The sequence below is a fragment of the Pristiophorus japonicus genome, chromosome 31, assembly GCF_044704955.1.
Source record: "Pristiophorus japonicus isolate sPriJap1 chromosome 31, sPriJap1.hap1, whole genome shotgun sequence".
NCBI classification, from domain to species: domain Eukaryota; kingdom Metazoa; phylum Chordata; class Chondrichthyes; family Pristiophoridae; genus Pristiophorus; species Pristiophorus japonicus.
In genome coordinates this window covers 13,076,685-13,146,684 of record NC_092007.1, presented here as the reverse complement: position 1 = coordinate 13,146,684, position 70,000 = coordinate 13,076,685, and the positions used below count along the sequence as shown (strand labels likewise).

The following is a 70,000-nucleotide window of genomic DNA, read 5'->3' as shown; positions in this document are numbered from 1 at the left end:
ACTGAGGGAGTGTCACACTGTCGGAGGGGCAGTACTGAGAGAGTGTCACACTGTCAGAGGGGCAGTACTGAGGGAGTGTCACACTGTCAGAGGGGCAGTACTGAGGGAGTGTCACACTGTCAGAGGGGCAGAACTGAGGGAGTGCCGCACTGTCGGAGGGGCAGTACTGAGGGAGTGCCGCACTGTCGGAGGGGCAGTAATGAGGGAGTGCCGCACTGTCGGAGGGGCAGTACTGAGGGAGTGTCACACTGTCGGAGGGGCAGTACTGAGAGAGTGTCACACTGTCAGAGGGGCAGTACTGAGGGAGTGTCACACTGTCAGAGGGGCAGTACTGAGGGAGTGTCACACTGTCAGAGGGGCAGAACTGAGGGATTGCCGTACTGTCGGAGGGGCAGTACTGAGGGAGTGCCGCACTGTCGGAGGGGCAGTACTGAGGGAGTGCCGCACTGTCGGAGGGGCAGTACTGAGGGAGTGTCACACTGTCAGAGAGGCAGTACTGAGGGAGCGCCGCACTGTCGGAGGGGCAGTACTGAGGGAGTGTCACACTGTTAGAGGGGCAGTACTGAGGGAGTGGCACACTGTCAGAGGGGCAGTACTGAGGGAGTGTCACACTGTCAGAGGGGCAGTACTGAGGGAGCGTCGCACTGTCGGAGGGGCAGTACTGAGGGAGTCGTGCACTGTCGGAGGGGCAGTACTGAGGGAGTGCCACACTGTCAGAGGAGTTCTGAGGGAGCACCACACTGTCGGAGGGGCAGTACTGAGGGATCGCCGCACTGTCAGAGGGGCAGTACTGAGGGAGCGCCGCACTCACATTAAACCGAGGCCCCGTCTGCCCTCTCAGGTGGATGTAAAAGATCCCAGGGCCACTATTTGGAAGAAGAGCAGGGGGAGTTCTCCCCGGTGTCCTGGGGCCAATATTTATCCCTCAACCAACATCACTAACACAGACGATCTGGGTCATTATCACAGCGCTGTGTGTGGGAGCTTGCTGTGCGCAATTTAGCTGCCGTGTTTCCCACATTACAACAGTGAGCACACTTCAAACAAAGTACTTCATTCGCACTGAAACACTTTGGGACAACCTGAGAGGGTGAAATGCTCGAGAAAGTATGAATCCATTCCTTTCTGTCCTGTCAGGGTTGTTTATCGGTGGTCTACGAAATCGAGCTGAGTTTGTGTGGGGAACGCTGTTTGAAGATCCAGAATGTGATGGCGTTCCTGGTCGAATAGCCACAGCTAGCCAAAGGACCTCAGGATGGAGGATAAGCCGCGAGCTCAGGGCCTGTACCCTAGTCACTTGTCTTACATGTAAATGGAAGTATATAAATATCTCATGAAAGTATAAGTTGTTGTTTTGTCTTGTGACTATCCGACACGTTTTGCTTTTAGGATGGGGAAGGGGGTCCTTGCTGGACATATTCACACATACACGTAGGGTGCAGCACTGAGGGAGTGCCGCACTGTCGGAGGGGCAGTACTGAGGGAGTGCCGCACTGTCGGAGGTGCAGTACTGAGGGAGTGTCTCACTGTCGGAGGGGCAGTACTGAGGGAGCACCGCACTGTCAGAAGGGCAGTACTGAGGGAGTGCCGCACTGTCGGAGGTGCAGTACTGAGGGAGTGTCTCACTGTCGGAGGGGCAGTACTGAGGGAACGCCACACTGTCGGAGGGGCAGTACTGAGGGAGTGCCGCACTGTTGGAGGGGCAGTACTGAGGGAGCACCGCACTGTCGGAGGGACAGTACTGAGGGAGTGCCGCACTGTCGGAGGGGCAGTACTGAGGGAGCACCGCACTGTCAGAAGGGCAGTACTGAAGGAGTGCCACATTGTCGGAGGTGCAGTACTGAGGGAGTGCCTCACTGTCGGAGGGGCAGTATTGAGGGAGTGCCACATTATCGGAGGGGCAGCACTGAGGGAGCGCCGCACTGTCGGAGGGGCAGTACTGAGGGAACGCCGCACTGCCGGAGGGGCAGTACTGAGGGAGCACCATACTGTCGGAGGAGCAGTACTGAGGGAGCACCGCACTGTCGGAGGAGCAGTACTGAGGGAGCACCGCACTGTCGGAGGGGCAGTACTGAGGGAGCGCCGCACTGTCGGAGGGCAGTACTGAGGGAGTGCCGCACTGTCGGCGGGGCAGTACTGAGGGAGCGCCGCACTGTCGGAGGGGCAGTACTGAGGGAGTGTCACACTGTCAGAGGGGCAGTACTGAGGGAGTGTCACACTGTCAGAGGGGCAGTACTGAGGGAGTGTCACACTGTCAGAGGGGCAGTACTGAGGGAGTCGTGCACTGTCGGAGGGGCAGTACTGAGGGAGTCGTGCACTGTCGGAGGGGCAGTACTGAGGGAGTGCCACACTGTCAGAGGAGTTCTGAGGGAGCACCACACTGTCAGAGGGGCAGTACTGAGGGAGCGCCGCACTGTCGGAGGTGCCGTCTTTCAGTTGAGACATTAAACCGAGGCCCCGTCTGCCCTCTCAGGTGGATGTAAAAGATCCCGGGGTCACTATTGGAAGAAGAGCAGGGGGAGTTCTCCCCGGTGTCCTGGGGCCAATATTTATCCCTCAACCAACATCACTAACACAGACGATCCGGGTCATTATCACATCGCTGTGTGTGGGAGCTTGCTGTGCGCAATTTAGCTGCCGTGTTTCCCACATTACAACAGTGAGCACACTTCAAACAAAGTACTTCATTCGCACTGAAACACTTTGGGACATCCTGAGAGGGTGAAATGCTCGAGAAAGTATGAATCCATTCCTTTCTGTCCTGTCAGGGTTGTTTATCGGTGGTCTACGAAATCGAGCTGAGTTTGTGTGGGGAACGCTGTTTGAAGATCCAGAATGTGATGGCGTTCCTGGTCGAATAGCCACAGCTAGCCAAAGGACCTCAGGATGGAGGATAAGCCGCGAGCTCAGGGCCTGTACCCTAGTCACTTGTCTTACATGTAAATGGAAGTATATAAATATCTCATGAAAGTATAAGTTGTTGTTTTGTCTTGTGACTATCCGACACGTTTTGCTTTTAGGATGGGGAAGGGGGTCCTTGCTGGACATATTCACACATACACGTAGGGTGCAGCACTGAGGGAGTGCCGCACTGTCGGAGGGGCAGTACTGAGGGAGCGCCGCACTGTCGGAGGGGCAGTACTGAGGGAGCGCCGCACTGTCGGAGGGCAGTACTGAGGGAGCGCCGCACTGTCGGAGGGCAGTACTGAGGGAGTGCCGCACTGTCGGAGGGGCAGTACTGAGGGAGTGCCGCACTGTCGGCGGGGCAGTACTGAGGGAGCGCCGCACTGTCGGAGGGGCAGTACTGAGGGAGCGCCGCACTGTCGGAGGGCAGTACTGAGGGAGTGCCGCACTGTCGGAGGGGCAGTACTGAGGGAGCGCCGCACTGTCGGAGGGGCAGTACTGAGGGAGCGCCGCACTGTCGGAGGGCAGTACTGAGGGAGCGCCGCACTGTCGGAGGGGCAGTACTGAGGGAGCGCCGCACTGTCGGAGGAGCCGTCCTTCGGATCAGGCATTAAACCTATGCCTTCGTCTACCCTCACGGATGGGACATAAAAGATCCCACTTTCCCTATTTTGAGAAGAGGAATGTGGGGAGTTCTCCCCAGTGTCCTGAGGCCAATATTCAACCCTCAAGGAACATCACTAAAAAAATGGCGGATGACCTGGTCACTTATCTCACTGCTGTTTGTGGGAGCTTGCTGTGCAGATATTTCCAATGGCGTCGCCCATGGTCTGATGATGAGATAAAGTTTTTGTTGCAGCCTGAACGGGCTTGCAGCAGAATTCAGAGAGCGACGGCGGAAAACAGCTCCACCTAGTGGCAAGAGCCTGAAACGACGCCGTGACCGTTTACATAGAAATATTGAATACCATCATGACATAAGAACATAAGAAATAGGAGCAGGAGTCGGCCAATCGGCCCCTCGAGCCTGCTCCGCTATTCAATAAGATCACGGCTGATCTTCGACCTCAACTCCACTTTCCCGCCCGATCCCTAGATTCCCCCGAGCCCAAAAATCTATCGATCTCAGCCTTGAATATACTCAACGACTGAGCCCCCTCAGCCCTCTGGGGCAGAGAATTCCAAAGATTTATCACCCTCTGAGTGAAGAAATTCCTCTTCATCTCAGTCCTCAATGGCCGAGCCCTTATCCTGAGACTGTGTGACCCCTGGTTCTAGACTCCCCAGCCCGGGGGGGGAAACACCCTCCCTGCATCTACCCTGTCAAGCCCTGTAAAAATTTCCAACCGAAATGGATAACTTCACATTTCTCCTCATTATATTCCATTTGCCATGTTCTTGCCCACTTACTGAGCCTGTCTAGATCCACTTGAAGCCTCTTTGCATCCTCCTCACAACTTACATTCCCATCCAACTTTGTATCATCAGCAAACTCGGATATATTACACTTTGATATAGATTGTGAATAGCTGGGGCCCCAGCACTGTTCCCTGCGGTACCCCACTAGTTACAGTCTGCCAACCCGAAAATGTCCCGTTTATTCCTACTCTGTTTTCTGTCCGTTAACCAATCCTCAATCCATGCTTGGATATTAACTCGGCTGCCCCCGTGTCCTAACTCGCACCCAGTCCCGCTCACCCATCACCACCTGTGCTCACTGACCCATGTCCCAACTCACACCCAGTCCCACTCACCCATCACCCCCTGTGCTCACTGACCCCGTGTCCCAACTCACACCCAGTCCCGCTCACCCATCACCACCTGTGCTCACTGACCCCGTGTCCTAACTCGCACCGAGTCCCACTCACCCATCACCCCCTGTGCTCACTGACCCGTGTCCAAACTCGCACCCAGTCCCGCTCACCCATCATCCCCTGTGCTCACTGACCCCGTGTCCCAACTCGCACCGAGTCCCGCTCACCCATCACCCCCTGTGCTCACTGACCCCGTGTCCCAACTCGCACCGAGTCCCACTCATCCATCACCCCCTGTGCTCACTGCCCCCGTGTCCTAACTCACACCCAGTCCCACTCACCCATCACCCCCTGTGCTCACTGCCCCGTGTCCTAACTCACACCCAGTCCCACTCATCCATCACCCCCTGTGCTCACTGCCCCCGTGTCCTAACTCACACCCAGTCCCACTCACCCATCACCCCCTGTGCTCACTGACCCCGTGTCCTAACTCACACCCAGTCCCACTCACCCATCACCCCCTGTGCTCACTGACCCGTGTCCTAACTCACACCCAGTCCCACTCACCCATCACCCCCTGTGCTCACTGACACCGTGTCCCAACTCACACCCAGTCCCGCTCACCCATCACCACCTGTGCTCACTGACCCCGTGTCCCAACTCACACCCAGTCCCGCTCACCCATCACCCCCTGTGCTCACTGACCCCGTGTCCCAACTCGCACCGAGTCCCACTCACCCATCACCCACTGTGCTCACTGACCCATGTCCTAACTCGCATCGAGTCCCGTTCACCCATCACCCCCTGTGCTCACTGCCCCCGTGTCCCAACTCGCACCGAGTCCCACTCACCCATCACCCTCTGTGCTCACTGATCCGTGTCCTAACTCGCACCGAGTCCCGTTCACCCATCACCCCCTGTGCTCACTGCCCCCGTGTCCTGACTCGTACCGAGTCCCACTCACCCATCAGCCCCTGTGCTCACTGACCTACATTGGCTCCCGGTTAAACAACGCCTCGATTTCAAAATTCTCATCCTTGTTTACAAATCATTCCATGGCCTGCACACCCCCTCCCTATCTCTGTAACCTCCTCCAGCCCCTACACCCCTCCCTATCTCTGTAACCTCCTCCAGCCCCTACATCCCTCCCTATCTCTGTAACCTCCTCCAGCCCCTACACCCCTCCCTATCTCTGTAATCTCCTCCAGCACCTGCAACCCTCCCTATCTCTGTAACCTCCTGCAGCCCCTACACCCCTCCCTATCTCTGTAACCTCCTGCAGCCCCTACACACCTCCCTATCTCTGTAACCTCCTCCAGCCACTACACCCCTCCCTATCTCTGTAATCTCCTCCAGCCCCTACACCCCTCCCTATCTCTGTAATCTCCTCCAGCACCTGCAACCCTCCCTATCTCTGTAACCTCCTGCAGCCCCTACACTCCTCCCTATCTCTGTAACCTCCTCCAGCCCCTACACCCCTCCCTATCTCTGTAACCTCCTCCAGCCCTTACACCCCTCCCTATCTCTGTAACCTCCTGCAGCCCCTACACCCCGCCCTATCTCTGTAACCTCCTGCAGCCCCTACACCCCTCCCTATCTCTGTAACCTCCTGCAGCCCCTACACCCCTCCCTATCTCTCTAACCTCCTCCAGCCCCTACACCCCTCCCTATCTCTGTAATCTCCTCCAGCCCCACAACCCCCCGAGATGTCTGCGCTCCTCTAATCCTGCCCTCTTGAGCATCCCTGATTATAATCGCCCCACCATCGGTGGCCGTGCCTTCAGCTGCCTGGGCCCCAAGCTCTGGAACTCCCTCCCTAAACCTCTCCACCTCTCGACCTCTCTCTGCTCCTTCAAGACGCTCCTTAAAACCGAACTCTTTGACCAAGCTTTTGTTCATCTAATTTCCTCTGTGTCAAATGTATCTGTTTGTCTGTAACGCTGCTCTGAAGCACCTTGGGAGGTTTTACTACCTTAAAGGCGCTATATAAATGAAAGATTATTATTATTATTACCCCCAATCCCATGAGCACTATTTTCTTCAATAAACTCTTGTGTGGCACCTTAACAAATACCTTCTGAAAATCCAATGACACCACATCAGAACATCAGAAATAGGAGCAGGAGTCGGCCATTCGGCCCCTCGAGCCTGCTCCGCCATTTAATACCATCATGGCTGATCCGATCATGGACTCAGCTCCACTTCCCTGCCCGCCCCCTTATCCCCTTATCGGTTAAGAAACTGTCTATCTCTGTCTTAAATTTATTCAATGTCCCGGCTTCCACAGCTCTCTGAGGCAGAGAATTCCACAGATTTACAACCCTCTGAGAGAAGAAATTCCTCCTCATCTCAGTTTTAAATGGGCGGCCCCTTATTCTAAGACCATGCCCCCTAGTTCTAGTCTCCCCCATCAGTGGAAACATCCTCTCTGCATCCACCTTGTCGAGCCCCGTCATAATCTGATATGTTTCGATAAGATCACCTCTCATTCTTCTGAACTCCAATGAGTAGAGGCCCAACCTCCTCAACCTTTCCTCATAAGTCAACCCCCTCATCCCCGGAATCAACCGAGTGAACCTTCTCTGAACTACCTCCAAAGCAAGTATCTCCTTCCGTGGGCCACCACGGCCTGTGAGAGGTGACCACTGCAGGGCGGGGCGGTAGAGCTGGAGCCGCTACTGATTCCAGCGGGAGCCAACACAAATCTGCAACGGCTTCGAGGTGGGCCACTGAGTGAGCTCATCAGGACCCAGGTCGCCGTCTGGAGTGTGGACAGGGACATCGGCGGGGCTCTGGTACAGCAGAGGAGCACGGAATGTCGTGGCGGACTTGCCACGAGCGATCGGGGCGGAGGAGTGATGAGTGATCATGGCGGAAGAGCGGCGAGAGATCGGGGGCGGAGGAGCGGCGAGAGATCGGGGGCGGAGGAGCGGCGAGAGATTGGTGGCGGAGGAGCGGCGAGAGATCGGGGGCGGAGGAGCGGCGAGAGATCGGTGGCGGAGGAGCGGCGAGAGATCGGGGACGGAGGAGCGGCGAGAGATCGGGGACGGAGGAGGGGCGAGAGATCAGGGCGGAGGAACGGCGAGAGATCGGGGCGGAGGAGCGGCGAGAGATCGGGGCGGAGGAGCGGCGAGAGATCAGGGCGGAGGAGCGGCGAGAGATCAGGGCGGAGGAACGGCGAGAGATCGGGGCGGAGGAGCGGCGAGAGATCAGGGCGGAGGAACGGCGAGAGATCGGGGTCCAGGAGCGGCGAGAGATCGGGGCGGAGGAGGGGCGAGAGATCGGGGCGGAGGAGCGGCGAGAGATCGGGGCGGAGGAGCGGCGAGAGATCGGGGCGGAGGAGCGGCGAGAGATCGGGGACGGAGGAGGGGCGAGAGATCAGGACGGAGGAACGGCGAGAGATCGGGGCGGAGGAGCGGCGAGAGATCGGGGCGGAGGAGCGGCGAGAGATCGGGGCGGAGGAGCGGCGAGAGATCAGGGCGGAGGAACGGCGAGAGATCGGGGCGGAGGAGCGGCGAGAGATCGGGGCGGAGGAGCGGTGAGAGATCGGGGCGGAGGAGCGGCGAGAGATCGGGGCGGAGGAGGGGCGAGAGATCGGGGCGGAGGAGCGGCGAGAGATCGGGGCGGAGGAACGGCGAGAGATCGGGGCGGAGGAGCGGCGAGAGATCAGGGCGGAGGAACGGCGAGAGATCGGGGTCCAGGAGCGGCGAGAGATCGGGGCGGAGGAGGGGCGAGAGATCGGGGCGGAGGAGCGGCGAGAGATCGGGGCGGAGGAGCGGCGAGAGATCGGGGCGGAGGAGCGGCGAGAGATCGGGGACGGAGGAGGGGCGAGAGATCAGGGCGGAGGAACGGCGAGAGATCGGGGCGGAGGAGCGGCGAGAGATCGGGGCGGAGGAGTATCGAGAGATCGGGGCGGAGGAGCGGCGAGAGATCGGGGCGGAGGAGCGGCGAGAGATCGGGGCGGAGGAGTATCGAGAGATCGGGGCGGAGGAGCGGCGAGAGATCGGTGGTGGAGGAGCGGCGAGAGATCGGTGGTGGAGGAGCGGCGAGAGATCGGGGCGGAGGAGCGGTGAGAGATCGGGGGCGGAGGAGCGGCGAGAGATCGGGGCGGAGGAGTATCGAGAGATCGGGGCGGAGGAGCGGTGAGAGATCGGGGGCGGAGGAGGGGCGAGAGATCGGGGCGGAGGAGCGGCGAGAGATCGGGGGGAGGAGGTGGGGCGAGAGATCGGGGCGGAGGAGCGGCGAGAGATCGGGGCGGAGGAGGGGCGAGAGATCGGGGCGGAAGAGCGGAGAGAGATCGGGGGTGGAGGAGTGGCGAGAGATCGGGGCGGAGGAGCGGCGAGAGATCGGGGCGGAGGAGTATCGAGAGATCGGTGGCGGAGGAGCTTGCGTTAGATCGTGGCGGAGGAGCGGCGAGAGATCGGGGCGGAGGAGCGGCAAGAGATCGGTGGCGGAGGAGCGGCGAGAGATCGGGGCGGAGGAGCGGCGAGAGATCGGGGCGGAGGAGCGGCGAGAGATCGGTGGCGGAGGAGCGGCGAGAGATCGTGGCGGAGGAGCGGCGAGAGATCGGGGGCGGAGGAGCGGCGAGAGATCGGGGCGGAGGAGCTTGCGAGAGATCGGGGCAGAGGAGCTTGCGTTCGATCGGGGCGGAGGAGCTTGCGAGAGATCGGGGCGGAGGAGCTTGCGTTAGATCGGGGCGGAGGAGCTTGCGTTCGATCGTGGCGGAGGAGCTTGCGTTCGATCGTGGCGGAGGAGCGGCGAGAGATCGGGGGCGGAGGAACGGCGAGAGATCGGTGTACAACGGCCACCACACGTTAAAAAAATCCACGCACAGGCATCTTCCACCCTTCAGGATGTAGTTCGGGATGTGGAATATCACGTCCTTCGTCGAAACATCTGTGAACTCATGTGGCAGCAAGTCATCCTCGCTCGAGGGTCCACCAATTATGAACCTTTCGTAAATCCACTGGCTCCAGCTTCCCTATTCTGCTCGTTACATCCTCCAGATACACTTACGCGACGAAAGGTTTGTGGACAGAAAGCTCACATCCTACGGTGGATTGAAATAACATTGATACATCTTTCTTTATGAATTACAGAGGGTCAGTAATGGAAGCATAGTCATCAGGTAGCCAATGTTAAGTCCTCGAAGTTCAAGGAGGGGCTTGGCAGGACGTCAGCGCCCCCTCCCCCGCCCCAGGGATGATCGAGTGACTGGCCGCAGATTCCGAATGTTCCTCCACCGACAATGGAAGCCGACGGGTGTTGGATGACGTGCGTGCCTGAATGCGGTCGCCAGTGAGACAGCAGCGGACCCCGACGGGCGGGGAGTGGGGCCAAAGGGGATGGGGCATCATTCTCTTCGAGCCGACAATTTTCCAGGAGGGTTTGGCGATGTGGGCGGGGCCAGACCACCTCGTCGTCAACGGGTTCCTTCGACTCACTCCGCCTCCCTCGCCTGTAAACGCAGGATGCACAGACACCAGGCGGGAGCGGTTAGCGTTGCAGCAGCGTAACTAAAACCCGTTAACATCGCCCGTCCCCAACCCTGCCTCAGCTCATCCGCTGCTGAGACCCTCATTCCCGCCCTCGTTACCTCCAGACTTGACTATTCCAACACCCTCCTGGCCGGCCTCCCACGTTCTGCCGGCGTAAACTAGAGGTGATCCAAAACTCGGCTGCCCCTCCGTGTCCTAACTCGCACCGAGTCCCGCTCACCCATCACCCACTGTGCTCACTGACCCCGTGTCCTAACTCGCACCCAGTCCCGCTCACCCATCACCCCCTGTGCTCACTGACCCCGTGTCCTAACTCACACCCAGTCCCACTCACCCATCACCCCCTGTGCTCACTGACCCCGTGTCCTAACTCACACCCAGTCCCACTCACCCATCACCCCCTGTGCTCACTGCCCCGTGTCCTAACTCGCACCCAGTCCCACTCACCCATCACCCCCTGTGCTCACTGACCCCGTGTCCTAACTCACACCCAGTCCCACTCACCCATCACCCCCTGTGCTCGCTGACCCGTGTCCTAACTCACACCCAGTCCCGCTCACCCATCACCCCCTGTGCTCACTGACCTGTGTCCAAACTCGCACCCAGTCCCACTCACCCATCACGCCCTGTGCTCGCTGACCCGTGTCCTAACTCACACCCAGTCCCGCTCACCCATCACCCCCTGTGCTCACTGACCCCGTGACCTAACTCGCACCCAGTCCCACTCACCCATCACCCCCTGTGCTCACTGCCCCGTGTCCTAACTCACACCCAGTCCCACTCACCCATCACCCCCTGTGCTCACTGACCCCGTGACCTAACTCGCACCCAGTCGCACTCACACATCACCCCCTGTGCTCGCTGCCCCGTGTCCTAACTCACACCCAGTCCCACTCACCCATCACCCCCTGTGCTCACTGCCCCCGTGTCCTAACTCGCACCGAGTCCCGCTCACCCATCACCCCCTGTGCTCGCTGACCCGTGTCCTAATCACCCCGAGTCCCGCTCACCCATCACCCCCTGTGCTCACTGACCCCGTGTCCTAACTCACACCCAGTCCCACTCACCCATCACCCCATGTGCTCACTGACCAACATTGGCTCCCGGTTAAGCAACGCTTCGATTTTCAAAATTAACATCCTTGTTTACAAATCCCCCCATGGCCTCCTTTCCCCTCCCTATCTCTGTAACCTCCTCCAGCCCCTGCACCCCTCCCTATCTCTGTAACCTCCTCCAGCCCCGACACCGCTCCCTATCTCTGTAACCTCCTCCAGCCCCTACACCCCTCCCTATCTCTGTAACCTCCTCCAGCCCCTACACCCCTCCCTATCTCTGTAACCTCCTCCAGCCCATACACCCCTCCCTATCTCTGTAACCTCCTCCAGCCCCGACACCCCTCCCTATCTCTGTAACCTCCTCCAGCCCCTACACCCCTCCCTATCTCTGTAACCTCCTCCAGCCCCTACACCCCTCCCTATCTCTGTAACCTCCTCCAGCCCATACACCCCTCCCTATCTCTGTAACCTCCTCCAGCCCCGACACCCCTCCCTATCTCTGTAACCTCCTCCAGCCCATACACCCCTCCCTATCTCTGTAACCCCCTCCAGCCCCTACACCCCTCCCTATCTCTGTAACCTCCTCCAGCCCCTACACCCCTCCCTATCTCTGTAACCTCCTCCAGCCCATACACCCCTCCCTTTCTCTGTAACCCCCTCCAGCCCCTACACCCCTCCCTATCTCTGTAACCTCCTCCAGCCCCTACACCCCTCCCTATCTCTGTAACCTCCTCCAGCCCCTACACCCCTCCCTATCTCTGTAACCTCCTCCAGCCCATACACCCCTCCCTATCTCTGTAACCTCCTCCAGCCCCTACACCCCTCCCTATCTCTGTAACCTCCTCCAGCCCCTACACCCCTCCCTATCTCTGTAACCTCCTCCAGCCCCTACACCCCTCCCTATCTCTGTAACCTCCTCCAGCCCCGACACCCCTCCCTATCTCTGTAACCCCCTCCAGCCCCTACACCCCTCCCTATCTCTGTAACCCCCTCCAGCCCCTACACCCCTCCCTATCTCTGTAACCTCCCCCAGCCCCTACACCCCTCCCTATCTCTGTAACCTCCTCCAGCCCCTACACTCCTCCCTATCTCTGTAACCTCCTCCAGCCCATACACCCCTCCCTATCTCTGTAACCCCCACCAGCCCCTACACCCCTCCCTATCTCTGTAACCTCCTTCAGCCCCTACACCCCTCCCTATCTCTGTAACCTCCTCCAGCCCCTACACCCCTCCCTATCTCTGTAACCTCCCCCAGCCCCTACACCCCTCCCTATCTCTGTAACCCCCTCCAGCCCCTACAACCCTCCCTATCTCTGTAACCTCCTCCAGCCCCTACACCCCTCCCTATCTCTGTAACCTCCTCCAGCCCCTACACCCCTCCCTATCTCTGTAACCTCCTCCAGCCCACACACCCCTCCCTATCTCTGTAACCTCTTCCAGCCCCTACACCCCTCCCTATCTCTGTAACCTCCTCCAGCCCATACACCCCTCCCTATCTCTGTAACCCCCTCCAGCCCCTACACCCCTCCCTATCTCTGTAACCTCCTCCAGCCCCTACACCCCTCCCTATCTCTGTAACCTCCTCCAGCCCATACACCCCTCCCTATCTCTGTAACCCGCTCCAGCCCCTACACCTCTCCCTATCTCTGTAACCTCCTCCAGCCCCTACACCCCTCCCTATCTCTGTAACCTCCTCCAGCCCCTACACCCCTCCCTATCTCTGTAACCTCCTCCAGCCCATACACCCCTCCCTATCTCTGTAACCTCCTCCAGCCCCTACACCCCTCCCTATCTCTGTAACCTCCTCCAGCCCCTACACCCCTCCCTATCTCTGTAACCCCCTCCAGCCCCTACACCCCTCCCTATCTCTGTAACCCCCTCCAGCCCCTACACCCCTCCCTATCTCTGTAACCTCCTCCAGCCCCTACACCCCTCCCTATCTCTGTAACCTCCTCCAGCCCCTACACCCCTCCCTATCTCTGTAACCTCCTCCAGCCCCTACACCCCTCCCTATCTCTGTAACCTCCTCCAGCCCCTACACCCCTCCCTATCTCTGTAACCCCCTCCAGCCCCTACACCCCTCCCTATCTCTGTAACCCCCTCCAGCCCCTACACCCCTCCCTATCTCTGTAACCCCCTCCAGCCCCGAAACCCCTCCCTATCTCTGTAACCCCCTCCAGCCCCTACACCCCTCCCTATCTCTGTAACCTCCTCCAGCCCCTACACCCCACCCTATCTCTGTAACCTCATCCAGCTCCTACACCCCTCCCTATCTCTGTAACCTCCTCCAGCCCCTACACCCCTCCCTATCTCTGTAACCCCCTCCAGCCCCTACACCCCTCCCTATCTCTGTAACCCCCTCCAGCCCCTACACCCCTCCCTATCTCTGTAACCCCCTCCAGCCCCGACACCCCTCCCTATAACCCCCTCCAGCCCCTACACCCCTCCCTATCTCTGTAACCTCCTCCAGCCCCTACACCCCTCCCTATCTCTGTAACTCCCTCCAGCCCCTACACCCCTCCCTATCTGTAGCCTCCTCCAGCCCCTACACCCCTCCCTATCCCTGTAACTCCCTCCAGCCCCTACACCCCTCCCTATCTGTAGCCTCCTCCAGCCCCTACACCCCTCCCTATCTCTGTAACCTCCAGTCCCCACACCCTCCCTATCTCTGTCACCCCCTCCAGCCCCACAATCCCCCGAGATCTCTGCGCTCCTCCAGTTCTGCCCCCCTGACCATCCCCGATTCCCATCGCTCCACCATCGGTGGCCGTGCCTTCAGCTGCCTGGGCCCCAAGCTCTGGAACTCCCTCCCTGAACCTCTCCGCCTCTCTCTCCTCCTTCAAGACGCTCCTTAAAACCGACCTCTTTGACCCAGCTTCTGGTCACCTGCCCTAATTTCTCTTTGTGTGGCTCAGTGTCAAATACTTTTGTTTTGTCTTAAAGCACTTCTGTGAAGCTCCTTCGGCTGATTTAACTGTTTTAAAAGTGCTATATAAATATAAGTTGTTGTTGTTGCTTTGGAATGGTTACAACACAAAAGGATGCCATTCGGCCCATCGAACCCACACTGTCGGAGGGGCAGTACTGAGGGAGCGCCGCACTGTCGGAGGGGCTGTACTGAGGGAGCGCCGCACTGTCGGAGGGGCAGTACTGAGGGAGCGTGGTACTGTCGGAGAGGCAGTACTGAGGGAGCATCGTACTGTCGGAAGGGCACCACTGAGGGAGTGCCGCACTGTCGGAGGGGCGGTACTGAGGGAACACCGCGCTGTCGGAGGGGCAGTACTGAGGGAGCGCCGCACTGTCGGAGGGGCTGTACTGAGGGAGCGCCGCATTGTCGGAGGGGCGGTACTGAGGGAACACCGCACTGTCGGAGGGGCGGTACTGAGGGAGCACCGCACTGTCGGAGGGGCAGTACTGAGGGAACACCGCACTGTCGGAGGGGCGGTACTGAGGGAACACCGCGCTGTCGGAGGGGCGGTACTGAGGGAGCACCGCACTGTCGGAGGGGCTGTACTGAGGGAGCGCCGCACTGTCGGAGGGGCGGTACTGAGGGAGCGCCGCACTGTCGGAGGGGCGGTACTGAGGGAATGCCGCACTGTCGGAGGGGCAGTACTGAGGGAGTGCCGCACTGTCGGAGGGGCAGTACTGAGGGAGTGCCGCACTCTCGCAGGGGCAGTACTGAGGGAGCACCGCACTGTCGGAGGGGCTGTACTGAGGGAGCGCCGCACTGTCGGAGGGGCAGTACTGAGGGAGTGCTGCACTGTCGGAGGGCCAGTACTGAGGGAGTGCTGCACTGTCGGAGGGCCAGTACTGAGGGAGCGCCGCACTGTCGGAGGGGCAGTACTGAGGGAGCACCGCACTGTCGGAGGGGCAGTACTGAGGGAGCACCGCACTGTCGGAGGGGCAGTACTGAGGGAGCGCCGCACTGTCGGAGGGGCAGTACTGAGGGAGCACCGCACTGTCGGAGGGGCAGTACTGAGGGAGTGCCGCACTGTCGGAGGGGCTGTACTGAGGGAGCGCCGCACTGTCGGAGGGGCGGTACTGAGGGAGCACCGCACTGTCGGAGGGGCGGTACTGAGGGAGCGCCGCACTGTCGGAGGGGCAGTACTGAGGGAGTGCCGCACTGTCGGAGGGGCGGTACTGAGGGAATGCCGCACTGACGGAGGGGCAGTACTGAGGGAGTGCCGCACTGTCGGAGGGGCAGTACTGAGGGAGCACCGCACTGTCGGAGGGGCGGTACTGAGGGAGCGCCGCACTGTCGGAGGGGCTGTACTGAGGGAGTGCCGCACTGTCGGAGGGGCAGTACTGAGGGGGTGCCGCACTGTCGGAGGGGCAGTACTGAGGGAGCACCGCACTGTCGGAGGGGCGGTACTGAGGGAGCGCCAAACTGTCGGAGGGGCAGTACTGAGGGAGCGCCGCACTGTCGGAGGGGCTGTACTGAGGGAGTGCCGCACTGTCGGAGGGGCAGTACTGAGGGGGTGCCGCACTGTTGGAGGGGCTGTACTGAGGGAGTGCCGCACTGTCGGAGGGGCAGTACTGAGGGAGCGCCAAACTGTCGGAGGGGCAGTACTGAGGGAGTGCCGCACTGTCGGAGGGGCAGTACTGAGGGAGCGCCGCACTGTCGGAGGGGCAGTACTGAGGGAGCACCGCACTGTGGGAGGGGCAGTACTGAGGGAGTGCCGCACTGTCGGAGGGGCAGTACTGAGGGAGTGCCGCACTGTCGGAGGGGCAGTACTGAGGGAGTGCCACACTGTCGGAGGGGCAGTACTGAGGGAGTGCCGCACTGTCGGAGGGGCAGTACTGAGGGAGTGCCGCACTGTCGGAGGGGCAGTACTGAGGGAGTGCCGCACTGTCGGAGGGGCAGTACTGAGGGAATGCCGCACTGTCGGAGGTGCAGTACTGAGGGAGCGCCGCACTGTCGGAGGTGCAGTACTGAGGGAGCGCCGCACTGTCGGAGGGGCAGTACTGAGGGAGCGCCGCACTGTCGGAGGGGCAGTACTGAGGGAGTGCCACACTGTCGGAGGGGCAGTACTGAGGGAGTGCCGCACTGTCGGAGGGGCAGTACTGAGGGAGTGCCGCACTGTCGGAGGGGCAGTACTGAGGGAGCGCCGCACTGTCGGAGAGGCGGAACCAGACCTGAGGATCGGTGGTGAGCACTGCAGGCATGCCGCCTACCCAGAAGACCTCACCACCGCCATTTGTCACCACTCTGGGACGGATAACGGAGCTGAGAGAATCTGAAAAACCAGCGCGATGTGTGTCAATGTACGTCCAGTCGCTTACCCAGCTTGGCCCAATCCGTGCCTAGTTCCTGAAGTGCAGCAGTCTCCTCAACAAATCCCAGAGACGGTCCATGCCATTTCGATGATTCACACAGTCCGCGGACTCCACTGAAAGACAGAAAACAAAAGTGAACGACACTGCTCGGCCACGGGAATAAACAAAGATACTCGCATTTCTATCGGGGCCTGCACCCGCTCAGGACGTCCCAAAGCGCCTCACAGCTAACGGAGCATTTTTTTTTTTGACGTGCGCTCGCTGTTGTAATGTGGGAAACGCCAATTTGCGCAGAGCAAGCTCCCACACACAGCGATGTGATAATGACCCGGATCGTCTGTGTTAGTGATGTTGGTTGAGGGATAAATATTGGCCCCAGGACACCGGGGAGAACTCCCCCTGCTCTTCTTCCAAATAGTGGCCCCGGGATCTTTTACATCCACCCGAGAGGGCAGACGGGGCCTCGGTTTAACCTCTCATCCGAAAGACGGAATCTCCGACAGTACGGCGCTCCCTCAGTACCGCCCCTCCGACAGTGCGGCGCTCCCTCAGTACTGCCCCTCCGACAGTGCGGCGCTCCCTCAGTACTGCCCCTCCGACAGTGCGGTGCTCCCTCAGTACTGCCCCTCCGACAGTGCGGCGCTCCCTCAGTACTGTCCCTCCGACAGTGCGGCGCTCCCTCAGTACTGCCCCTCCGACAGTGCGGCGCTCCCTCAGTACTGTCCCTCCGACAGTGCGGCGCTCCCTCAGTACTGCCCCTCCGACAGTGCGGGGCTCCCTCAGTACTGTCCCTCCGACAGTGCGGGGCTCCCTCAGTACTGCCCCTCCGACAGTGCGGCGCTCCCTCAGTACTGTCCCTCCGACAGTGCGGCGCTCCCTCAGTACTGCCCCTCCGACAGTGCGGCGCGCCCTCAGTACTGCCCCTCCGACAGTGCGGCGCTCCCTCAGTACTGCCCCTCCGACAGTACGGCGCTCCCTCAGTACTGCCCCTCCGACAGTGCGGCGCTCCCTCAGTACTGCCCCTCCGACAGCACAGTACGGCGCTCCCTCAGTACTGCCCCTCCGACAGTGCGGCGCTCCCTCAGTACTGCCCCTCCGACAGTGCAGCGCTCCCTCAGTACTGCCCCTCCGACAGCGCAGTTGGGCGCTCCCTCAGTACCGCCCCTCCGACAGTTTTTCTAGTGATGTTTTTTTCTATTAATTTATCTGTTTCTGGGATGTGGGCCGTCGCTGGCCAAGGCCGGCATTTATTGCCCATCCCTCGTCGCCCCTTGAGAAGGAGGTGGTGAGCCTCCTTCTTGAACCGCTGCAGTCCGTGTGGTGAAGGAGCTCCCACAGTGTTGACTTTGTCGTAGTGTTTTGGTACTGAGTGTATCGCTGGGCCATTTCAGAGGGAAGTTCAGAGTCAACCACACTGCTGTGGGCCTGGAGTTACCTATCGGCCAGACCGGGTAAGGGCGGCAGATCTCCTTGCCTGAGGGAAACCGTGAACAAGCTCGGATTTTACGACAATTCTATCGCTGCATGATCACCATTACTGCTACCAACTTTTTAATTCTAGATTTAATGAGTTAAATTATTTTCCCCAGCTGACATGACAGGATTTCAACTCACGTCTCTGTCCAGTAACATGATCACTGTGCCACCGTGATGGTGGAGGAGAAACATAGAAACATAGACAATAGGTGCAGGAGTAGGCCATTCGGCCCTTCGAGCCTGCACCACCATTCAATAAGATCATGGCTGATCATTCCCTCAGTACCCCGTTCCTGCTTTCTCTCCATACCCCTTGATCCCTTTAGCCATAAGGGCCACATCTAACTCCCTTTTGAATATATCTAACCAACTGGCCCCAACAACTTTCTGTGGTAGAGAATTCCACAGGTTCACAATTCTCTGGGTGAAGAAGTTTCTCCTCATCTCGGTCCTAAATGGCTTACCCCTTATCCTTAGACTGTGACCCCTGGTTCTGGACTTCCCCAACATCGGGAACATTCTTCCTGCACCTAACTTGTCCAGTCCCGTCAGAATTTTACATGTTTCTATGAGATCCCTCTCATCCTTCTAAACTCCAGTGAATACAGGCCCAGTCGATCCAGTCTCTCCTCATATGTCAGTCCCGCCATCCCGGGAATCAGTCTGGTGAATCTTCGCTGCACTCCCTCAATTGCAAGAATGTCCTTCCTCAGATTAGGAGACCAAAACTGTACACAATATTCCAGGTGAGGCCTCACCAAGGCCCTGTACAACTGCAGTAAGACCTCCCTGCTCCTATACTCAAATCCCCTCGCTATGAAGGCCAACATGCCATTTGCCTTCTTCACCGCCTGCTGTACCTACATGCCAACTTTCAATGACTGATGTACCATGACACCCAGGTCTCGTTGTACCTCCCCTTTTCCTAATCTGTCACCATTCAGATAATAATCTGCCTTCCTGTTTTTGCCACCAAAGTGGATAACCTCACATTTATCCACATTATACTGCATCTGCCATGCATTTGCCCACTCACCTAACCTGTCCAAGTCACCCTGCAGCCTCATAGCATCCTCCTCACAGCTCACACTGCCACCCAGCTTAGTGTCATCTGCAAACTTGGAGATATTACATTTAATTCCTTCGTCTACCATCGGCAAGACACAAGTCAGGAGTGTGAGGGAACACTCCCCACTTGCCTGGATGAGTTGCCGCTCCAGCAACACTCGAGAAGCTCGACACCATCCAGGACAAAGCAGCCCACTCGATGGGCCACGCTCCCCACCACCTCCAACGCTCACTCCCTCCACCACCTCCAACACTCACTCCCTCCACCACCTCCAACACTCACTGCCTCCACCACCTCCAACACTCACTCCCTCCACCACCTCCAACACTCACTCCCTCCACCACCTCCAACGCTCACTCCCTCCACCACCTCCAACACTCACTCCCTCCACCACCTCCAACACTCACTCCCTCCACCACCTCCAACACTCACTCCCTCCACCACCTCCAACACTCACTCCCTCCACCACCTCCAACACTCACTCCCTCCACCACCTCCAACACTCACTCCCTCCACCACCTCCAACACTCACTCCCTCCACCACCTCCAACACTCACTCCCTCCACCACCTCCAACACTCACTCCCTCCACCACCGGCGCACCGTGGCTGCAGTGTGCACCGTCTACAAGATGCACCGCGGCAACTCGCCAAGGCTTCTTCGGCAGCACCTCCCAAACCCGCGGCCTCTACCCGCCTCGAAGGACAAGGGCAGCAGGTCCATGGGAACACCACCCCCTCCACGTTCCCCTCCCAGTCACACACACACCATCCCTCGACTTGGAAATATATCGGCCGTTCCTTCATCGTCGCTGGGCCACAATCCCGGAACTCCCTCCCTAACAGCACTGTGGGAGCACCTTCACCACACGGACTGCAGCGGTTCAAGAAGGCGGCTCAGCACCACCTTCTCAAGGGGCGACGAGGGATGGGCAATAAATGCCGGCCTTGGCCAGCGACGGCCCACATCCCGTGAACCAATTAAAAAAAAGCCTGATTTCCCCCTCTTTCTCTCTCTCTGTTTCTCTCTTTCTTTCTCTCGCTTCGTCCCGGCGCCCGCTAGCCGTGACACGTTGGTCCGCCAAAACGTGGTCCTTACACACGTAGACGACGTGACGCTCGTCCTCCTTCAGCACTCTGACCAGCCCCTCCCTCAGGGCCCAGGAGGCCACCCGCGTCTTCCCGGGTTTCTTGGCCGCGTAAAGGCGGGCCCATTGCCAGTAACAAAGGCCTCCGTAGGCCAGCAGGGCTAGCAACACCTTCGTCGGGCTGACAGGCCACCTTGACATGGCCTGTCGGCCGAGAGGAACCTCTCGGACGTACACCAGGGGAGAGGTGGGGGGGCGGGGCGGGGGGGGAGAGTGTGGGGTGAAGACAGTTCAGCGCTCGGTCACTCGGTCTGCGAGAGGCAACTCGAGCGATTCTGCTTTGCTCTCAGCCAGAGGCGCTCGCAGTCTGGCGTGAGTCCGTCCATCAGCGAGGCTTGGGTGGGCCACAAAGCCTGGAGGGCCACGATCTCGGAGACTCTTGGCTGGAGACCGCCTCCCCCCACAACAATCGATTGGCCACTGTCTCGGCATCAAAGGTCTCCAGGACAACGCAGCGAGCCCTCCAATCACACGGTCTCCATTGTGACGTCACGTGGATCTAGATGACAATGACCACAAGACTAAGGGAGTCTTGCTCGGTTAGACCACACCTGGAGCACCGTGCACAGTTCTGGTCTCCATATACCTGGGTTAGACCACACTTGGAGCACCGTGCACAGTTCTGGTCTCCATATACCTGGGTTAGACCACACCTGGAGCACTGTGCACAGTTCTGGTCTCCATATACCTGGGTTAGACCACACCTGGAGCACCATGCACAGTTCTGGTCTCCATATACCTGGGTTAGACCACACTGGGAGCACCGTGCACAGTTCTGGTCTCCATATACCTGGGTTAGACCACACTTGGAGCACTGTGCACAGTTCTGGTCTCCATATACCTGGGTTAGACCACACTTGGAGCATTGTGCACAGTTCTGGTCTCCATATACCTGGGTTAGACCACACTTGGAGCACTGTGCACAGTTCTGGTCTCCATATACCTGGGTTAGACCACACTTGGAGCACTGTGCACAGTTCTGGTCACCATATACCTGGGTTAGACCACACTTGGAGCACTGTGCACAGTTCTGGTCTCCATATACCTGGGTTAGACCACACTTGGAGCACTGTGCACAGTTCTGGTCTCCATATACCTGGGTTAGACCACACTTGGAGCACTGTGTACAGTTCTGGTCACCATATACCTGGGTTAGACCACACTTGGAGCACTGTGCACAGTTCTGGTCTCCATATACCTGGTTTAAACCACACTTGGAACACCGTGCACAATTCTGGTCTCCATATACCTGGGTTAGACCACACTGGGAGCACCGTGCACAGTTCTGGTCTCCATATACCTGGGTTAGACCACACGGAGCACTGTGCACAGTTCTGGTCTCCATATACCTGGGTTAGACCACACTTGGAGCATTGTGCACAGTTCTGGTCTCCATATACCTGGGTTAGACCACACGGAGCACTGTGCACAGTTCTGGTCTCCATATACCTGGGTTAGACCACACTTGGAGCACTGTGCACAGTTCTGGTCACCATATACCTGGGTTAGACCACACTTGGAGCACTGTGCACAGTTCTGGTCTCCATATACCTGGGTTAGACCACACTTGGAGCACTGTGTACAGTTCTGGACTCCATATACCTGGGTTAGACCACACTTGGAGCACTGTGTACAGTTCTGGTCTCCATATACCTGGGTTAGACCACACTTGGAGCACTGTACACAATTCTGGTTGTAATTTATGCACTTGTGAGCATGCTCACAGGTTGGTCGAGCTATTCTGTTGTGAGTGGCTTGGCCAATCACATGATATCCCCCAGTCTCAATAAAACGCCGGCCTGTTGGATGCGTGTGATTCTCTTTATTTAAGGAGTGATCATCATCATCATCAGAGGCGATCCCTGGAACAAAGAGGACTTGCATTCCGATGAGCTCACAGATGTTTCACTGAAGGACCCGATGTTCCAGTCCTGAACTTCAATTGAACATAAGAACATAAGAAATAGGAGCAGGAGTCGGCCATAAGGCCCCTCGAGCCTGCTCCGCCATTCAATACGATCATGGCTGATCCGATCATGGACTCAGGTCCACTTCCCCGCCCACTCCCCATAATCCTTTATTTCCTTATCGTTTAAGAAACTGTCTTAAATTTATTCAATGTCCCGGCTTCCACAGCTCTCTGAGGCAGCGAATTCCACAGATTTACAACCCTCTGAGAGAAGAACTTCCTCCTCATCTCAGTTTTAAATGGGCGGCCACTTATTCCAAGACCATGCCCCCTAGTTCTAGTCTCCCCCATCAGTGGAAACATCCTCTCTGCATCCACCTTGTCGAGCCCCCTCATAATCTGATACGTTTCGATAAGATCACCTCTCATTCTTCTGAACTCCAATGAGTAGAGGCCCAACCTCCTCAACCTTTCCTCATAAGTCAACCCCCTCATCCCCGGAATCAACCAAGTGAACCTTCTCTGAACTGCCTCCAAAGCAAGTATATCGTTTCTTAAATATGGAAACCAAAACTGCACGCAGTACTCCAGGTGTGGCCTCACCAATACCCTGTGTAACTGGAGCAAGACTTCCCTGCTTTTATACTCCATCCCCTTTGCAATAAAGTGGATGACTTGTTTCCACGCCAAAAGGGATGAGTTCACAGGTGTTTCAATGAAGGACCTGATATTCCGGATCCCTAACTATATCCTGATGGAAGATGCCTGTGGGTGGATTGTTTAACGTTTGGTGACCGTTGTACACCAGCCACCACACGGGGCTTGACAGAGCGAGGTCTTGGTCCAGGGGCAAGGGTTAACCAGGACGACTGGAGACCAGCTCTGCTGCACGGACCCAGTGCTCACAACATATCACAGTGTGGGCTGGTCTGTGCTGCCCCTGGGCCCCTGGCCCTGAACTCTCACCTCTCCTGGGCCCCGAACTCTCACCTCTCCTGGGCCCACTGAATTCTCACCTCACCTGGGCCCCGAACTCTCATAAGAACATAAGAACATAAGAATTAGGAACAGGAGTAGGCCATCTAGCCCCTCGAGCCTGCTCCGCCATTCAACGAGCTCATGGTTGATCTGGCTGTGGACTCAGCTCCACTTACCCGCCCTCTCCCCGTAACCCTTAATTCCCTTATTGGTTAAAAATCTATCTATCTGCGACTTGAATACATTCAATGAGCTAGCCTCAACTGCTTCCCTGGGCAGAGAATTCCACAGATTCACAACCCTCTGGGAGAAGAAATTCCTTCTCAACTCGCTTTTAAATTGGCTCCCCCGTACTTTGAGGCTGTGCCCCCTAGTTCTAGTCTCCCCGACCAGTGGAAACAACCTCTCTGCCTCTATCTTGTCTATCCCTTTCATTATTTTAAATGTTTCTATAAGATCACCCCTCATCCTTCTGAACTCCAACGAGTAAAGACCCAGTCTACTCAATCTATCATCATAAGGTAACCCCCTCATCTCCAGAATCAGCTGAGTGAATCGTCTCTGTACCCCCTCCAAAGCTAGTATATCCTTCCTTCAGTAAGGTGACCAAAACTGCACGCAGTACTCCAGGTGCGGCCTCACCAATACCCTGTACAGTTGCAGCAGGACCTCCCTGCTTTTGTACTCCATCCCTCTCGCAATGAAGGCCAACATCCCATTCGCCTTCCTGATTACCTGCTGCACCTGCAAACTAACCTTTTGGGATTCATGCACAAGGACCCCCAGGTCCCTCTGCACCGTAGCATGTTGTAATTTCTCCCCATTCAAATAATATTCCCTTTTACTGTTGTTTTTCCCCAAGGTGGATGACCTCACACTTTCCGACATTGTATTCCATCTGCCAAACCTTCGCCCATTCGCTTAACCTGCCGCCTCTCCTGGGCCCCGAACTCTCACCTCTCCCAGGCCCTGGGCCCTCGCCTCCCCTGGGCCCTCGATCACGTCCCTCTACAGTCTCTCGCCGCTCCTTCGCCCCCTGACCTCGCCACTCCTGCTGTACCTGCCCAACGCTCCAATCACCGACCGGGACCCTGATGACGTCACTCTTCGCTGCTGTCGCCCTCCTGCACCAGCTCGCGCTACTCCCTGGAGTAGTACGCCTCCTCACTGCTCCCTGAGGCCAACACTCTGTCCAGGGGCCTCCACGCAGCTCACGAGCCACCGCTCGCCACTACTTTGATGGCCCCAACCTGCTGCTGGTCTAGAAATATACCTGCATTGGAGGCAGTTCAGAGAAGGTTCACTCGGTTGATTCCGGGGATGAGGGAGTTTGACTTACGAGGAAAGGTTGAGGAGGTTGGGCCTCTACTCATTGGAATTCAGAAGAATGAGAGGTGATCTTATCGAAACGTATCAGATTATGAGGGGGCTTGACAAGGTGGATGCAGAGAAGATGTTCCCACTGATGGGGGAGACTAGAACTAGGGGGCACGATCTTAGAATAAGGGGCCGCCCATTTAAAACTGAGATGAGGAGGAATTTCTTCTCTCAGAGGGTTGTAAATCTGTGGAATTCGCTGCCTCAGAGAGCTGTGGAAGCCAGGACATTGAATATATTTAAGACAGAGATAGACAGTTTCTTAACCGATAAGGGGATAAGGGGGAGGGCAGGGAAGTGGAGCTGAGTCCATGATCGGATCAGCCATGGTCGTATTAAATGGCGGAGCAGGCTCGAGGGGCCGAATGGCCGACTCCTGCTCCTATGTCTTATGTTCTTATGAGGACTGTGCACAGTTCTGGCTGTAATGTACGCATATGTGATTGCGGTCGCCGGTTGGTCGAGCTCTTGAGTTGGGAGTGGCTTCGCCAGTCACGTGATCTTCACAAGACTGATGTGGTGTACCTGTAAAGCATGCACTCCCATGTTCCGCCACCAGGGAGCGCATCCCCTGACGTCCCAAGGGATCCCAGCATCCCTTGGGAGCACTGTATATAAGCCGGCCCCTAAGGCCTATTCCTCACTCTGGAGTATCTTATTAAAGACTGAGGTCACTGTTACTTTAACCTTCCCGCGTGCAGTCTCATCTGTGTTAGGAACACAATAACTGTGACCCCTGGTTCTAGACTCCCCAGCCCGGGGGGGAAACACCCTCTCTGCATCTACCCTGTCAATCCCCCTCAGAATCTTGCAGGTTTCAATGAGATCACCTCTCATTCTTCTAAACTCCAGAGTATCGGCCCATTCTACACAATCCCTCATCATAAGACAACCGTCTGATCGCAGGACTCAATCTAGTGAACCTTCGTTGTGCCACCTTCAAGGCAAGTATATTCTTCCTTAGATAAGGAGACCAAAACTGTGCGCAGTACTCCAGGTGTGGCCTCACCACAACCCTGTACAATGTTAAATTTTAGACGGTAAACCGAGGCCCCGTCTGCTCTCCTCAGGTAGACGTAAAAGATCCCATGGCCACTATTTCGAAGAAGAGCAGGGGGAGTTCTCCCCGGTGTCCTGAGGCCAATATTTATCCCTCAACCACCATCACTAAAACATAAGAACATAAGAACATAAGAATTAGGAACAGGAGTAGGCCATCTAGCCCCTCGAGCCTGCTCCGCCATTCAACAAGATCATGGCTGATCTGGCCATGGACTCAGCTCCACTTACCCGCCCGCTCCCCGTAACCCTTAATTCCCTTATTGGTTAAAAATCTATCTATCTGTGACTTGAATACATTCAATGAGCTAGCCTCAACTGCTTCCTTGGGCAGAGAATTCCACAGATTCACAACCCTCTGGGAGAAGAAATTCCTTCTCAACTCGCTTTTAAATTGGCTCCCCCTGTATTTTGAGGCTGTGCCCCCTAGTTCTAGTCTCCCCGACCAGTGGAAACAACCTCTCTGCCTCTATCTTGTCTATCCCTTTCATGATTTTAAATGTTTCTATAAGATCACCCCTCATCCTTCTGAACGCCAACGAGTAAAGACCCAGTCTACTCAATCTATCATCATAAGGTAACCCCCTCATCTCCGGAATCAGCCGAGTGAATCGTCTCTGTACCCCCTCCAAAGCCAGTATATCCTTCCTTAAGAAAGGTGACCAAAACTGCACGCAGTACTCCAGGTGCGGCCTCACTAATACCCTGGACAGTTGCAGCAGGACCTCCCTGCTTTTGTACTCCATCCCTCTCGCAATGAAGAACGGATGAGCTGGGTCATTATCACGTTGCTGTTTGTGGGATATGTTGTGCGCACTGGGTCCGTGCAGCAGAGCAGGTCTCCAGCCGTCCTGGTTAACCCTTGCCCCTGGACCAAGACCTGGCTCTGTCAAGCCCCGTGTGGTGGCTGGTGTTCAACGGTCACCCCTACATTAAAACAATCCACGCACAAGGCATCTTCCACCCTTCAGGATGTAGTTCGGGATCCGGGAATATCAGGCCCCTGTAAACTAATCCTTTCCGGCGTGGAAACAAGTCATCTTCGTTTCGAGGGCCTGCCTATGATGATGATGTGTGGGAGCTTGCTGTGCGCAAATCGGCTGCCGCGTTTCCCACATTACAGCGGTCACCGCACTCCGGAAGTGTTTCATTGGCTGGAAAGCACGTTGAGACGTCGGGTGGTCCTGAAAGGGGAGAAATAAAGGCAAGTCTTTCCTTCGGGGAGCTCTCTGTGTCGGCCGGCACGGACACCATGGGTCAGGTGACCTCCTTTGTGCAGTAAGTTGCGATGATTCTGCGATCGGTGACTGTGGGGGAACCCAGCCCATTCTCGGTGGTTGGAGAAATGGAGTGTGAACAGGGCGGGGAAGTCCCAGCGGGGGGAGTTCCCGCTCTCAGGTTCCGGAGGCTCCGAATCCTGATGGGGACGGGAAAATTGCCAATTAATCCAAGCATCATCGTAGGCAGTGTCTCGGAATCGAGGAAGACTTGCCTCCACTCTTAACACGAGTCCTGAGGTGGCTGAACAGTCCAATACGAGAACCACAGTCCCTGTCACAGGTGGGACAGATAGACGTTGAGGGAAGGGGGAGGGTGGGACAGATAGACGTTGAGGGAAGGGGGAGGGTGGGACAGATAGACGTTGAGGGAAGGGGAGGGTGGGACAGACAGACGTTGAGGGAAGGGGAGGGTGGGACAGATAGACGTTGAGGGAAGGGGAGGGTGGGACAGATAGACGTTGAGGGAAGGGGAGGGTGGGACAGATAGACGTTGAGGGAAGGGGAGGGTGGGACAGATAGACGTTGAGGGAAGGGGAGGGTGGGACAGATAGACGTTGAGGGAAGGGGTGGGTGGGACAGACAGACGTTGAGGGAAGGGGAGGGTGGGACAGATAGACGTTGAGGGAAGGGGAGGGTGGGACAGATAGACGTTGAGGGAAGGGGTGGGTGGGACAGATAGACGTTGAGGGAAGGGGAGGGTGGGACTGGTTTGCCGCACGCTCCTTCCGCTGCCTGCGCTTGGTTTCTGCACGCTCTCGGCGACGAGACTCGAGGTGCTCAGCGCCCTCCCGGATGCACTCCCTCCACTTAGGGCGGACTGGTCTTTGGCCCAGGGACTCCCAGGTGTCGGTGGGGATGTTGCACTTTATCAGGGAGGCTTTGAGGGCGGTCCCTTGTAACGTTTCCTCTGCCCACCTTTGGCTCGTTTGCCCGTGAAGGAGTTCCGAGTAGAGCGCTCGCTTTGGGGAGTCTCGTGTCTGGGGGACCATGCGGACAATGTGGCCCTGCCCAGCGGAGCTGGTCGAGTGTGGTCAGTGCTTCGATGCTGGGGATGTTGGGCCTGGTCGAGGACGCTAACGTTGCTGCGTGTGTCCTCCCGGGGGATTTGTAGGATCTTGCGGAGACAGCGTTGGTGGTATTTCTCCAGCGACTTGAGGTGTCTACTGTACATGGTCCATGTCTCTGAGCCATACAGGAGGGCGGGTATCACGACAGCCCTGTAGACCATGAGCTCGGTGGTGGATTTGAGGGCCTGGTCTTCGAACACTCCTTTCCTCAGGCGGCCGAAGGCTGCACTGGCGCACTGGAGGCGGTGTTGGAGCTCGTCGCCAATGTCTGCCCTTGTTGATAGGAGGCTCCCGAGGTATGGGAAATGGTCCACGTTGTCCAGGGTCGCGCCGTGGATCTTGATGACTGTGGGGCAGTGCTGTGCGGTGAGGACAGGCTGGTGGAGGACCTTGGTCTTACGGATGTTTAGCGTAAGGCCCATGCTTTTGTACGCCTCAGTAAATACATCAACGATGTCCTGGAGTTCAGCCTCTGTGTGTGCGCAGACGCAGGTGTTGTCCGTGTACTGTAGCTCGACGACAGACATCTTTGAGCTGGCCTGGAGACGGCGAAGGTTGAACAGTCCCTCATTCTCAGACCTCTCTCTCTCACTCAGACACGCTCTCACTCCCAACCCAAACCCACACTGATTCCTCCCATAGCTTTCCTCGCGTACCCAGCACCCAGGCTGCCCGTCCCCGTTCTACAGCTAGGCCTCAAATCCCCCCTTAGCAACAGAGGAACAGGAGGAGGCCCATTCAGCCCCTCGAGCCTGTTACACAGGAACAGGAGGAGGCCCATTCAGCCCCTCGAGCCTGTTACACAGGAACAGGAGGAGGCCCATTCAGCCCCTCGAGCCGGTTACACAGGAACAGGAGGAGGCCCATTCGGCCCCTCGAGCCTGTTGCACAGGAACAGGAGGAGGCCCATTCAGCCCCTCGAGCCGGTTACACAGGAACAGGAGGAGGCCCATTCAGCCCCTCGAGCCTGTTACACAGGAACAGGAGGAGGCCCATTCAGCCCCTCGAGCCTGTTACACAGGAACAGGAGGAGGCCCATTCAGCCCCTCGAGCCTGTTACACAGGAACAGGAGGAGGCCCATTCAGCCCCTCGAGCCTGTTACACAGGAACAGGAGGAGGCCCATTCAGCCCCTCGAGCCTGTTACACAGGAATAGGAGGAGGCCCATTCGGCCCCTCGAGCCTGTTGCACAGGAACAGGAGGAGGCCCATTCAGCCCCTCGAGCCTGTTACACAGGAACAGGAGGAGGCCCATTCAGCCCCTCGAGCCTTTTGCACAGGAACAGGAGGAGGCCCATTCACCCCCTCGAGCCTGTTCTGCCATCCAGTGTGATCATGGCTGATCTGTGACCTAACTCCATTGACCCTTTGGCCCATATCCCTGAATACCTTTGCTTAACAGAAATCTATCAATCTCTGAATTAAAATTCACAATTGACCCCCAGCATCATTTGCCGTTTGCAGGAGAGAGCTCCAAGCCTCTCCCTTTGTGTGAGGGAGCGCCGCACTGTCAGAGGGGTGGTACTGAGGGAGTGCTGCACTGTCGGAGGGGTGGTACTGAGGGAGTGCCGCACTGTCGGAGGGGCAGTACTGAGGGAGCGCCGCACTGTCGGAGGGGTGGTACTGAGGGAGCGCCGCACTGTCGGAGGGGTGGTACTGAGGGAGTGCTGCACTGTCGGAGGGGCAGTACTGAGGGAGTGCCGCACTGTCGGAGGGGCAGTACTGAGGGAGCCCCGCACTGTCGCAGGGGCAGTACTGAGGGAGAGCTGCACTGTCAGAGGGGCAGTACTGAGGGAGTGCCACACTGTCGGAGGGGCAGTACTGAGGGAGTGCCGCACTGTCGGAGGGGCGGTACTGAGGGAGTGCTGCACTGTTGGAGGGGCAGTACTGAGGGAGTGCTGCACTGTCGGAGGGGCAGTACTGAGGGAGTGCCGCACTGTCGGAGGGGCAGTGCTGAGGGAGTGCCGCACTGTCGGAGGTACCGTATTTCGGATGAGACGTTAAACCGAGGCCCCGTCTGCCCTCTCAGGTGGATATAAAGATCCCACGGCCAGTCTTTCGAAGAAGAGCAGGGGGTGAGTTCTCCCCGGTGTCCGCGGGCCAATATTTATCCCTCAACCAACATCACTAAAAACAAACGATCTGGGTCATTATCACATTGCTGAGTGTGGGAGCTTGCTGTGCGCAAATTGGCTGTCGCGTTTGCCACATTACAACAGTGACCGCACTTCGAAAAAAACGTACTTCATGGGCTGTGAAGCTTTGGGACGTCCGGAGATGGTAGAAGGTGCTATACAAATTCAAGTGTTTTCAATTTCTGAACAATGGGGGGGCGCCTTTAAGAGCTGGACGGGGGCGTGGCCGACGGAAGCTCTTGCCTAATATGGTCAGTGACGTTGGTCGTATGGCTGGTGACACAGAATGAATCATTGAGGGAACTCCCCACAGCTTCCTGATGCAAGTTACGGGCAATCGGCAGCAGCCAATCGTCAGAAAACCCTTACAGTGACTGTTCTGAGCACGTTTTATTCACAATTCATTGTCTAGTTGTGGCGTTAGGACGTGGGACATCACTGTAAGTACCAAAGGAACTTCGATTAGTGCAGATATCACGAAAATACTAGTTTAGAAAACTTTTAAAGCAAGTTTAAATCCCGAACTTATATTCGTGGGAAGTTAAGAAGAATGCTAGTTTAGAAAACTTTTAAAATTTTATTCCAACTTATACTAGTGGCATAATACCAAAAATAAAATTTTGGAAAACTTATTGTTTAAGTTTATTTTATATTAGTGGCATAATACCGAAAATGAAACTTTAGTAAACTTTAAAAAAAAAGTTTATTACAACTTCTAATAGTGGGACATTACCATGAATGCTAGTTTGGAAAACTTTTAAAAATTTGTTGGGAACTTTTTGTCAAGAAATGTTCATACTGGATTGCATTGACAAACAACAGCTCGCCAAGGAGTGATATTAAGACCAGGAAATATCGTTTTCATACTTTTTGGCGGGTGAATTAAAAAAAATAGTTGGGTGAAAGTTTGTGTGTTGAACTGCCTACCAGTTTTAGAAGTGTTCAGATGTGTTTTCTGATGGACAGAGATCAATTTTAGCCGCCTTTGTGGTTGGGTACGTTATTTAATCGGACGGTTTCTGCCCTCGCGTTTTAGTCAGAGAGCACGCATCAATTGTCACCACGCTCAGAGACAGGGCAATGCTTATTAACATTTTCAAAAGAAAATGTAATTTCTCAGACATTGTTACAGTGGGGGGTGGGGAGATGTTTGGTAAGATGTGAAGTATTTCGAAAATTGCTGATTATGAGATACACACTTGTTTTTTAATTCACACGTGGAGCTGACCTATTTCAGGCAGGTTGTGCATGCCTGAGTCAGAAGGCTGTGGGTTCGAGTCCCACTCCAGGGACTTGAGCAACAAAAAAATCTAGGCTGACGGTGCAGTGCTGAGGGAGCGGTGTATTTGCGCTGTCGGAGGGGCAGTACTGAGGGAGCGCCGTACTGCGCTGTCGGAGGGACGGTACTGAGGGAGCACCGCACTGTCGGAGGGGCCGTCTTTCGGATGAGACATTAAACCGAGGCCCCGTCTGCCCCCTCGGGTGGATGTAAAAGATCCCACGCCCACTGTTTGGAAGAAGAGCAGCGGGAGTTCTCCCCGGTGTCCTGGGGCCAATATTTATCCCTCAACCAACATCACTAACACAGACGATCCGGGTCATTATCACATCGCTGTGTGTGGGAGCTTGCTGTGCGCAAATTGGCGTTTCCCACATTACAACAGTGACTGCACTCAAAGTACTTCAGTGGCTGTGAAGCACTGACACGTCTGGTGTTCGTGAAAGGTGCTATACGAATGCAAGTCTTTTGAGTTTATAAGAATTAATTTTGGATCACTTGACTTGGGGATGGGTTACTGCACAATGTGTGCTGGGACGGGAGTGAAGGAGTTCATGCAATGCGAAGATTGCAGCAAACAGCTCCTGCACAGCAAGCAATTAAGAAAGCAAATGGTATGTTGGCCTTTATTACAGGAGGGTCTGAGTACAGGAGCAAGGAGGTCTTACTCCAGTTATACAGGGCCTTGGTGAGACCACACCTGGAGTATTGTGTGCAGTTTTGGTCTCCTTACCTAAGGAAGGATATACTTGCCACAGAGGGAGTGCAGCGAAGGTTCACCAGACTGATTGCTGGGATGGCAAGACTGTCGTATGAGGAGAGATTGGGTCGACGAGGCCTGTACTCACTAAAGTTTAGAAGAATGAGAGGTGACCTCATTGAAACATATCAAATTCTGAGGGGGCTTGACAGGGTAGATGCAGGGAGGGTGTTTCCCCCCAGGCTGGGGAGTCTAGAACCAGGGATCACAGTCTCAGGATAAGGGGGCAGCCATTGAGGACTGAGATGAGGAGGAATTTCTTCACTCGGAGGGGGGTGAATCTTTGGAATTCTCTGCCCCAGAGGGCCGTGGAGGCTCAGTCTTCAAGACTGAGATCAATAGATTTTTGGATATTATCATCATCAGAGGCAGTCCCTTGGAATCGAGGAAGACTTGCTTCCACTCTTAACATGAGTCCTTAGGTGGCTGAACAGTCCAATACGGGAATCACAGTCCCTGTCACAGGGTGGGACAGACAGACGTTGAGGGAAGGGGAGGGTGGGACTGGTTTGCCGCACGCTCCTTCCACTGCCTGCGCTTGGTTTCTGCACGCTCTCGGCGACGAGACTCGAGGTGCTCAGCGCCCTCCCGGATGCACTCCCTCCACTTAGGGCGGACTGGTCTTTGGGCCCAGGGACTCCCAGGTGTCGGTGGGGGATGTTGCACTTTATCAGGGAGGCTTTGAGGGTGGTCCCTTGTAACGTTTCCTCTGCCCACCTTTGGCTCGTTTGCCCGTGAAGGAGTTCCGAGTAGAGCGCTTGCTTTGGGGAGTCTCGTGTCTGGGGGACATGCGGACAATGTGGCCCTGCCCAGCGGAGCTGGTCGAGTGTGGTCAGTGCTTCGATGCTGGGGATGTTGGGCCTGGTCGAGGACGCTAACGTTGGTGCGTCTGTCCTCCCAGGATATTGAAGGAATCAAGGGATATGGGGATCGGGCAGGAAAGTGGAGTTGAGGTCGAAGATCAGCCGTGATCTCATTGAATGGCGGAGCAGGCTCGAGGGGCCGACTGGCCGACTCCTGCTCCTAAATCTTTTGTTCTTGTAAGGCAACATACAGGGGCTTTGATAGACATTGAGGGGTGTGTGATAATTTGTTACCCGCTGGAGTTTTAGGAGTTAGTATTCTCCACCAAGATAAAATATTCTCCATATCCACCACCAAGCTCACGGTCTACAGGGCTGTAGTGATACCCGCCCTCCTGTATGGCTCAGATACATGGACCATGTACAGTAGACACCTCAAGTCGCTGGAGAAATACCACCAACGATGTCTCCGCAAGATCCTGCAAATCCCCCGGGAGGACAGACGCACCAACGTTAGCGTCCTCGACCAGGCCAACATCCACAGCATCGAAGCACTGACCACACTCGACCAGCTCCGCTGGGCAGGGCCACATTGTCCGCATGTCCCCCAGACACGAGACTCCCCAAAGCAAGCGCTCTCCTCGGAACTCTTTCACGGCAAGCGAGCCAAAAGTGGGCAGAGGAAACGTTACAAGGGACCACCCTCAAAGCCTCCCTGATAAAGTGCAACATCCCCACCGACACCTGGGAGTCCCTGGGCCCAAAGACCAGTCTGCCCCAAGTGGAGGGAGTGCATCCGGGAGGGCGCTGAGCACCTCGAGTCTTGTCGCCGAGAGCGTGCAGAAACCAAGCGCAGGCAGCGGAAGGAGCGTGCGGCAAACCAGTCCCACCCTCCCCTTCCCTCAACGTCTGTCTGTCCCACCCTCCCCTTCCCTCAACGCCTGTCTGTCCCACCCTCCCCTTCCCTCAACGCCTGTCTGTCCCACCCTCCACTTCCCTCAACGTCTATCTGTCCCACCCTCCACTTCCCTCAACGTCTGTCTGCCCCACCTGTGACAGGGACTGTGGTTCCCGTATTGGACTGTTCAGCCACCTAAGGACTCATGTTAAGAGTGGAAGCAAGTCTTCCTCGATTCTGAGGGACTGCCTATGACGATGATGATGATGGAGTTGAGGTAGAAGATCAGCCGTGATCTCATCGAATGGCGGAGCAGGCTCGAGGGGCAGTCTCCTCCTAATTCTTATGTTCTTGTAAGGATGCAAAGAGGGGCTTTGATCGACACTGAGTGGTGTGATAATTTATTACCCACTGGAGTTCCAGGAGTAAGTATTCTAGAAACATAGACAATAGGAGCAGGAGTAGGCCATTCGGCCCTTCGAGCCTGCACCACCATTCAATAAGATCATGGCTGACCATGCAACTTCAGTACCCCATTCCTGCTTTCTCTCCATACCCCTAGATCCCTTTAGCCATAAGGGCCCCATCTAACTCCCTTTTGAATATATCTAACGAACTGGCCTCAACAACTCTCTGTGGTAGAGAATTCCACAGGTTCACAATTCTCTGGGTGAAGAAGTTTCTCCTCATCTCGGTCCTAAATGGCTTACCCCTTATCCTTAGACTGTGACCCCTGGTTCTGGACTTCCCCAACATCGGGAACATTCTTCCTGCATCTAACCTGTCCAATCCCGTCAGAATTTTATATGTTTCTATGAGATCCCCTCTCATTCTTCTAAACTCCAGTGAATATAAGCCTAGTCGATCCAGTCTTTCTTCATATGTCAGTCCTGCCATCCCGGGAATCAGTCTGGTGAACCTTCGCTGCACTCCCTCAATAGCAAGAATGTCCTTCCTCAGATTAGGAGACCAAAACTGAACACAATACTCAACGTGTGGTCTCACCAAGGCCCTGTACAACTGCAGTAAGACCTCCCTGCTCCTATACTCAAATCCCCTCACTTTGAAGGCCAACATGCCATTTGCCTTCTTCACCGCCTGCTGTACCTGCATGCCAACCTTCAATGACTGTTGTACCATGACACCCAGGTCTCGTTGCACCTCCCCTTTTCCTAATCTGTCGCCATTCAGATAATAATCTGCCTTCCTGTTTTTGCCCCCAAAATGGATAACCTCACACTTATCCACATTATACTGCATCTGCCATGCATTTGCCCACTCACCTAACCTGTCCAAGTCACCCTGCAGCCTCTTAGCGTCCTCCTCACAGCTCACACCGCCACCCAGCTTAGTGTCATCTGCAAACCTGGAGATACTACACTCAATTCCTTCGTCTAAATCATTAATGTATATTGTAAATAGCTGGGGTCCCAGCACTGAGCCCTGCGGCACCCCACTAGTCACTGCCTGCCATTCTGAAGAGGACCCGTTTATTCCCACTCTTTGCTTCCTGTCTGCCAACCAGTTCTCTCTCTCCCTTCCGCAGCCTTTTCTCATTGTTGAAGCACGCACTGTTTTCTGTAACTGAAAGCACATGTGATGTAGTTGTACCAACACAGGCAGCGTTGTCTCATTCTGTATTCGGGGAAATCCAGACGCATCCCGGATGGTGAGGGTGGTTGGTGGTTGTGGGGCGAGAGAGGGGCTCGGAGGGGTCGGTTACCCAAATCACCAAGGCTGGCGTGATGTGATGTGACGTGGTGTGCTTGGCTCAGTCCGTGGAGAGGGTGTACCGATTAACTCATTCACATTTGTCCAGCTTCCCGTCACAAAGCTGTTCACAACCGGTGACGTACTTTGTTTTTTGAGCTGCTGCAAAGCACTCAACGTGGCAGCCACTTTACACACAGCAAGATCCCGCAAACAGCACTGCCAGAAAAAGACCAGTTCATCTCAAAAGTTGAGGGATAAATATTGGTCCCGGGGCGCGCGCGCGCTCCCCTTCGGAATAGTGGCCGTGGGATCTTTTACGTCGACCGAAAAGTGCAGGCTTAATGGCTCCTTCGAAAGGCAACAGCTCCGACAGTGCGGTGCTCCCTCAGCACTGCCCCTCCGACAGTGCGGCGCTCCCTCAGTACTGCCCCTCTGACAGTGCGGCGCTCCCTCAGTACTGCCCCTCTGACAGTGCGGCGCTCCCTCAGTACTGCCCCTCTGACAGTGCGGCGCTCCCTCAGTACTGCCCCTCTGACAGTGCGGCGCTCCCTCAGTACTGCCCCTCTGACAGTGCGGCGCTCCCTCAGTACTGCCCCTCTGACAGTGCGGTGCTCCCTCAGCACTGCCCCTCTGACAGTGCGGCGCTCCTTCAGTACTGCCCCTCCGACAGCGCAGTACGGTGCTCCCTCAGTACTGCCCCTCAGACAGTGCGGCACTCCCTCAGTACTGCCCCTCCGACAGTGCGGCACTCCCTCAGTACTGCCCCTCCGACAGTGCGGCACTCCCTCAGTACTGCACTGGGAGCGACGGCCTAGATGTTTTGATGCTCAAGTCCCCTGGAGTGGGACTTGAACCCACAACTTTCTGACTCCAAGGCAAGTGTGCTACTCACTGAGCCACAGCTGACTCACTGTCTCTCTGACTCACTGTCTCTCTGACTCACTGTGCTGGGCTGACTGAAGTTTTAGCATCTCCAACACTCCTCCTGACCCACATTTTTAAAATTAAGACGTTAAACCGAGGCCCCGTCTGCCTTCTCGGGTGGATGTAAAAGATCCCGGGGCCACTATTTGGAAGAAGAGCAGGGGGAGTTCTCCCCGGTCTCCTGAGGCCAATATTTATCCCTCAACTAACATCACTAAAAACAGGCGCTCCGGGTCATTATCACATCGCTGTGTGTGGGAGCTTGCTGTGCGCAAATCGGCATTTCCCACATTACAGCAGTGAGCACACTCCAAAAGAAAAGTCTCTCATTGGCTGTGAGGCACTTTGGGAGGTCCTGAGCAAGTGGAATGGTGCGATAGAAATGCAACATCGATCTTGCATGTTGGATGGGCGGAATGGGCTTGGTGGTGATGCCCCACACAGTTGAATAGCCCGCCGACCGTCGCTAATGCAGAACGGCCGGTCAAAGAGTGGGCGTGTGCAGGCAGAAAGCCGGGGGTTGGGGAGGGGGGAGTTTAATTGACGTGTGCCAGCGTTTACAGGCCGCCCCCTTCCTCCCCTAGCCCTCTAACACAATGGTGTTGGTGAGGCCACACCTGGAGTACTGCGTGCAGTCTGGGTCTCCGTATTTAAGGAGGGATACACTTGCACTGGAGGCAGTTCAGAGAAGGTTCACTCGATTGATTCCGGGGATGAGGGGGTTGACTTATGAGGAAAGGTTGAGGAGGTTGGGCCTCTACTCATTGGAGTTCAGAAGAATGAGAGGTGATCTTATCGAAACGTATCAGATTATGAGGGGGCTTGACAAGTTGGATGCAGAGAGGATGTTTCCACTGATGGGGGAGACTAGAACTAGGGGGCATGGTCTTAGAATAAGGGGCCGCCCATTTAAAACTGAGATGAGGAGGAATTTCTTCTCGGAGGGTTGTAAATCTGTGGAATTCGCTGCCTCAGCGAGCTGTGGAGGCCGGGACATTGAATATATTTAAGGTGGAGATGGACAGATTTTTGAGCGACAAGGGAGTGAAGGGTTATGGGGAGCGGGCGGGGAAGTGGAGCTGAGTCCATGATCGGATCAGCCATGATCGTATTAAATGGCGGAGCAGGCTCGAGGGGCCGAATGGCCGACTCCTGCCCCTATTTCTGATGTTCTGACTTTTTCTTGCAGTTTAGGTAGTCGGTGACGATGAGGGAGGAGGTTGGAGCAGGGGTGGTGTTTCTGGTCAGTCTGGTCAAGAGACGCAGCCAGCTCGAGCAGGGAAAGATTCAGGAGTTCGCACAGAAGCTCACGACCGTCCTCTGCCAGAAATACCAGGGTCACTGGTACCCAGCCAATCCCAGCAAGGGTCAAGCGTACAGGTAACCAATCACAGCGCAGCCAATCCGATACCTCACCCAGACACAGGCCACTGGGCCCCACCGCTCCGTGCCGGGGTTTTTGTCCCACCGCTCCGTGCCGGGGTTTATGCCCCACCGCTCCGTGCCGGGGTTTATGCCCCACCGCTCCGTGCCGGGGTTTATGTCCCACCGCTCCGTGCCGGGGTTTATGTCCCACCGCCCCGTGCCGGGGTTTATGTCCCACCGCTCCGTGCCGGGGTTTATGTCCCACCGCTCCGTGCCGGGGTTTATGTCCCACCGCTCCGTGCCGGGGTTTATGTCCCACCGCTCCGTGCCGGGGTTTATGTCCCACCGCTCCGTGCCGGGGTTTATGCCCCACCGCTCCGTGCCGGGGTTTATGTCCCACCGCTCCGTGCCGGGGTTTATGTCCCACCGCCCCGTGCCGGGGTTTATGTCCCACCGCCCCGTGCCGGTGTTTATGTCCCACCGTTCCGTGCCGGGGTTTATGTCCCACCGCTCCGTGCCGGTGTTTATGTCCCACCGCTCCGTGCCGGGGTTTATGCCCCACCGCTCCGTGCCAGGGTTTATGCCCCACCGCTCCGTGCCGGGGTTTATGTCCCACCGCTCCGTGCCGGGGTTTATGTCCCACCGCTCCGTGCCGGGGTTTATGTCCCACCGCCCCGTGCCGGGGTTTATGTCCCAGCGCTCCGTGCCGGGGTTTATGTCCCACCGCTCCGTGCCGGGGTTTATGTCCCAGCGCTCCGTGCCGGGGTTTATGTCCCACCGCTCCGTGCCGGGGTTTATGTCCCACCGCTCCGTGCCGGGGTTTATGTCCCCCCGCTCCGTGCCGGGGTTTATGTCCCCCCGCTCCGTGCCGGGGTTTATGTCCCACCGCTCCGTGCCGGGGTTTATGTCCCACTGCTCCGTGCCGGGGTTTATGTCCCACCGCTCCGTGCCGGGGTTTATGTCCCACACCAGCCCCCTCCCTCCCCTCTCCATCTCACCCCATCACCATATCCTTCTATTCCTTTCTCCCTCATGTGTTTATCCAGCTTCCCCCTTAAATGTATCTCTGCTCCTCGCCTCGACCCCTCCCTGTGGGAGCGAGTCCCACATTCTCACCCCTCTCTGGGTAAAGAAGTTTCTCCTGAATTCCCCATTGGATTTATTAGTGACTGTCGTATATTGATGGCCCCTAGTTCTGGTCTTCCCCACAAGTGGGAACATCTTCTCTACGTCTACCCTATCGAACCCTTTCATAATCTACACACCTCCATCAGCTCACCCCTCAGTCCTCTCTTCTCCAGAGAAATGAGCCCCAGCCTTTCCTGATAGTTATAACCTCTCAGTTCTGGGATCGCCCTCGTAAATCTACTCTGCACCTTCTCCAGTGCCTCTATATCCTTGTGGAGACCAGAACTGTGCACAGTGCTCCAAGTGTGTTACCGCACTGTCGGAGGGGCAGTACTGAGGGAGCGCCGCACTGTCGGAGGGGCAGTACTGAGGGAGCACCGCACTGTCGGAGGGGCAGTACTGAGGGAGCGCCGCACTGTCGGAGGGCCAGTACTGAGGGAGCGCCGCACTGTCGGAGGGGCAGTACTGAGGGAGCGCCGCACTGTTGGAGGGGCCATCTTTGGGATGAGACGTTAAACCGAGGCCCCATCTGCCCTCTCGGGTGGATGTAAAAGATCCCGGGGCCACTATTTGGAAGAAGAGCAGGGGGAGTTCTCCCCGGTGTCCTGGGGCCAATATTTATCCCTCAACCAACATCACTAACACAGACGATCCGGGTCATTATCACATATCTGTGTGTGGAATCTTGCTGTGCGCAAATCGGCTGCTGGGTTTCCCACATTACAACAGTGAGCACATTTCTTTTTAAAAGATAAAGTGCTTCATGGACTGTTAAGCATTTTGGGATGTCCTAAAGGCACTTTGGAAACTCAAGTCTGTCTTTGAACTTGCTCCAAGGTATCCCTGCAATACTGCTCTTTGCTCACCGGGTGGTGCTGTTGCTCTGTTTATGATTGGCTGCTTGAGCAGCGTAACACCGCCACCTACTGGCTAAGCACGTTTACTGCAGGAACCAGTATAACAACAACTTGCATTTATATAGCTCTCTGAACATAGTAAAACATCCAAGGATGCTTCACAGGAGTGTAAATCAGAGATAATTTGACACCGAGCCACATAAGGAGACATTAGCACGGGTGACCAAAAGCTGGGCTGGAGAGATGGGTTTTAAGCAGCATGTTAAAGGAGGAGAGAGAGAGAGGCGGAGAGGTTCAGGGAGGGAGTTCCAGAGCTTGGGGCCCAGGCGGCTGAAGGCACGGCCACCGATGGTGGAGCGATGGAAATCAGGGGATGGGAAAGAGGGCAGAATTAGAGGAACGCAGAGATCTGGGAGGGTTGCAGGGGCTGGAGGTGGTTAGAGAGATAGGGAGGGGTGTAGGTGCTGGAGGGGGTTACAGAGATAGGGAGGGGTGTAGGGGCTGGAGGGGGTTACAGAGATAGGGAGGGCTGGAGGGGGTTACAGAGCTAGGGAGGGGTGTAGGGGCTGGAGGAGGTTATAGAGATAGGGAGGGGTGTAGGGGCTGGAGGAGGTTACAGAGATAGGGAGGGGTGTAGGGACTGGAGGAGGTTACAGAGATAGGGAGGGGTGTAGAGGCTGGAGGAGGTTACAGAGATAGGGAGGGGTGTAGGGGCTGGAGGGGTTTACAGAGATAGGGAGGGGTGTAGGGGCTGGAGGAGGTTACAGAGATAGGGAGGGGTGTAGGGGCTGGAGGGGTTACAGAGCTAGGGAGGGGTGTAGAGGCTGGAGGAGGTTACAGAGATAGGGAGGGGTGTAGGGGCTGGAGGGGGTTACAGAAATAGGGAGGGGTGTAGGGGCTGGAGGAGGTTACAGAGATAGGGAGGGGTGTAGGGGCTGGAGGGGGTTACAGTGATAGGGAGGGGTGTAGGGGCTGGAGGGGGTTACAGAGATAGGGAGGGGTGTAGAGGCTGGAGGAGGTTACAGAGATAGGAAGGGGTGTAGAGGCTGGAGGGGGTTACAGAGATAGGGAGGGGTGTAGGGGCTGGAGTGGGTTACAGAGATAGGGAGGGGTGTAGGGACTGGAGGGGGTTACAGAGATAGGGAGGGGTGTAGGGGCTGGAGGAGGTTACAGAGATAGGGAGGGGTGTAGGGGCTGGAGGGGGTTACAGAGATAGGGAGGGGTGTAGGGGCTGGAGGAGGTTACAGAGATAGGGAGGGGTGTAGGGGCTGGAGGGGGTTACAGAGATAGGGAGGGGTATAGGGGCTGGAGGAGGTTACAGAGATAGGGAGGGGTGTAGGGGCTGGAGGAGGTTACAGAGATAGGGAGGGGTGTAGGGGCTGGAGGAGGTTACAGAGATAGGGAGGGGTGTAGGGGCTGGAGGGGGTTACAGAGATAGGGAGGGGTGTAGGGGCTGGAGGGGGTTACAGAGATAGGGAGGAGTGTAGGGGCTGGAGGAGGTTACAGAGATGGGGAGGAGTGTAGGGGCTGGAGGGGGTTACAGAGATGGGGAGGGGGTGAGGCCGTGGAGGGATTTGAACACAAGGATGAGAATTTTCAAATGGAGGTGTTGCTCAACCGGTAGCCAATGTAGGTCAGTGAGCACAGGGGGTGATGGGTGAATGGGACTGGGTGCGAGTTAGGACACGGGGTCAGTGAGCACAGGGGGTGATGGGTGAGTGGGACTGGGTGTGAGTTAGGACACGGGGGCAGTGAGCACAGGGGGTGATGGGTGAGCGGGACTCGGTGCGAGTTCGGACACGGGGGCAGCAGCGTTTCGGAGGGGGCTGTGGTATCTGCCCTCCTCCCTTCCTTCGCTCAATGTCTTTCCCACCTCCTTCCCGCTAGGTGCATCCGGATAAACAAGAAACAACAGGCTGAGCCATCCCTGTTGAGAGCTTGCCGAGACAGTGATGTGGATTACAGTCAGCTTGGACTGCCCAAGGAAATCACGCTGTGGATCGATCCCAGTGAGGTGTGCTGCAGGTGAGCGACCGCAAATATACGGAGCATGATTGGTCCACACAGCCCCTTGACCACAATTCCTGGGCCAGTGCCTTCCTTCGTGGCACAAGATGGGAAACGTTTTAACTCTTTTTTTATAAAGATATACTGATAATATTACATTGGACAGTAAAGTTCCCTCAGGGCTCATGAGATAGATGGACGGTAATATATGGGATGTCCCACTCGGGGTGGCTGATACAAACAGGAAAATCAGGCCAGCCGATGGAGACTTTTTCTCAAATCATTATCGCCAATCGCCCTCCGCGCCCCCCCCAGTCTCTCGCTCCCTCCCTCCGCGCGCCCCCCCCAGTCTCTCGCTCCCTCCCTCCGCGCCCCCCCCAGTCTCTCGCTCCCTCCCTCCGCGCCCCCCCAGTCTCTCGCTCCTTCCCTCCGCGCGCCCCCCAGTCTCTCGCTCCCTCCCTGCGCGCGCCCCCCCAGTCTCTCGCTCCCTCCCTCCGCGGCCCCCCCAGTCTCTCGCTCCCTCCCTCCGCGCGCCCCCCCCAATCTCGCTCCCTCCCTCCGCGCGCCCCCCAGTCTCTCGCTCCCTCCCTCCGCGCGCCCCCCCCAGTCTCTCGCTCCCTCCCTCCGCGCGCCCCCCAATCTCGCTCCCTCCCTCCGTGCGCCCCCCCCCCAGTCTCTCGCTCCCTCCCTCCGCGCCCCCCACAGTCTCTCGCTCCCTCCCTCCCCGCCCCCCCCAGTCTCTCGCTCCCTCCCTCCGCGCCCCCCCAGTCTCTCGCTCCCTCCCTCCGCGCCCCCCCAGTCTCTCGCTCCCTCCCTCCGCACCCCCCCCCAAGTCTCTCGCTCCCTCCCTCCGCGCGCCCCCCAATCTCGCTCCCTCCCTCCGCGCGCCCCCCAGTCTCTCGCTCCCTCCCTCCGCGCCCCCCCCCCAGTCTCTCGCTCCATCCCTCCGCGCCCCCCCCCACTCTCTCGCTCCCTCCCTCCGCGCCCCCCCCCAGTCTCTCGCTCCCTCCCTCCGCGCCCCCCCCAGTCTCTCGCTCCCTCCCTCCGCGCTCCCCCCAGTCTCTCGCTCCCTCCCTCCGCGCCCCCCCCAGTCTCTCGCTCCCTCCCTCCGCGCCCCCCCCAGTCTCTCGCTCCCTCCCTCCACGCCCCCCCGTCTCTCGCTCCCTCCCTCCGCGCCCCCCCCGTCTCTCGCTCCCTCCCTCCGCGCCCCCCCCAGTCTCTCGCTCCCTCCCTCCGCGCCCCCCCCGTCTCTCGCTCCCTCCCTCCGCGCCCCCCCCAGTCTCTCGCTCCCTCCCTCCGCGCCCCTCCCCAGTCTCTCGCTCCCTCCCTCCGCGCCCCCCCCAGTCTCTCGCTCCCTCCCTCCGCGCCCCCCCCAGTCTCTCGCTCCCTCCCTCCGCGCCCCCCCTCAGTCTCTCGCTCCCTCCCTCCACGCTCCCCCAGTCTCTCGCTCCCTCCCTCCGCGCGCGCCCCCCGTCTCTCGCTCTCTCCCTCCGCGTGCCCCCCCCAGTCTCTCGCTCCCTCCCTCCGCGCCCCCCCCAGTTTCTCGCTCCCTCCCTCCGCGCCCCCCCCAGTCTCTCGCTCCCTCCCTCCGCGCCCCCCCCCAGTCTCTCGCTCCCTACCTCCGCGCCCCCCCCCCCAGTCTCTCGCTCCCTCCCTCCGCGCCCCCCCAGTCTCTCGCTCCCTCCCTCCGCGCGCCCCCCCAGTCTCTCGCTCCCTCCCTCCGCTCCCCCCCCCAGTCTCTCGCTCCCTCCCTCCGCACGCCCCCCCAGTCTCTCGCTCCCTCCCTCCGCGGCCCCCCCCACAGTCTCTCGCTCCCTCCCTCCGCGCGCCCCCCCCCCAGTCTCTCGCTCCCTCCCTCTGCAGCGCCCCCCAGTCTCTCACTCTCTCCCTCCGCGCGCCCCCCCCAGTCTCTCACTCTCTCCCTCCGCGTGCCCCCCCCCCCCCAGTCTCTCGCTCCCTCCCTCCGCGCCCCCCCCAGTCTCTCGCTCCCTCCCTCCGCGCCCCCCCCAGTCTCTCGCTCCCTCCCTCCGCCCCCCCCCAGTCTCTCGCTCCCTCCCTCCGCGCCCCCCCAGTCTCTCGCTCCCTCCCTCCGCGCCCCCCCAGTCTCTCGCTCCCTCCCTCCGCGCCCCCCCAGTCTCTCGCTCCCTCCCTCCGCGCCCCCCCAGTCTCTCGCTCCCTCCCTCCGCGCCCCCCCAGTCTCTCGCTCCCTCCCTCCGCGCCCCCCCAGTCTCTCGCTCCCTCCCTCCGCGCCCCCCCAGTCTCTCGCTCCCTCCCTCCGTGCCCCCCCCAGTCTCTCGCTCCCTCCCTCCGTGCCCCCCCCAGTCTCTCGCTCCCTCCCTCCGCGCCCCCCCCCCAGTCTCTCGCTCCCTCCCTCCGCGCGCCCCCCCCAGTCTCTCGCTCCCTCCCTCCGCGCGCCCCCCCCAGTCTCTCGCTCCCTCCCTCCGCGCACCCCCCCCAGTCTCTCGCTCCCTCCCTCCGCGCCCCCCCCAGTCTCTCGCTCCCTCCCTCCGCGCCCCCCCCCCAGTCTCTCGCTCACTCCCTCCGCGCGCCCCCCCCAGTCTCTCGCTCCCACCCTCCGCGCCCCCCCCAGTCTCTCGCTCCCTCCCTCCGCGCCCCCCCCCGCAGTCTCTCGCTCCCTCCCTCCGCGCGCCCCCCCCAGTCTCTCGCTCCCTCCCTCCGCGCGCCCCCCCCAGTCTCTCGCTCCCTCCCTCCGTGCGCCCCCCCCCAGTCTCTCGCTCCCTCCCTCCGTGCGCCCCCCCCCCAGTCTCTCGCTCCCTCCCTCCGCGCCCCCCCCAGTCTCTCGCTCACTCCCTCCGCGCGCCCCCCCCAGTCTCTCGCTCCCTCCCTCCGCACGCCCCCCCCAGTCTCTCGCTCACTCCCTCCGCGCCCCCCCAGTCTCTCGCTCCCTCCCTCCGCGCCCCCCCCAGTCTCTCGCTCCCTCCCTCCGCGCCCCCCCCCAGTCTCTCGCTCTCTCCCTCCGCGCGCCCCCCCCCCCCAGTCTCTCGCTCCCTCCCTCCGCGCCCAGTCTCTTGCACCCTCCGTGCGCCTCCCCCCAGTCTCTCGCTCCCTCCCTCCGCGCGCCCCCCAGTCTCTCACTCCCTCCCTCCGTGCGCCTCCCCCCAGTCTCTCGCTCACTTGACTCCCCCTCCATTCCCCGGGACGAGTTGAGCTGCTCAGTGCGTGTGTGCGTGCAGGCGCCCGTGGACGCCTAGCGCGGGTGTGTACCGAGCGGGCGAACTGACCGACTGCGGTGTCTGGGTTTGCCGCAGGACCAGCGAGGGCGGTCACCCCTTCACCGTGGCCCACTTCGGGCGGGAGGCGGGGACGGCGGACTCGGAGGGAGCCAGCGACGGCTCTGAGCGCAGCACGTCGGACTACCACTCGGAGACATCGTCCGACGACGAGGACCGAGGGATGGCGAGGGCCTCCGACAGTGTACCTGCAAAGAAAGCCGAGACCGCAACCAAGGTACGTGGGCCGGGTGGGGGAGGGCAGGTCAGACGCGACAATTTCAACACTCCCCTCACCGGTCTCCAAACTTCCACCCTCCGTAACCATCAACTCATCGAAAACCCTCCAAAAAACCCTCCCGATCTCTAACCTCCTCCAGCCCCGACACCCCTCCCTATCTCTGTAACCCCCTCCAGCCCCTACACCCCTCCCGATCTCTGTAACCTCCTCCAGCCCCGACACCCCTCCCGATCTCTGTAACCTCCTCCAGCCCCTACACCCTCCCGATCTCTGTAACCTCCTCCAGCCCCGACACCCCTCCCTATCTCTGTAACCTCCTCCAGTCCCTACACCCCTCCCTATCTCTGTAACCTCCTCCAGCCCCTAAACCCCTCCATCTCTCTGTAACCTCCTCCAGTCCCTACACCCCTCCCTATCTCTGTAACCCCCTCCAGCCCCTAAACCCCTCCATCTCTCTGTAACCTCCTCCAGTCCCTACACCCCTCCCTATCTCTGTAACCTCCTCCAGCCCCGACACCCCTCCCTATCTCTGTAACCCCCTCCAGCCCCTAAACCCCTCCATCTCTCTGTAACCTCCTCCAGCCCCTACACCCCTCCCTATCTCTGTAACCCTCTCCAGCCCCGACACCCCTCCCTATCTCTGTAACCTCCTCCAGCCCCTGCACCCCTCCCTATCTCTGTAACCTCCTGCAGCCCCTACACCCCTCACTATCTCTGTAACCCCCTCCAGCCCCTACACCCCTCCCTAACTCTGTAACCTCCTCCAGCCCCTGCACCCCTTCCTATCTCTGTAACCACCTCCAGCCCCTACACCCCTCCCTATCTCTGTAACCACCTCCAGCCCCTACACCCCTCCCTATCTCTGTAACCACCTCCAGCCCCTACACCACTCCCTATCTCTGTAACCCCCTCCAGCCCCTACACCCCTCCCTATCTCTATAACCTCCTCCAGCCCCTACACACCTCCCTATCTCTGTAACCTCCTCCAGCCCCTACACACCTCCCTATCTCTGTAACCTCCTCCAGCCCCTACACACCTCCCTATCTCTGTAACCTCCTCCAGCCCCTACACACCTCCCTATCTCTGTAACCTCCTCCAGCCCCTGCACCCCTCCCTATCTCTGTAACCTCCTCCAGCCCCTGCACCCCTCCCTATCTCTGTAACCTCCTCCAGCCCCTGCACCCCTCCCTATCTCTGTAACCTCCTCCAGCCCCTACACCCCTCCCTATCTCTGTAACCCCCTCCAGCCCCTACACCCCTCCCTATCTCTGTAACCCCCTCCAGCCCCTACACCCCTCCCTATCTCTGTAACCCCCTCCAGCCCCTACACCCCTCCCTATCTCTGTAACCTCCTCCAGCCCCTACACCCCTCCCTATCTCTGTAACCCCCTCCAGCCCCTACACCCCTCCCTATCTCTGTAACCCCCTCCAGCCCCTACACCCCTCCCTATCTCTGTAACCCCCTCCAGCCCCTACACCCCTCCCTATCTCTGTAACCCCCTCCAGCCCCTACACCCCTCCCTATCTCTGTAACCCCCTCCAGCCCCTACACCCCTCCCTATCTCTGTAACCCCCTCCAGCCCCTACACCCCTCCCTATCTCTGTAACCCCCTCCAGCCCCTACACCCCTCCCTATCTCTGTAACCCCCTCCAGCCCCTACACCCCTCCCTATCTCTATAACCTCCTCCAGCCCCTACACCCCTCACTATCTCTGTAACCTCCTGCAGCCCCTACACCCCTCCCTATCTCTGTAACCTCCTCCAGCCCCTACACCCCTCCCTATCTCTGTAACCTCCTCCAGCCCCTACACCCCACCCTATCTCTGTAACCTCCTGCAGCCCCTACACCCCTCACTATCTCTGTAACCCCCTCCAGCCCCTACACCCCTCCCTATCTCTGTAACCCCCTCCAGCCCCTACACCCCTCCCTATATCTGTAACCTCCAGCCCCTACACCCCTCACTATCTCTGTAACCCCCTCCAGCCCCTACACCCCTCCCTATCTCTGTAACCCCCTCCAGCCCCTACACCCCTCCCTATATCTGTAACCTCCAGCCCCTACACCCCTAGAAATGGCCCTCGAAATAGTGGATGCATTGGTGATCATTTTACAATATTCCCTGGACTCTGGATCAGTTCCTATGGACTGGAGGGTAGCTAATGTAACCCCATTTGTTAAGAAAGGAGGGAGAGAGAAAACGGGTAATTATAGACCGGTTAGCCTGACATCGGTGGTGGGGAAAATGTTGGAATCAATTATTAAAGATGAAATAGCAGCGCATTTGGAAAACAGTGACAAGATGGGTCCAAGTCAGCATGGATTTATGAAAGGGAAATCATGCTTGACAAATCTTCTAGAATTTTTTGAGAACGTAACTAATAGAGTGGACAAGGGAGAACCAGTGGATGTGGTGTATTTGGACTTTCAAAAGGTTTTTGACAAGGTCCCACGCAAGAGATTGGTGTGCAAAATTAAAGCACATGGTATTGGGGGTAATATAATGATGTGGATAGAGAACTGGTTGGCAGACAGGAAGCAGAGAGTCGGGATAAACGGGTCCTTTTCAGAATGGCAGGCAGTGACTAGTGGGGTGCCGCAGGGTTCAGTGCTGGGACCCCAGCTATTTACAATATACATTAATGATTTAGATGAAGGAACGGAATGTAATATCTCCAAGTTTGCAGATGACACCAAGCTGTGTGGCAGTGTGACTTGGACAGGTTAGGTGAATGGCCAAATACATGGCAGGTACACTATAATGTAGATAAATGTGAGGTTATCCACTTTGGTGGCAAAAACAGGAAGGCAGAATATTATCTGAATGGTGACAGATTATGAAAAGGGGAGGTGCAACGAGACCTGGGTGTCATGGTTCATCAGTCACTGAAAGCAGGCAGTAAAGAAAGTAAATGGCATGCTGGCCTTCATAACGAGAGGATTTGAGTTTAGGAGCAGGGAGGTCTTACTGCAGTTGTACAGGGCCTTGGTGAGGCCACACCTGGAATATTGTGTTCAGTTTTGGTCTCCTAATCTGAGGAAGGACATTCTTGCTCTAGAGGGAGTGCAGTGAAGGTTCACCAGACTGATTCCCGGGATGGCAGGACTGACATATGAAGAAAGACTGGATCGACTAGGCTTATATTCACTGGAATTTAGAAGAATGAGGGGATCTCATAGAAACATGTAATATTCTGACGGGACTGGACAGGTTAGATGCAGGAAGAATGTTCCCGATGTTGGGGAAGTCCAGAACCAGGGGTCACAGTCTAAGGATAAGGGGTAAGCCATTTAGGACCGAGATGAGGAGAAACTTCTTCACTCAGAGAATTGTGAACCTGTGGAATTCTCTACCACAGAGAGTTGTTGAGGCCAGTTTGTTAGATATATTCAAGAGGGAGTTAGATGTGGCCCTTACGGCTAAAGGGATCAAGGGGTATGGAGAGAGAGCAGGAATGGAGTACTGAGGGAATGATCAGCCATGATCTTATTGAATGGTGGTGCAGGCTCGAAGGGCCGAATGGCCGACTCCCGCACCTATTGTCTACGTTTCTATCCATGGGATCATTCTGGTCAATCTCCCTCTCAACCTTATCTGCTCCAAGGAGAACAATCCTAGCTTCTGCAGTCTTTGCACATCACTAATCATTCATCCCCAGGACCATTCTGGTCAATCTGGAGTGCGTTGGAATAGGCCAGTCTGGAGGTAACGAGGGCACGGATGAGGGCTTCAGCAGCGGATAAGCTGAGGCAGGGGGCGGAGACGGGCGATGTTACGGAGGGGGAACTAGGAGGAGCCGAAGGCAGTTTTGCTTTCCATATTTACGAAAGGATATACTTGCTTTGGAGGCAGTTCAGAGAAGGTTCACTCGGTTGATTCCGGGGATGAGGGGGTTGACTTATGAGGAAAGGTTGAGGAGGTTGGGCCTCTACTCATTGGAGTTCAGAAGAATGAGAGGTGACCTTATCGAAACGTATCAGATTATGAGGGGGGCTTGACAAGGTGGATGCAGAGAGGATGTTTCCACTGATGGGGGAGACTAGAACTAGGGGGCATGGTCTTAGAATAAGGGGCCGCCCATTTAAAACTGAGATGAGGAGGAATTTCTTCTCTCTGAGGGTTGTAAATCTGTGGAATTCACTGCCTCAGAGAGCTGTGGAGGCTGGGTCATTGAATAAATTTAAGACAGAGATAGACGGTTTCTTAACCGATAAGGGGATAAGGGGGCGGGCAGGGAAGTGGAGCTGAGTCCATGATCAGATCAGCCATGATCGTATTGAATGGCGGAGCAGGCTCGAGGGGCCGAATGGCCCACTCCTGCTCCTATTTCTGATGTTCTTATGTTCCTGCTCCTAATTCTTATTATTTCGCGCATTGTTTAACTGTTTTGACCGCGTGTTTTTTTTTTCAGATGCCTGAATATTTCTACCAGCCTGCTGGTACCTGGCCTGCGTACCCTCAGCAGCTGGTTCAGTACGCTGCCTTCTACCAGCCTGTGCCCCTCCTCAGCTATTACCTGCTGCCCACCAAGCTGCCCAAAAGCCCCCGGCCCCCCCCAGGCTTCCTGCTGACCCATCGCCCGCCCAAGACTGCCAAGCTTCGCAAGTAACCGCTCACTGTCGCCCGCTCTGTACCCGAGCCCCCGGGCACACGGCTGTGAGCTTGTAAGGTCGATACGTGTGTCTGAGAGGGGTGGGGCGGGAGGGGGAGAGCGCATGAGAGATCGCGAGGGATCGTGTGACTGTGCATGAGAGAAAGAGAGAGATTGTGTGTGAGTGAGGGGGAGAGAGAGAGAGTGTGAGTGAGTGAGTGTTCATGAAAGTAACAGAGAGATTGTGTGTGAGTGAGAGAGAGAGAGAGAGAGTGTGAAACTGACAGACAGAGTTTGTGATTTGTGAGTGTGTAAGGTGCTCTCTACTTGTGTCTGTGTTTGAGAGAGAGAATGTGTGAGGGAGAGAGAGCTAGTGTGAGTGTTCATGAGGGAAAGAGCGCGTGTGTGTGTGAGACGCAGGGTTTTGAATGTGTGTGTGTGTAAGGCTCTCCGTGTGTGTTTGAGAGACAGAATATATGTATGTCAGGGATTGTGAGAGTCTGTGTCAGTGTGTGTGTGAGGCTCACACTAGTGTCCATGTTTGAGAGAGAGAGAATGTGTGTCTGTGTGTGTGTGAGTGTTCATGAGGGGGAGAACGTGTGTGTGTGTGAGAGACAGAGGGTTTTGAGTGTGTGTGTGTGTAAGGTTCTCCGTGTTTGTTTGAGAGACAGAATATTTGTATGTCAGGCATTGTGCAAGTCTGTGTCAGTGTGTGTGTGAGGCTCACACTACTTGTGTCTGTGTTTGAGAGAGAGAGAATGTGTGTGTGTCAGTGTGTGTGAAAGGGAGAAATAGTGTGAGTGTGTTCGAGGGAGTGTGTGTGTGTGTGTGTGTGTGAGAGACACAGGGTTTTGAGTGTGTGTGTGTGTGTGTGTGTAAGGCTCTCCATGTGTGTATGTGTGTGTTTGAGAGACAGAATATTTGTATGTCAGGGATTGTGCGAGTCTGTGTGTCAGAGTGTGTGTAAGGCTGACAGTACTTGAGTGTGTGTGTGTGTGTGTGTGTGTGTGAGAGAGAGAAAGTTGCACTACTGCCCGTGTGTGTGTGTCTAAAATATTTTATATATAATTGAGCCATTTTTCTGTAATTTTGTAAATCTCAATGCTCGAATATGTTGGTGTTGCATCGAAACTGCCTCTCTGTGTTTGTTATTTATAATGTTTGCCGTGGGGAGTTGAAATATCCCAGGGCCTGTGTTAATATGTCGAACTAAATAACGATGGGGCTAGTGTGCTAGTACTGCCTCTGTGTGTATGTATATGTTATAACGTTTTGCACACTTCTTACATTTCCCGCTCCTGCTCGATCTCTGTCCCGACCAGCCCGCTCCCGTTGAAATCCGTGCCCCTCTCGGGGGGGGGCCAGAGGCTTGGCCGTGATGCCTGCCACAGTGCAATAGCCCATCTGCTCCCACCGGGCATTGTGGGGAGCCGGGGGGGGGGGGGGAGTTTGCCTGGGGGCTACGGAACCGTCGGGAGCAAACACTGTCTGGACAGAGCTGGCAATGAAAGTGAAATTATTTTATTATGTATATATATATATATATATAATATATATGAAAATTATTCCTAGGATTTTTTTGGGGGGGTGACTGGGCTTAGAAGTTGAGGAGAAAGCTGTGGGAATGCCTGCAAGAGTTTAATCTGCTGTGCTACCTTGACGTGTGAATACTATTCACCAGCCACTCTTGTTCAGGGGGGGGGGGGGGGAGAGGGAGGGTGGTGGTGCCTCCACTCCTGAAGGGTCCCGGGGAGCTGGCCTGCTGTGGTCGCTGTTGCCGCAAGTGATCCCCTGACCCTTTCGGGGGACGATAGAATCGACACAGCGCAGGATGGAGGCCATTCGGCCCCTCGAGCCCCAAGCTGGTCCCACGACCGACCCCACCCCACCCCCCCCCGCCCATTCCCCCCTCGCCCTGCAAATTCTTGTTCCACTTCAGGTACGTGTCCAACTCCCCTTTTTGAAAGCTGCGATTGAGTCTGCGCCCTCTCGGGCAGCGCGTCCCAGATCCCAACCACTCGCTGCGTAAAAAGGTTTTCCCCTCGGGTTGCCCTTTGGTTCTTCTGCCAATCTCCTTAGATCTCTGTGTCCTGACCCTTTCCGCCACTGGAGATCATTTTCCCTCGATCCACTCTGCCCAGACCCCTCGTGACTTTGAGCCCCTCGATCGAATCTCCTCTCGACCTTCTCTGCTCCGAGAACAACCCCAGCTTCTCCAGTCGGTCCCCGTCACTGAAGTCACTCATCCCTGGGACCATTCTCGCTAATCTCCTCCGCCCCCTCGCTCCTGCCTTCGCCTCTGTTTCTGAAGCCCAGGATCCCGTAAGCTTTCTTTAAACCGCTTTCTCAACCTGTCCTGCCATCTTTGACAACTTATGCTCCTATACCCCCCAGGTCTCTCTGTTCATGCACCTCCTTTAGGATTGGACCCGTGAGTTTATATTGCCCCTCATTCTTCCTACCAAAGTGCATCGCCTCGCACTTTTGCGCGTTAAATTTTATGTCTGCCCATTTCACCAGCCTGTCTTAAATTATTATTATTTATATATGTATATAATGCTGATGGCATTGACCTTCTCACTTCCCTGCCCCATTTCCTGCCGAACAGTGAATGATACTGCCCCCCCGCATCAGTGAATGGTACTGCCCCCCCCATCTCCACTCTTCCCTCCCTCCCCCCCCCCCACCCCCACCAACCATGATTGGTTCTCTCCCTCCATCTGCTTCCAACAGTGATTGGTTCTCTCTCTCCATCTGCTTCCAACAGTGATTGGTTCTCTCTCTCCATCTGCTTCCAACAGTGATTGGTTCTCTCTCTCTCCATCTGTTTCCAACAGTGATTGGTTCTCTCTCTCTCCATCTGCTTCCAACAGTGATTGGTTCTCTCCCATCCATCTGCTTCCAACAGTGATTGGTTCTCTCCCCTCCATCTGCTTCCAACAGTGATCGGTTCTCTCCCCTCCATCTGCTTCCAACAGTGATTGGTTCTCTCTCTCCATCTGTTTCCAACAGTGATTTGGTTCTCTCTCGCTCCATCTGCTTCCAACAGTGATTTGGTTCTCTCTCTCTCCATCTGCTTACAACAGTGATTTGGTTCTCTCTCGCTCCATCTGCTTCCAACAGTGATTGGTTCTCTCTCTCCATCTGCTTCCAACAGTGATTGGTTCTCTCTCTCCATCTGTTTCCAACAGTGATTGGTTCTCTCTCTTCATCTGCTTACAACAGTGATTGGTTCTCTCTCTCTCCATCTGCTTCCAACAGTGATTGGTTCTCTCCCCTCCATCTGCTTCCAACAGTGATTGGTTCTCTTCCCTCCATCTGCTTCCAACAGTGATTGGTTCTCTCTCTCTCCATCTGCTTCCAACAGTGATTGGTTCTCTCTCTCCATCTGCTTCCAACAGTGATTGGTTCTCTCTCTTCATCTGCTTCCAACAGTGATTGGTTCTCTCCCCTCCATCTGCTTCCAACAGTGATTGGTTCTCTCCCCTCCATCTGCTTCCAACAGTGATTGGTACCCCCGACCCTAGTTGTCCTGGGACACGAGCCCCCCCCCACCCCCTCACCTAGACCCAAACCCACTCCTCTCTCTCTACAGATCTTGGCAAATAATGGAGAGAAGTCACAACGGTCCAAGCCGGTTGTTCCCCGTTTTGTGAGCGAGAGGTGCTTTATTTATATCTAAAACTCTATTTATTGCCTATCCTGTTAAGTATTTATTCAGCTGATACTGGTGAATATCGAAGGCTTTTTCTGGATGTCTTGTCTGTTGTCGGTGTGTGTGTGTGAGAAATTAAACCACTACATTCAATCAATAAATAATCCGTGTGTGTTTTTGTAAAGGTTGGAAAAATGAGTCACGCTCTCTCTCTCTCTCTCTCTCTCTCTCGTGGAATTTTTTCATTATTCGTTCTCGGGATGTGCACGTCGCTGGCCAAGGCCGGCATTTATTGCCCATCCCTCGTCGCCCCTTGAGAAGGAGGTGGTGAGCCTCCTTCTTGAACTGCTGCAGTCCGTGTGGTGAAGGTGCTCCCACAGTGCAGTTCGGGAGGGAGTTCCAGGATTGTGACCCAGTGACGATGAAGGAACGGCCGATATATTCCCAAGTCGAGGGATGGTGTGTGTGTGTGACTGGGAGGGGAACGTGGAGGGGGTGGTGTTCCCAGACGCCTGCTGCCCTTGTCCTTCGAGGCGGGTAGGGGTCACGGGTTTGGGAGGTTCTGCCGAAGAAGCCTTGGCGAGTTGCCGCGGTGCATCTTGTAGACGGTGCACACTGCAGCCACGGTGCGCCGGTGGTGGAGGGGAGTGAGTGTTGGAGGTGGTGGAGGGGAGTGAGTGTTGGAGGTGGTGGAGGGGAGTGAGTGTTGGAGGTGGTGGAGGGGAGTGAGTGTTGGAGGTGGTGGAGGGGAGTGAGTGTTGGAGGTGGTGGAGGGGAGTGAGTGTTGGAGGTGGTGGAGGGGAGTGAGTGTTGGAGGTGGTGGAGGGGAGTGAGTGTTGGAGGTGGTGGAGGGGAGTGAGTGTTGGAGGTGGTGGAGGGAGTGAGTGTTGGAGGGAGTGAGTGTTGGAGGTGTTGGAGGGAGTGAGTGTTGAAGGTGGTGGAGGGAGTGAGTGTTGGAGGGAGTGAGTGTTGGAGGTGTTGGAGGGAGTGAGTGTTGGAGGTGGTGGAGGGGAGTGAGTGTTGAAGGTTGGGCCTCTACTCATTGGAATTCGGATAATCTTATCGAAACGTATCAGATTATGAGGGGGCTCGACAAGGTGGATGCAGAGAGGATGTTTCCACTGATGGGGGAGACTAGAACTAGGGGGCATGGTCTTAGAATAAGGGGCCGCCCATTTAAAACTGAGATGAGGAGCAATTTCTTCTGAGGGTTGTAAATCTGTGGAATTCACTGCCTCAGAGAGCTGTGGAAGCCGGGACATTGAATAAATTTAAGACAGAAATAGACAGTTTCTTAACCGATAAATGAATAAGGGGTTATGGGGAGCGGGCAGGGAAGTGGAGCTGAGTCCATGATCAGATCATCCATGATTGTATTAAATGGCGGAGCAGGCTCGAGGGGCCGAATGGCCGACTCCTGCCCCTATTTCTTATGCTCTTATGATCTCCATTGTCGGGATGTTGGAGAAATACCACCAACGATGTCTCCGCAAGATCCTGCAAATCCCCTGGGAGGACAGATGCACCAACATTAGCGTCCTCGACCAGGCCAACATCCCCAGCATCGAAGCACTGACCACACTAGACCAGCTCCGCTGGGCAGGGCCACATTGTCCGCATGTCCCCAGACATGAGACTCCCCAAAGCGAGTGCTCTACTCGGAACTCCTTCACGGGCAAACGAGCCAAAGGTGGGCAGAGGAAACGTTACAAGGGACCACCCTCAAAGCCTCCCTGATACAGTGCAACATCCCCACCGACACCTGGGAGTCCCTGGGCCCAAAGACCAGTCCGCCCTAAGTGGAGGGAGTGCATCCGGGAGGGCGCTGAGCACCTCGAGTCTCGTCGCCAAGAGCGTGCAGAAACCAAGCGCAGGCAGCGGAAGGAGCGTGTGGCAAACCAGTCCCACCCTCCCCTTCCCTCAACGTCTGTCTGTCCCACCCTCCTCTTCCCTCAACGACTGTCTGTCCCACCTGTGACAGGGACTGTGGTTCCCGTATTGGACTGTTCAGCTACCAAAGGACTCATGTTAAGAGTGGAAGCAAGTCTTCCTCGATTCCGAGGGACTGCCGATGATGATGATCGGTGAGCCGCGATTCCCCTGGCGCTCACTGCGCGGCGCACCGTGAGTGCATACGGATCAGGCACAAGCTCAAACCTGCGGCGGTGTGGTGACCCGTGGCGTTGCTCCGCGCCGACGCAAAGAGACAGTGGACACGAGGATCGCCGCGGGGCGCCGGTGGTGGGTGACCGCCTGCCCAGAACACCTCACCGCCACCATTGCCGCCGTTCCAGCCCCTACCCAGTGTGCCCACAACAGACCCAGACACGGGGTGGGGGGAGGAAATTTCCCCGCGGTGGTGGTGCGCTCTGGGATTTAGAGGTCCGATGTTTCCCGTTCCACGCGCATACATCTCGCGTTCCTCCCAGGAGACTGGCTCCTGTTGGTAAGGCCCAGTCATCCCGGTTTCTCCTTCCCGCCGGCGTTCGAGCGGATTGTGGGGGGGGAAAAAAAATAATAATTGCACGCCTACCTTTTCCTGCTCCTGAAGCCGTCTCCAACCGCGTAGCACGTGCACGTCGGGATGCGCGCAGCGCGGCGACTGGGGAGTGACATGGCTCTGGGCAGCCAATCGGATGCAGCGCGGAGGCCCCCCCGACCTGCGGGACAACACCAGCGGCAGGTCGGGGCCATAAAAGGAGCAGCGTGGAGGCTTCGGGGAGCAGCCGGGTGGCCCCTGGAGCGGCGAGCGGCCCCTGGGAGCAACGTGCAGATGTACCCACTTCAGGGTACAGCGCGAGCTGGTGCAGGAGAGGGACGTCATCAAGGTCCCGGTCGGTGATTGGAGCGTGGGCAGGTACAGCAGGAGCGGGGGGGGAGAGACTGTAGAGGGACGTGATCGGGGCCCGGGCGAGGCGAGAGTTCGGGGGGCCCAGGAGAGGCCGAGGGCCCAGGGGCCCGGGGCCCAGGGCCCAGCCCACACTGTGTGCGATATGTTGTGTGAGCACTAGGTCCGTGCAGCAGAGCAGGTCTCCAGCCGTCCTGGTTAACCCTTGCCCCTGGACCAAGACCTGGCTCTGTCAAGCCCCGTGTGGTGGCTGGTGTACAACGGTCACCCCACGTTAAAACAATCCACCCACAGGCCTCTTCCACCCTTCAGGATATAGTTCGGGATCTGGGAATATCAGCTCCTTCATCTAAACACCTGGGAACTCATCCCTTTTTGGCGTGGAAGCAAGTCAGACTCGCTTCGAGGGAGCGTCTATGATGGTGAGTATATTCTTATTCATAACAAAGGGACTCTGTACGTTAGGGTTCCCATTATTATGAATGAGAACTCCGCCCACCACCAAAACGCACAAAACCTATAATAGAAAAAATGCACACTTTTATTAATTTAAATTAGTTATCTATGAATTTTAGAAATATATATACCGATTTTTACAGTTTTTTCAATTGTGGTTTAAAATAAACTGACCATACTGGGAAGGGTTTTTAAACAATAACGTGTTCCTAAAATTTTATCTTACAATGTGTTTGTGTGTTTTAAAACTCTTGCGCCTGTAAATGTTGCCGCTGTGCCGGCCTTTATCAGGTGCAAGAGTTTTCAGGACATTTGCTGGACAAGAAACATAAACAGAGAAAATAGGTGCAGGAGTAGGCCATTCGGCCCTTCAAGCCTGCACCACCATTCAATATGATCATGGCTGATCATTCCCTCAGTACCCCATTCCTGCTTTCTCTCCATACCCCTTGATCCCTTTAGCCGTAAGGGCCACATCTAACTCCCTTTTGAATATATCGAACCAACTGGCCCCAACAACTTTCTGTGGTAGAGAATTCCACAGGTTCACAATTCTCTGGGTGAAGAAGTTTCTCCTCATCTCGGTCCTAAATGACTTACCCCTTATCCTTAGACTGTGACCCCTGGTTCTGGACTTCCCCAACATCAGGAACATTCTTCCTGCATCTAACCTGTCTAAACCCGTCAGAATTTTATATGTTTCTATGAGATCCCCTCTCATTCATCTAAATTCCAGTGATTATAGGCCTAATCGATCCAGTCTTTCTTCATATGTCAGTCCTGCCATCCCGGGAATCAGTCTGGTGAACCTTCGCTGCACTCCCTCAATAGCAAGAACGTCCTTCCTCAGATTAGGAGACCAAAACTGAACACAATATTCCAGGTGAGGCCTCACCAAGGCCCTGTACAGCTGCAGTAAGACCTCCCTGCTCCTATACTCAAATTCCCTCGCTATGAAGGCCAACATACCATTTGCCTTCTTCACCGCCTGCTGTACCTGCATGCTAACCTTCAATGACTGATGTACCATGACACCCAGGTCTCGTTGCACCTCCCCTTTTCCTAATCTGTCACCATTCAGATAATATTCTGCCTTCCTGTTTTTGCCACCAAAGTGGATAACCTCACATTTATCCACATTATACTGCATCTGCCACGCATTTGCCCACTCACCTAACCTATCCAAGTCATCCTGCAGCCTCTTAGCATCCTCCTCACAGCTCACACCGCCACCCAGCTTAGTGTCATCTGCAAACTTGGAGATATTACATTTAATTCCTTTGTCCAAATCATCAATATATATTATAAATAGCTGGGGTCCCAGCACTGAGCCCTGCGGCACTCCACTAGTCACTGCCTGCCATTCTGAAAAGGACCCGTTTATCCCGACTCTCTGCTTCCTGTCTGCCAACCAGTTCTCTATCCACGTCAATACATTACCCCCAATACCATGTGCTTTGATTTTGCACACCAATCTCTTGTGTGGGTCCTTGTCAAAAGCCTTTTGAAAGTCCAAATACACCACATCCACTGGTTCTCCCTTGTCCACTGTATCAGTTGCATCCTCAAAAAGATAGGCGTAAATGCTGCAATCTTGCCCGTGCAAGTGTCCCCGCTCCCGAGACGCGGAGGATGTGTCAAGCCGGAACTTGACGGATCGGAAAAAGCCGGTTTATCAGCGCATGCGCATTGCATGCCGAAAACCGGCTTTTCCGATGCCTTCCCGGGTCCATACACACTCCGTACCGACTCGAGGAGGCCGGGGTTTCTGGGCCAATTAATCGACACTGTGCCCACATTGTCTCCCCAGCGGCAACAAACGCTCACGGTCCTGTGAACCGAGATTGAGCCCGGACTCTCTGCAGTTTAGAAGAATAGGAGGTGATCTTATTGAAATGTATAAGATACTTACGGGGCTGGACAGCGTTTATCCAGCTTTCCCCTTAAATGTATCTCTGCTCCTCGCCTCGACCCCTCCCTGTGGGAGCAAGTCCCACATTCTCACCCCTCTCTGGGTAAAGGAGTTTCTCCTACATTCCCCATTGGATTTATTAGTGACTGTCGTATATTGATGGCCCCTAGTTCTGGTCTCCCCCACAAGTGGGAACATCTTCTCTACATCTACCCTCTCGAACCCTTTCATAATCTACACACCTCCATCAGCTCACCCCTCAGCCCTCTCTTCTCGAGAGAAATGAGCCCCAGCCTTTCCTGATAGTTATAACCTCTCAGTTCTGGTATCAACATTGTAAATCTTCTCTGCACCCTCTCCAGTGCCTCTATATCCTTTTAATAATGTGGAGACCAGAACTGTGCACGGTGCTCCAAGTGTGGTCTAACCCAGGTATATGGAGACCAGAACTGTGCACGGTGCTCCCAGTGTGGTCTAACCCAGGTATATGGAGACCAGAACTGTGCACAGTGCTCCCAGTGTGGTCTAACCCAGGTATATGGAGCCCAGAACTGTGCACGGTGCTCCCAGTGTGGTCTAACCCAGGTATATGGAGACCAGAACTGTGCACAGTGCTCCCAGTGTGGTCTAACCCAGGTATATGGAGACCAGAACTGTACACAGTGCTCCCAGTGTGGTCTAACCCAGGTATATGGAGACCAGAACTGTGCACGGTGCTCCCAGTGTGGTCTAACCCAGGTATATGGAGACCAGAACTGTGCACAGTGCTCCCAGTGTGGTCTTAGCCAGGTTCTATACATGTTGAGCACAACCTATCTGCTTTTCAATTCTATCCCTCGAGAAATGAACCCCAGTGTTTGGATTGCTTATTGATATGGTACCTTTAATAGTGAAATGTCCCAAGGTGCTTAACGGGAGTATTTTGAGACACAAAATTTGATACTGAGCCACATGAGATATTAGCGCAGGTGACCAAAAGCTTGTTTAAAGTTGTAGGTTTTAAGGAGCATCTTAAAGGAGGAGAGAGAGGTACAGGGGCGGAGAGGTTTAGGGAGGGAGTTCCAGAGCTTGGGGCCCAGGTAGCTGAAGGCACGGCCACCGATGGTGGAGCGATGGGAATCGGGGGATGGGCAAGAGACCAGAATTGGAGGAGCGCAGAGATCTGGGAGGGGTGTAGGGGCTGGAGGGGGTTACAGAGATAGGGAGGGGTGTAGGGGCTGGAGGAGGTTACAGAGATAGGGAGGGGTGTAGGGGCTGGAGGAGGTTAGAGATAGGGAGGGGTGTAGGGGCTGGAGGAGGTTACAGAGATAGGGAGGGGTGTAGGGGCTGGAGGAGGTTACAGAGATAGGGAGGGGTGTAGGGGCTGGAGGAGGTTACAGAGATAGGGAGGGGTGTAGGGGCTGGAGGAGGTTACAGAGATAGGGAGGGGTGTAGGGGCTGGAGGAGGTTACAGAGATAGGGAGGGGTGTAGGGGGTTCCAGAGATAGGGAGGGGTGCAGGGGCTGGAGGGGGTTACTAATATAGGGAGGGGTGTAGGGGCTGGAGGGGGTTACTAAGATAGGGAGGGGCGAGGGCCATGGAGGGATTTGAAATCAAGGAGGGGAATTCTGAAATCGAGGCGTCGTTTAACCGGGAGCCAATGTGGGTCAGCGAGCACAGGGGGTGATGGGTGAGCGGGACTCGGTGTGAGTTAGGACACGGGGCAGTGAGGACAGGGGGTGATGGGTGAACGGGACTGGGTGCGAGTTAGGACACGGGGCAGCGAGCACAGGGGGTGATGGGTGAGCGGGACTGGGTGCAAGTTAGGACACGGGGCAGTGAGCACAGGGGGTGATGGGTGAGTGGGACTGGGTGTGAGTTAGGACACGGGGCAGTGAGCACAGGGGGTGATGGGTGAGCGGGACTCGGTGCGAGTTAGGACACAGGGTCAGTGAGCACGGGGTGATGGGTGAGTGGGACTGGGTGCGAGTTAGGACACGGGGCAGTGAGCACAGGGGGTGATGGGTGAGCGGGACTGGGTGCGAGTTAGGACACGGGGCAGTGAGCACAGCGGGTGATGGGTGAGCGGGACTCGGTGCGAGTTAGGACACGGGGCAGTGAGCACAGGGGGCGATGGGTGAGCGGGACTCGGTGCGAGTTAGGACACGGGGCAGGGAGCACAGCGGGTGATGGGTGAGCGGGACACGGTGCGAGTTAGGACACGGGGGCAGTGAGCACAGGGGGTGATGGGTGAGCGGGACTCGGTGCGAGTTAGGACACGGGGCAGTGAGCACAGGGGGTGATGGGTGAGCAGGACTCGGAGTGAGTTAGGACACGGGGGCAGCCCAGTTTTGGATCACCTCTAGTTGACGTCTGGTAGAATGTGGGAGGCCGGCCAGGAGTGCGTTGGAATGGTCAAGTCTGGAGGTAACAAAGGCATGTTTTGGATCACCTCTGGTTTATATAGGGTGATTTATCTAGTTTATTTAAATGGTTATTTTGCAAGTGGAGAGACAGTCTCCTACATCTGTGATGATGTCATTGCCCAAAGTGAGCAGATTTCCTCTGAATCACTATCTCTGCCCAAGTGGTCACAGCGAGTGTCAGTAAGAAAGCAGAAACAGGAACAAGTTTTGAGTTGTTCTGTTGGAGTGGGCCCAGCTTTCCTGGTTAGGGAGCAGAGCGGGTTGGTCAATCGTAGAGAGGAGCACAGATCAGAGTTTTGCAATCGGCTTTCCCGTCAAGTATGACATTGCCCTCCAAGATAAGACCCTGTTGACTCACTCACTGTTTTGAAGGCTGGAGATTCTGGGAGGTTTTTACCGGAGTATCGGTGAGTGAGCGCCTCTTTCGAACGAGGCATTGCCGGGGGTGTTTGGTCCGAGGGGTTCGAGTTTGAGGCTGGGTGGGGGGGTTTGGCATTGAGCGAGGGTTCGAAGGGTCGGGTTCAAAGTAACACTCTCTCCCACGTGACCTCCAACACCGGCCTGTGGCGCAGGCCCTCGGCACAGCGACCTTCTGCCTGCTCTCCGTCGCGACAAAGTCAGTCCACTGACCCCCTTCAGAATTGAAGCTGAATTCTCTGACAAGCTGCGGTTTGCTTTTCAATTTGAGCTGTGGCTCGCTGGGTAGCTCTTGCGCCTCTCCGTCAGAAAGTACTGAGGGAGCGCCGTACTGCGCTGTCGGAGGGGCAGTACGGAGGGAGCGCCGCACTGTCGGAGGGGCAGTACTGAGGGAGCGCCGTACTGCGCTGTCGGAGGGGCAGTACGGAGGGAGCGCCGCACTGTCGGAGGGGCAGTACTGAGGGAGCGCCATACTGCGCTGTCGGAGGGGCAGTACGGAGGGAGCGCCGCACTGTCGGAGGGGCAGTACTGAGGGAGCGCCGTACTGCGCTGTCGGAGGGGCAGTACTGAGGGAGCGCCGTACTGCGCTGTCGGAGGGGCAGTACTGAGGGAGCGCCGCACTGTCGGAGGGGCAGTACTGAGGGAGTGCCGCACTGTCGGAGGGGCAGTACTGAGGGAGCGCCGCACTGTCGGAGGGGCAGTACTGAGGGAGCGCCGTACTGTCGGAGGGGCAGTACTGAGGTAGTGCCGCACTGTCGGAGAGGCAGTACTGAGGTAGTGCCACACTGTCGGAGGGACAGTACTGAGGGAGCGCCGCACTGTCGGAGGGGCAGTACTGAGGGAGTGCCGTACTGTCGGAGGGGCAGTACTGAGGGAGTGCCGCACAGCAAAGGTTAATTCGATCGCTAGAGCAGGGCCAAGGGCAAAGTCCAGTGTAGTTCTCTTATATATTCATTCCTGGGATGTGGGTGTCGCTGGCCAAGGCCGGCATTTATTGCCCCTTGAGAAGGAGGTGGTGAGCCTCCTTCTTGAACCGCTGCAGTCCGTGTGGTGAAGGTGCTCCCACAGTGCTGTTAGGGAGGGAGTTCCAGGATTGTGACCCAGCGACGATGAAGGAACGGCCGATATATTTCCCAGTCGAGGGATGGTGTGTGTGTGTGTGACTGGGAGGGGAACGTGGAGGGGGTGGTGTTCCCATGGACCTGCTGCCCTTGTCCTTCGAGGCGGGTAGAGGCCGCGGGTTTGGGAGGTGCTGCCGAAGAAGCCTTGGCGAGTTGCCGCGGTGCATCTTGTAGACGGTGCACACCGCAGCCACGGTGCGCCGGTGGTGGAGGGAGTGAGTGTTGGAGGTGGTGGAGGGAGTGAGTGTTGGAGGTGGTGGAGGGAGTGAGTGTTGGAGGTGGTGGAGGGAGTGAGTGTTGGAGGTGGTGGAGGGAGTGAGTGTTGGAGGTGGTGGAGGGAGTGAGTGTTGGAGGTGGTGGAGGGAGTGAGTGTTGGAGGTGGTGGAGGGAGTGAGTGTTGGAGGTGGTGGAGGGAGTGAGTGTTGGAGGTGGTGAAGGGAGTGAGTGTTGGAGGTGGTGGAGGGAGTGAGTGTTGGAGGTGGTGAAGGGAGTGAGTGTTGGAGGTGGTGGAGGGAGTGAGTGTTGGAGGTGGTGGAGGGAGTGAGTGTTGGAGGTGGGGGTATCGCGTCGATCGAGCGAGCTGCTTTGTCCTGGATGGTGTCGAGCTTCTCGAGTGTTGTTGGAGCTGCACTATAATCCGACAATTCCCCTGGGAGGACAGACGCACCAACATTAGCGTCCTCGACCAGGCCAACATCCCCAGCATCGAAGCACTGACCACACTCAACCAGCTCCGCTGGGCAGGCCACATTGTCCACATGCCCCAGACACGAGACTCCCAAAGCAAGCGCTCGACTCGGAACTCCTTCACGGCAAGTGAGCCCAAGGTGGGCAGAGGGAACGTTACAAGGGACCACCCTCAAAGCCTCCCTGATAAAGTGCAACATCCCCACCGACACCTGGGAGTCCCTGGCCCAAAGACCAGTCCGCCCTAAGTGGAGGGAGTGCATCCGGGAGGGCGCTGAGCACCTCGAGTCTCGTCACCGAGAGCGTGCAGAAACCAAGCGCAGGCAGCGGAAGGAGCGTGCGGCAAACCAGTCCCACCCTCCCCCTTCCCTCAACGTCTATCTGTCCCACCCTCCCCTTCCCTCAACGTCTATCTGTCCCACCCTCCCCTTCCCTCAACGTCTATCTCTCCCACCCTCCCCTTCCCTCAACGTCTGTCTGTCCCACCCTCCCCTTCCCTCAACGTCTATCTGTCCCACCTGTGACAGGGACTGTGGTTCCTGTATTGGACTGTTCAGCCACCTAAGGACTCATTTTAAGAGTGGAAGCAAGTCTTCCTCGATTCCAAGGCACTGCCTATGCTGATGATAACATAAGAAATAGGAGCAGGAGTCGGCCATTCGGCCCCTCGAGCCTGCTCCACCATTTAATACGACCATGGCTGATCCGATCATGGACTCAGCTCCACTTCCCCGCCCGCTCCCCATAACCCTTCACTCCCTTATCGCTCAAAAATCTGTCTATCTCCACCTTAAATACATTCAATGTCCCAGCCTCCACAGCTCTCTGAGGCAGCGAATTCCACAGATTTACAACCCTCTGAGAAGAAAATCTTCCTTATCTCAGTTTTAAATGGGCAGCCCCTTATTCTCAGACCATGCCCCCTAGTTCTAGTCTCCCCCATCAGTGGAAACATTCTCTCTGCATCCACCTTGTCAAGCCCCCTCATAATCTTATACGTTTCGATAAGATCACCTCTCATTCTTCTGAATTCCAATGTGTAGAGGCCCAACCTACTCAACCTTTCCTCAGAAGTCAATCCCCTCATCCCCGGAATCAACCGAGTGAACCTTCTCTGAACTGCCTCCAATGCAAGTATATCCCCCCTCAAATACGGAGACCAAAACTGCACGCAGTACTCCAGGTGTGGCCTCACCAATACCCTGTATAACTGTAGCAAGACTTCCCTGCTTTTATGCTCCATCCCCTTTGCAATAAAGGCCAAGATACCATTGGCCTTCCTGATCACTTGCTGTACCTGCATACTAACCTTTTGTGTTTCATGCACCACCCCCAGGTCCCGCTGTACTGCGGCACTTTGCAATCTTTCTCCCTTTAATTTGTAATTTGCTTTTTATATTTTTTTTGCCAAAACGGAAAACCTCTCCTTTTCCCACATTATGCTCCATCTGCCAAATTTTTGCCCACTCACTTAGCCAGTCTATATCCCTTTGCAGATTTTTTGTGTCCTCCTCACAACTTGTTTTCCCACCCATCTTTGTATCGTCAGCAAACTTGGCTACATTACACTCGGTCCCTTCTTCCAAATCATTAATATACAGGCAACTCTCGATTAACTGCACACGGGTCCAACGGAAAACCGTTGTAACAGGATTTAAAATTCTCTTGCTAACAAGTGAAAAGGCAGCTCCAAATAATTTGGGAAAATCGCCTTCATTTGTATTTGCTCATTCTCTCTCTCTCTCTCTCTCTCATAATCACACATTCTCTCTCTCACACTCTCTCTCTCTCTCTCTCTCTCTCTCATACTCGCACATTCTCTCTCTCTGACACTCACATTCTCTCTCTCTCTCTCATACTCACACATTCTCTCTCTCTCTCATACTCGCACATTCTCTCTCTCACACTTGCACATTCTCTCTCTCTCTCATACTCGCACATTCTCTCTCTCTCTCTCATAATCGCACATTCTCTCTCTCACACTCTCTCTCATACTCGCACATTCTCTCTCTCTCTCTCTCTTTCTCTCTCTCTTTCTCATACTCGCACATTCTCTCTCTCTCTGACACTCACACATTATCTCTCACTCACTCTCTCTCTCTCTCTCTCTCTCTCTCATACTCACATTCTCTCACTCATACTCGCACATTCTCACACTCTCTCTCTCTCTCTCATACTCACACTTTCTCTCGCACATTCTCTCTCATACTTTCACATTCTCTCACACTCTCTCTCTCTCATACTTGCACATTCTCTCTCTCACACACTCTCTCTCTCTCTCTCTGACACTCTCTCATTCTCTCTCTCTCATACTCGCACATTCTCTCTCTCTCTCTCTCATACTCGCACATTCTCTCTCTCTCTCTCTCTCTCTCTCATGCACATTCTCTCTCTCACACTCTCTCTCTCTCTCTCTCTCTCATACTCACACTTTCTCTCGCACATTCTCTCTCTCTCTCTCTCTCTTATACTCGCACATTCTCTCTCTCTCTCTCTCTCATGCACATTCTCTCTCTCTCTCTCTTATACTCGCACATTCTCTCTCTCTCATACTTGCACATTCTCTCTCTCTCTCTCTCTCTCATACTCGCACATTCTCTCTCTCTCTCTCTCTCTCATACTTGCACATTCTCTCTCTCTCTCTCTTATACTCGCACATTCTCTCTCTCTCTCTCTCTCTCATACTTGCACATTCTCTCGCTCACACACTCTCTCTCTCTCTCTCATACTCTCACACACTCTCTCTCTCTCTCTCTCTCATACTCGCACATTCTCTCTCTCTCTCTCTCTCGTACTCACACACTCTCTCTGTCTCACTCACTGTGTGTGTACGCGTTGCTGCAGCCGCTGTCTCTCGCGGCGGCCGCTGACATTGGGAACGGGGACAGGGCCGGCACCGGGTTCCAGGCACACCACCTGTACGTGCGTGCTGGTAATGTCCATCTTATGTTACTGTTTGTAGCTGATAGTGTTGATGCTTTCAAGTTTTAACTTTAGAATGTAGACTTACCCGAACGGAAAAATCGTTTACCCAGAATAGCCCAATCCCCGAGGGACCCGGATAGTCGAGAGTTGCCTGTAGATTGTAAATAGTTGGGGCCCCAGCACTGATCCCTGTGGCACCCCACATTTATGTATGAAATGTAAAATCTTTGTCTATGAATTAATTGTCGCTGTTCTTTCAGATGCTGGGCAAGGTGGGGTTTTGACAAAACAGATGGAATTGTTGTACTGGCAATCGCTTTCCCTATTTATTTCATTCTCTGAAGGTAGGAGCAGTTTTGAAGGTGGCAAGATGATTTGAGAAGGTTGTTTTTTTTAAAAAAAAAAAGCGGGATTCTGGGCTTTATGAGCAGAGGTTGTTAACATGGCCTCCCAGGGTGCGGCGCAGTTTACATGTAGATTTTGCTGAGCTAGAAGGACAACAATTGTTCATTGTGATTGATAGCCACTCGAAGGGGGTCGAGATGTTTCCGATGCAGAAAATAACAACAAGTAAAACACGAGACAATTTACGAAGATTGTTCCTTCACGTGGCCTCCGTGAAGAAATTGTGTCTGATAATGGGCCGCAATTTTGTTCAGAATAATTTGCACAGTTCACGAGCAAAAATGGTGGTGAACAGTACGAAGGTTCCACCATACCACCCTGCTTCAAATGGTGCAGCAGAGCGCACAGTACAAATTGTAAAACGTGCTTTCAACAAACAAATGTTGGATCCAAATCCAAAGTAAAGGGCAGTTGTCGTTTGACCACAAATTGGCAACTTTTCGAATTACTTATTGTAAGACTCCTCATACAACCACTGGTACAATGCCAGCAGAGTTGTTTCTCAAACGACAGCCACGAACCAGGTTCTCGTTGTTAAAGCCAAACTAGGCACGGTCGATAGCAGAGAAACAGTCAAGACAGAAAGATAATAATGATAGAGGTAGAGTAAGGGAGAGAAGTGGGAAACTGAATCAGAAGGTGTGAGTGAAGAACCATCACCATGAATGGTTAAAATGGTTACCAGGAAGAGTCGAGAGGATACGTGGTCCTCGCACATATTTGGTCAAGTTGTTTGATTGTGGACAGGTTAGGTTTGCTCACATTGGTCATATTTTACCCACAGATGTGGAAGGAGTTGAACGTTGGAAGGATTCGATTATTCGTGATGAGTCAGATAGTCTTGTTACAAGTAGAGTAGCAGTAGCAAATCCTACATCAGATATACTATAAACAAGTCCAAGAGAGAGCCAGAATTTAAGTCTGAGGCCGAGTCAGGCAGACAGACAGTCGGAAATTGTAGAGAGTTCAAAGGTTGCCCTTCGAGAAAAACTTTCCTCAGGATCAGCCTGGAATGAGTCGAAGGTCGATACTAAGTTTGGAAAGTTCGGTTCGAGAGTGAAGGTAACCCCTTCAAAAGAGAAAAGCACTGGTTAAGTTGGATCTGTAGATATGGCAAAATAAGTCCATATCTTTTGTTGTGTATAAGAACATAAGAAATAGGGGCAGAAGTAGGCCATAGGCCCCCTCGAGCCTGCTCCACCATTCAAAAGATCATGGACTCTGGTCCGCTCCCCATGTCACACCTCATCATTTAAGAAACTGTCTATTTCTGTCTTAAATTTATTCAATGTCCCGGCTTCCACAGCTCTCTGAGGCAGCGAATTCCACAGATTCACAACCCTCTGAGAGAAGAAATTCCTCCTCATCTCAGTTTTAAATGGGCGGCTCCTTATTCTAAGATCATGCCCCCTAGTTCTAGTCTTCCCCCATCAGTGGAAACATCCTCTCTGCATCCACCTTGTCAAGCCCCCTCATAATCTGATACGTTTCGATAAGATCACCTCTCATTCTTCTGAATTCCAATGAGTAGAGGCCCAACCTCCTCAACCTTTCCTCATAAGTCAACCCCCTCATCCCCGGAATCAACTGAGTGAACCTTCTCTGAACTGCCTCCAAAGCAAGTATATCCTTTCGTAAATACGGAGACCAAAACTGCACGCAGTACTCCAGGTGTGGCCTCACCAATACCCTGTATAACTGTAGCAAGACTTCCCTGCTTTTATACTCCATCCCCTTTGCAATAAAGGCCAAGATACCATTGGCCTTCCTGATCACTTGCTGTACCTGCATACTAACCTTTTGTGTTTCATGCACAAGTAACCCCCAGGTCCCGCTGTACTGCGGCACTTTGCAATCTTTCTCCATTTAAATAATAACTTGCTCTTTGAGTTTTTTTTTCCTGCCAAAGTGCATGACCTCACACTTTCCAACACTATAATTACTTCTTCATTAAGGAGGGAGAAGTGTAATATAGAGCTCCATCTAGTGGACTGCTGTGGTAATGCAACGAATGCTGCATATAATGAAGAAGTCAGTTCAGGTTCCTGAAGTTAACAGACATCTTTTTTAGTCTGTGTGTTTGTGAGGGCTTAAGAATATATCATCGTCACGTGCCTGGGTGAGCGGATGTGCCTTTTGTTGTTTGAACACGCAGGGAAACGATGGATGGTGAGTTACCCGCCCAGCGTCAGCGGCTTGGTGGGGTCGTGCGTGGTGATCCCATGTTCGTTCGGCTACCCCGGGGACAGGGACCCTGAACACCAGATCACCGGGATCTGGTACCGGGACCAGAAGGTGCGGGGGACACAGGTCTACCACTCGGACCCCAGTCAGACCGTCAGCCGCGAGTACGCCGGCAGGACCGAGATTGTGGGGGACCTCGGCCGGGGCAACTGCACCTACAAGATCCGCCGCTTGCGAGCCACAGACCAGACCAAGTATTTCTTTCGATTCGAGGTCACGGGGGTGAACGATTGGACGGACGGCAAGGGCGTGGTCGTCAATGTCGCGGGTAAGTGCGCGCTCCCTCGGAACCGCCCCTCCGACAGTGCGGCGCTCCCTCAGTACCGCCCCTCCGACAGTGCGGCGCTCCCTCAGTACCGCCCCTCCGACAGTGCGGCGCTCCCTCAGTACTGCCCCTCCGACAGTGCGGCGCTCCCTCAGTACTGCCCCTCCGACAGTGTGGCGCTCCCTCAGTACTGCCCCTCCGACAGTGCGGCGCTCCCTCAGTACTGCCCCTCCGACAGTGCGGCGCTCCCTCAGTACTGCCCCTCCGACAGTGCGGCGCTCCCTCAGTACTGCCCCTCCGACAGTGCGGCGCTCCCTCAGTACTGCCCCTCCGACAGTGCGGCGCTCCCTCAGTACTGCCCCTCCGACAGCGCGGAGCTCCCTCAGTACTGCCCCTCCGACAGTGCGGAGCTCCCTCAGTACCGCCCCTCCGACAGTGCGGCACTCCCTCAGTACTGCCCCTCCGACAGCGCGGAGCTCCCTCAGTACTGCCCCTCCGACAGCGCGGAGCTCCCTCAGTACTGCCCCTCCGACAGTGCGGCGCTCCCTCAGTACTGCCCCTCCGACAGCGCGGAGCTCCCTCAGTACTGCCCCTCCGACAGCGCGGAGCTCCCTCAGTACTGCCCCTCTGACTAGAACGGTGCACCATGCTCCAAGTGTGGTCTGTTAAAGACGCTATGTGAATTCAATGTTTTGTTGTTGGTTGTAGAGCACCTGGAGAGCCCCAGGATCGAGGCGATGACCGAGGTGATGGAGTTGCAGATGGTGACAGCCACTTGCTCGACCCGCTACTCGTGCCCCGATCAGCCCACCCTGCTGCGGTGGCTGGAGACCAACATCTCCCAGGGCTGGTCCCTGGAGGCCTGGAGCGGCCCCGACAGG

At 56.1% G+C, this 70,000-nt stretch overlaps 2 protein-coding genes across 3 annotated transcripts; both read left to right on the top strand.

Moving 5' to 3' along the window:
- Window positions 1-30,340: 30,340 nt before the first annotated feature.
- Window positions 30,341-53,592, top strand: btg3 (B-cell translocation gene 3). 2 transcript variants are annotated; one of them, XM_070868915.1, is made up of 5 exons: window positions 30,341-30,423; window positions 37,555-37,740; window positions 41,598-41,735; window positions 44,987-45,185; window positions 49,600-53,592. In XM_070868915.1, exons 2-5 carry the CDS (start codon window positions 37,568-37,570, stop codon window positions 49,795-49,797), a joined length of 708 nt encoding a protein of 235 aa, XP_070725016.1. In that variant the 5' UTR covers window positions 30,341-30,423; window positions 37,555-37,567; the 3' UTR covers window positions 49,798-53,592. The 2 variants fall into 2 exon arrangements, with proteins under 2 accessions (XP_070725016.1, XP_070725015.1); XM_070868914.1 differs by having other exon boundaries at window positions 37,550-37,740.
- Window positions 53,593-68,776: 15,184 nt separating this feature from the next.
- Window positions 68,777-69,997, top strand: LOC139240372 (sialoadhesin-like; the record flags this gene model as incomplete). Its single annotated transcript, XM_070868843.1, has 2 exons — window positions 68,777-69,122; window positions 69,828-69,997. Coding segments are annotated over exons 1-2 (516 nt in total), but the record flags the coding sequence as incomplete, so codon positions are not given.
- Between the last annotated feature and the right edge of the window lie 3 nt (window positions 69,998-70,000).

What these genes read in the sequence shown, in the direction of transcription:
- btg3 (XM_070868915.1), top strand. Translation starts at nt 37,568, where the DNA reads ATGAGGGAGGAGGTTGGAGCAGGGGTGGTGTTTCTGGTCAGTCTGGTC. An exon ending in AGCAAGGGTCAAGCGTACAG is followed by an intron (nt 37,741 to 41,597) that starts GTAACCAATCAC and finishes CCTTCCCGCTAG; the next exon opens with GTGCATCCGGATAAACAAGA. An exon ending in AAGCCGAGACCGCAACCAAG is followed by an intron (nt 45,186 to 49,599) that starts GTACGTGGGCCG and finishes TTTTTTTTTCAG; the next exon opens with ATGCCTGAATATTTCTACCA.